Source organism: Castor canadensis, chromosome 11 (genome assembly GCF_047511655.1).
Source record: "Castor canadensis chromosome 11, mCasCan1.hap1v2, whole genome shotgun sequence".
Classification (NCBI taxonomy): Eukaryota; Metazoa; Chordata; class Mammalia; order Rodentia; family Castoridae; genus Castor; species Castor canadensis.
Genome location: NC_133396.1, coordinates 83,229,445 through 83,300,552, shown reverse-complemented (window position 1 = coordinate 83,300,552; position 71,108 = coordinate 83,229,445). Strand labels below are relative to the sequence as shown.

At 47.0% G+C, this 71,108-nt stretch overlaps 1 protein-coding gene and 1 pseudogene across 1 annotated transcript; both read left to right on the top strand.

Moving 5' to 3' along the window:
* Window positions 1-26,777: 26,777 nt before the first annotated feature.
* Qsox1 (quiescin sulfhydryl oxidase 1) lies at window positions 26,778-66,639 on the top strand. The gene is made up of 12 exons (XM_074047323.1): window positions 26,778-27,114; window positions 38,099-38,199; window positions 46,933-46,978; window positions 47,515-47,617; window positions 50,367-50,457; window positions 52,387-52,532; window positions 54,291-54,425; window positions 56,064-56,193; window positions 59,280-59,402; window positions 60,105-60,252; window positions 62,641-62,820; window positions 64,802-66,639. Exons 1-12 carry the CDS (start codon window positions 26,850-26,852, stop codon window positions 65,575-65,577), a joined length of 2,244 nt encoding a protein of 747 aa, XP_073903424.1. The 5' UTR covers window positions 26,778-26,849; the 3' UTR covers window positions 65,578-66,639.
* LOC141414015 (guanine nucleotide-binding protein G(I)/G(S)/G(O) subunit gamma-10 pseudogene) lies at window positions 34,412-38,045 on the top strand (annotated as a pseudogene).
* Window positions 66,640-71,108: the final 4,469 nt, after the last annotated feature.

The window sequence follows — 71,108 nt, the reverse complement described above, 5'->3', positions numbered from 1 at the left end:
AGTCAATGCCCTGTATAGCTATCCTTATCTCAACCAGCAAAACCCCTTGTTCCTTCCTATTATTGCTTATACTCTCTCTACAACAAAATTAGAGATAAGGGCAAAATAGTTTCTGCTGGGTATTGAGGGGGGGAGCGGGAGGGGGCGGAGTGGGTGGTAAGGGAGGGGGTGGGGGCAGGGGGGAGAAATGAACCAAGCCTTGTATGCACATATGAATAATAAAAGAAAAATGAAAAAAAAAAAAAAAAAAAAAAGACTATTCACCACGACCAAGTAGACTTCATCCCAGGGATGCAGGGGTGGTTCAACATACGAAAATCAATAAACGTAATAAACCACATTAACAGAAGCAAAGACAAAAACCACTTGATCATCTCAATAGATGCAGAAAAAGCCTTTGATAAGATCCAACATCATTTCATGATAAAAGCTCTAAGAAAACTAGGAATAGAAGGAAAGTTCCTCAACATTATAAAAGCTATATATGACAAACCTACAGCCAGCATTATACTTAATGGAGAAAAATTAAAACCATTCCCTCTAAAATCAGGAACCAGACAAGGATGCCCACTATCTCCACTCCTATTCAACATAGTACTGGAATTCCTAGCCAGAGCAATTAGGCAAGAAGAAGGAATAAAAGGAATACAAATAGGTAAAGAAACTGTCAAAATATACCTATTTGCAGACGACATGGTCCTATACCTTAAAGACCCAAAAAACTCTACTCAGAAGCTTCTAGACATCATCAATAGCTATAGCAAGGTAGCAGGATATAAAATCAACATAGAAAAATCATTAGCATTTCTATACACTAATAATGAACAAACTGAAAAAGAATATATGAAAACAATTCCATTTACAATAGCCTCAAACAAAATCAAATACCTAGGTGTAAACCTAACAAAAGATGTGAAAGACCTCTACAAGGAAAACTATACACTTCTGAAGAAAGAGATTGAGGAAGACTATAGAAAGTGGAGAGATCTCCCATGCTCATGGATTGATAGAATCAACATAGTAAAAATGTCGATACTCCCCAAAGTAATCTACATGTTTAATGCAATTCCCATCAAAATTCCAATGACATTCATTAAAGAGATTGAAAAATCTACTGTTAAATTTATATGGAAACACAAGAGGCCACGAATAGCCAAGGCAATACTCAGTCAAAAGAACTATGCAGGAGGTATCACAATACCTGACTTCAAACTATATTACAAAGCAATAACAATAAAAACAGCATGGTACAGGCACAAAAACAAACATGAAGACCAGTGGAACAGAATAGAAGATCCAGATATGAAGCCACACAACTATAAGCAACTTATCTTTGACAAAGGAGCTAAAAATATACGATGGAGAAATAGCAGCCTCTTCAACAAAAACTGTTGGGAAAACTGGTTAGCAGTCTGCAAAAAACTGAAACTAGATCCATGTATATCACCCTATACCAAGATTAACTCAAAATGGATCAAGGATCTTAATATCAGACCCCAAACTCTTAAGTTGATACAAGAAAGAGTAGGAAATACTCTGGAGTTAGTAGGTATAGGTAAGAACTTTCTCAATGAAAACCCAGCAGCACAGCAACTAAGAGATAGCATAGATAAATGGGACCTCATAAAACTAAAAAGCTTCTGTTCATCAAAAGAAATGGTCTCTAAACTGAAGAGAACACCCACAGAATGGGAGAAAATATTTGCCAACTATACATCAGACAAAGGACTGATAACCAGAATATACAGGGAACTTAAAAAACTAAATTCTCCCAAAACTAATGAACCAATAAAAAAATGGGGATGTGAACTAAACAGAACTTTCTCAAAAGAAGAAATTCAAATGGACAGAAAACACATGAAAAAATGCTCACCATCTCTAGCAATAAAGGAAATGCAAATTAAAACCATGCTGAGATTCCATCTCACCCCTGTTAGAATAGCCATCATCAGCAACACTACCAACAACAGGTGTTGGCGAGGATGCGGGGAAAAAGGAACCCTCTTACACTGTTGGTGGGAATGTAAACTAGTACAACCACTCTGGAAAAAAATTTGGAGGCTATTTAAAAAAGCTGGACATCGATCTACCATTTGATCCAGCAATACCACTCTTGGGGATATACCCAAAAGACTGTTACTCCAGAGGCACCTGCACATCCATGTTTATTGCGGCACTATTCACAATAGCCAAGTTATGGAAACAGCCAAGATGCCCCAGCACTGACGAATGGATTAGGAAAATGTGGTATCTATACACAATGGAATTTTATGCAGCCATGAAGAAGAACGAAATGTTATCATTCGCTGGTAAATGGATGGAATTGGAGAACATCATTCTGAGTGAGGTTAGCCTGGCCCAAAAGACCAAAAATTGTATGTTCTCCCTCATATGTGGACATTAGATCAAGGGCAAACACAACAAGGGGATTGGACTATGAGCACATGATAAAAGCGAGAGCACACAAGGGAAGGGTGAGGATAGGTAAGACACCTAAAAAACTAGCTAGCATTTGTTGCCCTTAACGCAGAGAAACTAAAGCAGATACCTTAAAGCAACTGAGGCCAATAGGAAAAGGGGAACAGGTACTAGAGAAAAGGTTAGATCAAAAAGAATTAACCTAGAAGGTAACACCCACGCACAGGAAATCAATGTGAATCAATGCCCTGTATAGCTATCCTTATCTCAACCAGCAAAACCCCTTGTTCCTTCCTATTATTGCTTATACTCTCTCTACAACAAAATTAGAGATAAGGGCAAAATAGTTTCTGCTGGGTATTGAGTGGGGAGGAGAGGGAGGGGGCAGAGTGGGTGGTAAGGGAGGGGTTGGGGGCAGGGGGGAGAAATGAACCAAGCCTTGTATGCACATATGAATAATAAAAGAAAAATGAAAAAAAAAAAAAGAAAAAAGAAAACAAAGCAACATTTTAAAAAAACAAGTGAAAGTTATTTTCATCCTAAAGTTTACATACAACTAAACTATGGGTCAAATGTGAAGGTGTAATTAGTATTTAAATATTCTCAGAAAGGCAAAGTCCTTACTTCCCAAGTAAACCATGAAAGATGAAGACTTGAGGTCTAGGAACAGAGGCTCAACCCAGGAAAAGGGAGGAGAGAAACTCCCAGGCCCCAGGAAGCCAGTAATCAATATGAGCATGCCCACGCTGTAGCAGGGTCCCCAACAGCCAGGGGCAGGGAACAAATACCAGATTCTCTACTCATCTGAGGAAAAGAGGAGGACAGAGTTAGTAACAAGTCCTAAGAAGAGTGGATAATGAAAAAGGGAAAAGTAAAGCATCATACAAGTAAGGAACAATCAATACATTTCTTGGCTCAGCAATGAACAATAGGTATAGTTAAATATAAACATTGAATGCTGTAATGTCACTGTATTGAGGGTGGAGAAGGGAATGCTGGGTCTATGCTATCACACGAGGAGTGTGATGGTTAATTTTGTGTGTCAACTTGACTAGATCTTGATACCCAGATATCTGGTCAAACACTAGTGTAGATATCTTTGCGAAGATATTTTTTAGAAACTAACATTGAAATGAGTCAACTTTGAATAAAGCAGCTGTCCCATCATGGGACAGGTTTCAGCCCATCAATTCAAGGCCTAAAAAGAAAAAATGAGGTCTCAGGAGGAAGAAGGAATTTTGCCTCCATATTGCCTTCATATGGAAGCTACAAATCACCTCTTCCCCTGCATCTCCAGTTTGCCAGCCTGCTCTGCAAGTTTTGGACTTGCCAGCCCTCACAACAGTGTGAGCTAATTCCTCAAAATACAGCAACCAACCAACCAGCCAATCTGTGTGTGTGTGTGTGTGTGTGTGTGTATTTGTCAGATTTGTGTCACTATGCCAAAATACCTGACCTAGGCTACTTGTGAAGAAGAGGTTCATTTAACTCACTGTTGTGGAGATTCAAAACCCAAAGAGCACAGATCAGGCTCTGTGGCACAGGCCACCTCTTGGCTGCATTTCTTCAAGGTGTGATAGCAATGCAGGAACATGTATAAGAACAAGCAAGTGATGACATCTCCAACTAGGAGCAGACAGAGCTGGGCAGGGCCGAATGCAGATTTTTAGAGCAATCCTCTTCCAAAAACTACCAAGGCCCCACAAAAACTACTTTCTATGAGCATGCCCCCGGTGACCTAAGGACTTCCCACTAAGCCCCACATCTTTTAAAAAATTTTATTAGTGTGTATTTCTTACATAATATAATAGGTTTCAGTATGACATTTTCATATATGTATACAATGTACATTGGTCGTATTTCCTCTCCACTCCCCTTTTTTGTCCCCCTCACCCTCCTGCTGTTCCTCTTACCTAATATTTCCCCTTCTACTTTATTAGCTAATCTTTTTTTTCTTTTTTTTTTTTTTGGTGGTACTGGGGTTTGAACTCAGGGCCTTATGCTTGCTATGCAAGCACTCTACTGCTTGACCACTCCATGAGCACCCCTCTTTTACTTGTATGTATTTTTTTAAACTTAGATTCCATATATAAGAGAGAATATGCTATATTTGTCTTTCTGAGTCTGAATTATTTCACTTACCATGATGCTCTACAGTTTCATCCATTTTTCCTGCAATTGACATATTTCATTCTTCTTTATGGTTCAATAATACTCCATTGTATATACACACCACATTTTCATTATCCATTCATTCATTGATAGGCATCTAGGCTGATTCCATAACCTCACTACTGTGAATAGTGCCAACAATCAACATGGCTGTGTAGGCGTCTCTATTGTATCCTGACTTTCATTCCTTCAGATGTGTCCCCAGGAGTGGTAGAGCAGGATTATACGGTAGTTCCATTTTTAGTTTTCTGAGGATTTTCCACAGGTAGGCCCTACCTCTTAGGGGCCAAACCATCTTTCAAATGCTACCACCCTGCACACTAGGTTTCCTTCAACTTTTGGGGGGACACAAACCATAGCAGTATGTTAATGTACATGTACACTAACCTATATGTGTGTACACATGAACACACACACACATATATATATATCCATATATGTACACATATCCTACTGGTCTGTTTCTCTAGGGAGTCAATAGCTAAAGTCTGAAACTAATTATTCAAGAGATAGCATATACTTTGGAACGCAGACGTAAACACCAGAACAAAGAACAATGGGTACCTCTGGCAAGTGGGATGATGGGAAGGAGAAGAATGGAGCTGAAATCAACTCTTTTTTTTCTAATGTGTGCAAGTAACACCTTGGTAAGTAATTTTTCCTCTCTCCCCAAAAACAAGCATCTCCAAATGGCCGCAGTCAGCGTGTTTTCATTTATTTCTCTGCTAAGAGCTGCCCAGGGCACATTGAGATTGAAATACACTCCCCTTCTTCTTCCCATACTGCTGAAATTAAGAAGCTAAATTTGAATTGAAGCTTTCAATCTAAATATTTTTCATTTCAAGTAAGAATTAGACTCAAAGTAATGACAAACTTTGTTGGCATGCATAATTTAAGTGGTATGTATGACACAATTCTAAAAATGGCAGTGCTTTTTTGTAGTTGAAGATTAAAGATATCCATTTAATGGGATGTGGACAATGTAAGGAAAAGAACTGTGATGTCATGTCACTAAATAGTGGTCCTCAGTGGAGGACCTGTGTGAACTACACTTTGGAGGCCACATGTCTTTCTTGTGACTCTCTATTTCTTATTAGAATGTTTTTGTTTTCATGATAATGGTATCTCTTGCAAGTACATGTCACATTTTCTTGTGCTTCTGCACTGAACCAGAATACCACTGAAAAATGTATTTCAGGGCTGGGGAGTGGCTCAAGTGGTAGAGCATGTGCCTATCAAGAGAGTGAGACTCTGAGTTCCAGCCCATCAACTGCCAATAAATAAATACATAGAAATTATGCACCTTGTCTCTCTGCCTTAGGAATGCATGTTGGGAAACTCAGCACCACTCTGTTAACTACAGACACATTCCAGGATTCTTAGTGTCTATCACACAAAGAGGCACGAGTGGTGACCCATTTTAAGCACAGTCAAAATATTTTCTTTAAATAATAATCACCCAAATAACCACCCTAACTGGTCTGCTAATGCCATTGCTACTATTTTGAGAAAATTAATTCAATTACATGAGCCAAATGGAATTAAAACTCCAAATTTCTTGCCTAGCCTGTGCAAGGCTTCGAGGTTCAATCCACAGCACCACAAAACAAACAAACAAACCACTCCAAATTACTATTGAAGTCTCCGGATGATTCTTCACAAAAGGCAAACACCTCAGAGATTCCGTGGGTACTGTGAGATAATCCTTGCTTCTGGCCTTACAGATCATTATGCTCTTAACTCTGTTTCCTGAAAGTAGAATCGCCTGAAATACACATGACATGACAATTCATCTAAGTAATTTTGCATTATTTTAATTGTTCAGGAAGATCAAGAATAGAAGATAGGAGAAGTTTGCTGGTTTCTGTTCAGCTCTTTGGTTTTGGTTTTTTTTTTTTTTTTTTGGTGGTACTGGGGTTTGAACTCAGAATCTTGCACTTGCTAGGCAGGCGCTCTACCATTTGATCCATAACCGCAGCCCCAATTTGCTGGTTTCTAATGAAGAAATTGAGCCATTAAAGAGTTTGCGCTTCAAAGAGGGGTCCCGGTTATCTTGGAAAGAAAATCATTTCGTTTTCTACATCTTTGCGAAGAATCCTAATGTGCAAAGTATCCGTTATGAAAAGTAAATCTTACTAAGATGATTTAAAGAAGCTAATATGCATTTGACTGCAAGGAAAAAAATACTTGACTAAAAGCATCTACATGAGTAGTAACAGGAATCTCAGATCAAAAGAATAGAGAGTGGACAATGCCCTCCAGTGTGGTCTGTGATTGGCAACAGCAGAGTTTTGGGTCAACTCCTCCTTGATTCTCTTGGTCAAGATGACCAGATGATCATAGCAGCTTCAGGTGTCCTGTGCTCACGCTACAAGAGCAAAGTGAAGAGAGGGAAGGGCTTTCTATTTTCCTTAGTCTCTCTTAATCACAGAGTAAAACTGTGCCCAGAATTACAATGGACGGTTCTCCCTGCCTCCTGTCCACCGTGAGGTGATCCACTTTGCTCTACCCCACGTTCCCTGCCATGTTTTGCTTCACCATGCATGAACCCAGGAGCCACGGGAGGAGCCATTAAAGCCTGGAAAGAACACACTAGGGAGCATCAGACTACGAGACAGATGGAATCCAGGATTGTTGGTCCACTTCATAGAGCGAAAGAAAAATAAACGTTCTGTCTTATAAAAATGACAGAAAATTACCATGTGTTGAAGTGTTCAAATGAGTCAAAAAGAAGTATGTGTTCATAAGAGCAAAAAAAAGTTACACAATAATTTTCGAAAATTTTTTAAAGTTCCTGACAGAGCTGAGATTGTAGCTCAGAGGTACTTAGTGTGCACAAAGCCCAGGGGTTGAGTCCCTGGCAAACTTCTCCTCGAGTGTACTTGGCCAGAGGTGTGATATACCCCCCTCAAATGATAAGAGGTTCAGAAAACAGGTATCCAGAATTTTCAGCTTCTGAAGGTAGGTTCCATGGGGAAGGAAGAGGAGGAAGAAAAGGATGCTTAATTTCATAACCAGCAGTGTTTGTCAGTGTGGAACTGTATCCTAATCTACTGACTTTCTTGGCAAAATCAAGGGTTTGTGAGTACATAAAGGTGTAACTGAGTAACTGGGTGATAACTGCTGACCTTTCATCACCACACAACACCCTCCCCATGTTCTCTTATGACCAGGAGCCTCTGGGCACTCCTCTTTTCCTTCCCTCCACCCTTGGGCATCAAACAGCCCCCAAATGGAGCAATTTCTCCAGCCTAGGGGCTGGTGGAGTGGCTCAAGTATGAGGCCCTGAGTTCAAACCCCAGTACCACCAAGAAAAAAAAAAATCACTCTCCAGCCTAAGAGCACTAGAGATGAAGGCATTGCTTTTGAACTCATTCATTAGCCACGGGCGTTCACATTTCCCAGAAGGATATTTCTTGCCCTTTCAAATTGCATGACTTGTAATGGGATGTGGAGAAAAACACATACATGTTAATAAGTAAAGGACACCAAGGCCAGGTTCACTCATTCATTCCATAAATAGTAACTATTCTGTGGCACTGTGGATCCCAGCAGAAAATAAGCAACCAAGGGCCCTATTCTAAGCGCTTCTAGTGTGAGGAGACAGACAGTAAGCAAGTGACCACTCATAAACAGGGTAGTGGTAAGACCTGCGAGGACTCTGGAACAGGTAATGTAAACTAGGTGACAGGGCAGTTGCTCCTTCAAACAGGAGGGTAGGGAAGGCCCGTTTGAGACCTGGTGATGAGAAGAAGCCAGGTGTGAGAAAGATCTCAGGGAAGAGCATTCTGGCAGAGAGTCAGCCTGTGTAAAAGCCCTCAGATGAAAACGAGGAATAGAAAAAAAAAAAAAAAAAGACAAGTGTGGTTATGGCATAGTGAGTGAGGAGGAGCTGCAGAAGCTCAGGTTTGCTCATTTCAGATAGGGCTTCAGAGACCAAGGTGACAGTCTGCGATTTATTTGAGGTCGATATGTCACCTTGCAGAATGATATGCCTAAGTTGGGTGGAGAATGGATTTTAAGGGGTCAAGTATCAAAACAGAAGAATGAATTAAGATGTGACTTTGGCCTGCACATCCCGGTGGCTGGTGCACCACTGATGGACATGGGGAAGGCTAGGACTAGACTGTCACATGGTGGTTTTAGACCCAGGCTATTCAGAGGATGGACAGATGATTGAGGCCTTTCAAGAGGAGTCACAGGGGGTGGGGGCAAGGGGGAGAAATGACCCAAGCATTGTATGCACATAGGAATAATAAAAAAATTAAAATAAAAAAAGAGGAGTCAGAGGAGGGTGTTCTGTGCAAAAGGAAAATGTGAGCAAAACCTGAAAGCCGGCTGTGTGGCTAGAGATAGAGCTGGAGAGACATGGTGAGACCACACTATGGCCACTTGAACCTCCCTGAATAAATGACTCTTCTCCTCAGGTCTTTGGCAACCATATGGAGGCCATGTGCAGGTGGGTGTGAATGTGTGCATTGTGGGAGGCAGAAGGCCAGCCCGCTGTCCCAATCAAGGGACCTCACTAGAGGCATTAGCTACTTGGGGTGATTTACCACAGCCAGGACTGCTCCCCCATCCTGCTAGGTTTAGCAACAGTAAGATATCTATTCTCCCAAAGAGGAGTAGACACTCTGGAGAACCCAGAACACTCACATAAACTGGAGGAATGATGTAGAAAGTCACCTTACTAATTTACAGGGGAAGAGTTTCATTTTCCAGAAACCCAAATGCACTGATCTTCTATCCACAGCCAGCCATGCCCCTTTCCTACTCCCAGATGTTGTGTCATTAATTAGTAGTAAGATGGGTGAGTAGTAAGTTGGGTAGAGACAAATCTTGAGGGACAGTTCACCTAGACACCATGAGCCTCAAATTCTCTCTTCCCTCTCACAACATTCAGTCTCTCCCCTGGACAATGCTTCATCTCACCACTTCCAGGTTTAGTTCTCAGACTCTCCAATAGAAACCCTAACAACAGCCACAACTGCTCACTGAGCCTTAGCTTAGCTGAGAACTTTGCCACACCATTGTATTTAGTCTTCACAGCAAGCTTACGAGGTAAACCCCATTTTGCAGGGGAGGAAATTGAGTTTAGATGGTTATGGACCTTGCCGGAGAACTCAGAGCTCTTGAGTGACACAACCTGGACCCAGCCAGATCTGTCTGACTCCCAAAACAAGCAGTCTTTTTTCCTATGTTTATTTGTGGTCATTGTCCCTTTTCTTGAGGTCTTGTCCTCAGGACTCAGAACACGTTCCATCCTCTCCTATATAACTTTAAGTGCAACCTCAGTTTCCAGATCACCAAATCCTAGATAAGACTCCAAGCAAAATTAAAATCTTTAAATTCCTCCCTCTTAGCATAGGCTGTAAGGCTCACCACCACCTGGGTCTCTGTCCTCATCACATATCTATGCTCAGTTAGGGAGTTATTAAAATGACCATGTGGTGGCACCAATTTTCCCATCCTCTAGCCTGGTCCCTTTGTGATGATTAATAGTGATGACCACTTACTCTTGCTAGTTATGGTCCTAAGTGTTTTACATGTATTCATTCACTTAGGCCACAAATTACCCTATGAGACAGATTCCATTAGTAGAACTATTTAGTAGATGAGATGATTGAGGCATAGGGAGGGTAATTAACTTGCTTAATATCATCAGCTAGTAGGTGGTGGAGCTGGATTTGAACACAAATAACAAGCTCAAGACCTACACATTGTGTCAATCCACAGGCACAACAGCCTACTAGGATCAGATCTACATCCTGAATTTGGATACTGGATTCTGCTGAAAACAGACTATTGAAGTCTGGCTTCTAGGTGTTAGAGCAGAGAGGAGAAAGCCAATTAAGTTTGCAGGTAACAACTGTACTCTGTCCTTCGGGAAACCAGTAGGCCCAGGTTTGAACCAGACTGGTTTAGTTCCACTACAAGAGTTCTGACCCCACTTCTGTCCAAACAGAGCAAAAGGAAGGAATGACAACTTCAACATCCGGTTCTTTAGAAATCCCTGGTGCTTTCTTCCTCAACCCTACCCACAGCAACACCTTGCTCCAGATGGCTTTCTTAATGAGTTGAAAGGCAGCCCTCATTTCTCAATATGAGAAATTAAACTCTTGTTAAGAGATGGTCTATATTTAGCCATTAAAAACAAGCTAACCTAAAATAATTTGCATGTCTATGAATTTGTAAGTGTGTCTGATGTGTGGTGCAATTACTGATAGCAAAGGGGCAGGACTGGCACCGTTCACAAGAAGGATTGAAAAGGAAGTAGAGAATCCTGAAGGTGGTATCTTGGCCCACCATGTTCCAGGACTGCCCACAAGAATCTGGTTTTGAGCACTGCAGAGAAAAATTGCCACCTCATCCCTTCTAGCTCAGCTCTTCCAGGACCCAGCACTTACCATTAGGGGTCTCCGTTGTTCTTTATTTCAGATCCTGTTCCTCCCAACTCTGTGCTTTGAGGTCTGCCTCAGGCAGCTTCCCTGAGAGACAGCTGAGCCACAGGGTATTCTCCCCAAGCAAACGGTAGAGGGTGTGATGATGGTAATAAGCATTGCTTCATTTATCAGGTGTGTAGACTTTCCCTTTACTCCTTGAAGGTAGGACATAAAACAGGTCAAGAGGTTCAGTAATTTGCCCAAGTCACACAGTTCATAATTGGGGGAGCTGGAATGTGAACACAAGGCAAATAAATGCTTTGAACCACTTGAGGATGACTCGTGGCCAGTGTCAGGACACTAGACAAAGCTGGCCTCCAGTATGAGAGAGCCTGAGGTTTGTGGAATCAGTGCTGGAGCTTCTGGGGAGGAGCAAACGAATGGTGGGAGTCAACACCCACTGTGTAAAGTCCCCTCTGGAAAGGGACATGACCCAGGACACAAAGTTGTCCTGGCAAAGCATGGCAAGTAGACCAAAGCCAGGCTGCTGGAACCCACACTCTAACTCTACCACTTGGTGCACCTCAACATCTGTGGGGCCCAGGTCAGGGGGACAGATAGAGTCCACAGATGCCATCTGTCTAAATATAGTATTAAAAATATCTGAAGGTTATCAAGCCAACAAACTGTTAAGTAAAATATGTTTATCCTCCTACCTTGACACATAAACCTCAGAATGACAGGAAAAGTCAGATTTGAATTTAGAGTTTTGGGTTTGAATGAAGAGAAAAGTGGGCCACAGCCCATGGCCTGGCCCCTCTCTTCTCACACCCTGCTTATAGCTCCTCTTAAGTGGCCCTGCCCACAATGTGGACACTGGGCAGGTGTCCACACCATTCGTAAAAGCTGCTTATTCAGGCCCACTCAAGTGGCACCATTCATCCATAGGAAGATAAACCCAGACAAGAGGTCCTGAAAGCAGACTTGTGGCCTTCTGTCTTGGGAATTCCACACCCTCCAGTACCCAAGTGTGGTCTAGAAGAAGGCCCAGGCTCTCCTTGGCCCGGAGGGGTAGCATTACCACCAGAGAAGGGTTGGAGTGAAGCCTTCCAAAGCTTGGGGGCTGGGGCCTGGGGCCCCTCCAGTGTGGGGCCTAAGGAGGCTGTTGCTTCCACTTCCTTATTGTGAAACTTTGAGCATATTAATTAATCTGTCTGTGCCTTGCTTTCCTCATCTGTAAAATTGAGAGGATTATAGAAGGAAGAACTGAAGAATAAGAGAGACTATCCAGTATGGGTAAAGTGCTTAGGACAGTATTTGGCAAATCGTACGTGTTATATAAATGCTAATAATTAAGTGTAACTCCTCTTTGGACTTAGTCAGGCATCCTCAAAGTTGTTAACAGATTGAGTGCTGAAAAAAAAACTCATTTTCTGACTGGTGACAGGCAAGAGATAGTCCCCCAAACCTAGAGAAGTCTTTCCTCAGACCAGAGCTTGTAATGAGAACAAAAATTGTGGAAAGGCAGCTGGAGGAGTGGCTCAAGTGGTAGAGCACCTGCCTACCAAGTGGGAGTACCACCAGTACCACCAAAAACAACAACAACAAAATACTAGAAATTGTGGAAAGAAAGGGTATGCTCAGGAGGGAGTGAGAAAGAGGGAAGGAGGGACATTAGCTGCTGATCAGTTCACAAAACATTCACTGGGCAGGCATTTTCTAGGCCCCTGGTAATGAGAGTGAGCCAGATAGACAGGCTCTTGCCTTCATTCACTTGCCTTCTTGAGGCAGGAGGGGAAAGGGGGATATTTAATAAGAAAGTGAAGAAATAAGTATGATCATTAACATCAGAAATAGGGGAATGAAAGAAATCTAATAGGGTAAACTGTACGAGAATGACTAGTGAGGGGAGGTGGGGCAAATGGAGAACTACTTTCACCAGGATGCTCACAGAAGACCTCTCTGAGGAGGTGACATGGAAACTGAGATCTGAGTAACAAGGAAGACTGGCTATGTAAAGAAGAATAGGGTGCCGAAGAAGAAGAAGAAGAAGAAGAAGAAGAAGAAGAAGAAGAAGAAGAAGAAGAAAAAGAAAAAGAAGAAGAAATCAGCTTTTGCAAGGACCCTAAACTGATAGTGTGTTTGATGTAATGAGAAATAGAAGATCAATATGGCATAAAAAGCAGCCAGCAAGGGGAAGAGTGACAGGACACAGAAGACAAGAAGGAAATTGAATATGCCTACCCACCATCTGGGGATCTTGTTAAAGTCGGGGTTCTGATTCAGTAGGCCCAATATGGGGCCTGAGATTCTACAGTCTTAACCTGTTCCCAGGTTAGGCCAATGCCACTGGTCCACCACAGACCACACTTTGAGTACTGAGAGTTTAGGCAACAGATTTTTTAAAACTCAGTTGAGAAAACTTTGGATGATCTTAAATAAGGACTTGCCTTGATCTGGTCATATTTTTTTAAACATTTTTATTAGCATGTATTAGTTGCATAGAGGAGATTCATTGTGACATTTCCGTATATGCTTACAATGTACCTTGGTTAGGTTGGCTGTTTATATTTTTAAAAACTTGCTCTGGCTGCAGTGTGAAGACTGGGTACGGGTAAGGATAAACACTAGACACCAGCTGGAAGGCAGCTGCAGGTGAAAGTGGCCCATACGGAAGGTGGCAGAGGCCTACATCTAGATAGTGGTAAGGAGGGCAAGTAGCTCATCTGTGAGCCTGGCTAGTCAAGTGGATGAAGGGGATGAGTTAAAGGCATGTCCAGCATGACTCCCAGGTCTAGGGCCTGAGTAACCAGCTGGTGTGATGCTGTTACTGAACTGGCCAAAGCTAGGGAGAGACGGAGCTTATAAAGAAAGCAGAGTTTCCATTTGGACATGTTAAGAGTGAAATGAAAGGATGGTTTGTTCCAGTGGAAATACTGAGTGAGATATATAAATCTTGAACTCAAGAGTACATTTAGGGCTAAAAATATAAATTTAGGAGCTGGACACCTGTGGCTCATACCTGTAATCCTGGGTACTCAGGAAGCAGAGATCAGGAGGATTGCAGTTCAAAGCCAGCCTGGGGAAGTAGTTCATGAGACCCTATCTTGAAAAATACCAGCACAAAACAGGGCTGGTGGAGTTGCTCAAGTGGTAAAACACCTGTCTAGCAAGCATGAGGTCCTAAGAGCAAACCCCAGTACTGCAATATATATATATTTATTTAGGAGCATGGTCTCAGTATTTTCAAAGCACAAGTTGGATGGGGTTGAGGAGAAAGCAAAGGAGATAAGGAAAAGGACTGAGGGTTGAGACTATGGGCCTCCAACATTCAGAGGTCATGAGATGATGAAGAGTCAGGAAAGAAGGCTGAGGAGGAGTTGCTAGAGAATTAAGAAAAGAATGAGAATAGTGTAGTAGGCCTAACAATGGGTCTGAAAGATGTCCACACCCTAATCTGCAGAACCTGTCCACACATGACCTTACATCGCAAAAGGGACTTTGAAGACACAATTAAGTTAAGAACCTTGGATTAGGAAGACTATGCTAGATGATCTCAGGTCCCAATCTAACCATTCCTGGAAAAGGCAGGCAGAAGGCATTAGAGAAAAGTTATAATGGAAGAAGAGGCACATGAGACGTGAAGCATGAGAGAGAGGGGTCTGGAGCCTCCTTTGCTGGCTTTAAAAATGGAGACCAGGAGAATTCTGTCCTCTGGTCAAAGCTTGCAATAGGAATAAACTGGAAAGGCGTGGGGGGACAGAAAAGAGATAAATAGAGGAGATGGAACATTCACTGCTATTATCCTTTGCAGGCACTTTTCTAGGCCCCAGGTAGCCAGAGTGAGCAAGACAGACAAAGCCAAGGAATGCAGGTGGCTGCTAGATGCTGGCAACAACCCTCAGCCCAGACATGGGACCTCAGTCCTACAACCACAAGGATTTAATTCTTCAACCTGAGTGAGTAAGGGAATGGTTTTCCCCTAGAACCTCTGGACTGGACACTCACCCTGCCACTGGGACAGTGGTAGATTTCTGACCTACAGAACTGTGAGATAATAAATACACAATGTTTGAAGCCACTAAATTTGTGGCAATTTGATTCATTTTTGCAACAATGGGCAATAAATACATGTGGCTTAAAAGTCAAAAGAAGTGTTCTAAGAAGGAGGGGCCATCAGCTGTGTAACAGGCTTCTGAAGGTTGAGTAAGAGGAAGACAGATGGGATGGAGTAACACAGAGTGTTGTCAACCTGACAAGCAGTTTCAGTGGAGAGGTGAGGTCAGAAACCACATGGGAGTGGGGTGAGGAACAAAAGGGAGGGTAAGGAAGTGGAAGCAGTGAGTACAGACAACTCTGATGTAAAGTTTTGTTGTAAAGAGAAGGGAGGGGATGGAGAAAGGTTGGAAGTTCATCCAGGAGTTTTGCTTTGTTTTAGCGGGAGACAGAGAGCATGTTTATTTGCTGAAGGAGTTGATCTTGTGGGGGGTGGGGTGGGGCATTCAGGAGCAAAGTCCTTGAAGGACAAGAGGGCCAAGGACCCAGAGCGCACACACACACAGAGGTCAATGGTGATGAAAGGAAGGATCTGGGGAAAAAGAAGATGAATGAATGCATGCTGAAGGCAGTTTGTAGTGTGTTGGTGGAAGGAACCATTTGGTGGCTTATGTTTTGTCATCAAAATGACTGAAGTGAGGTCTTGTATTCCAGTGCAAGAGAGAGAAGCATGTTGGAGGTTTCTCGTGGAGCATGAAGAACAACCTGGTGACAAAAATGCAGCAACATTGGGCCAGGAAGGAAATGGCCTTTGCTGTCTCTCCCTGCTTCCGTAGCTGGGGCTATGAGTGGTCTGTTAGGTCATAGGTTGGACTCTCAAGAATGTCATTCACTAGACAAATAACCCAGAGACCCTTCCTTAGCTTTCCCAAGCCTTGGTTTCTTCAGCTTTATCACTTCAATTGTGTTTGCCCCTCCTGCTTCCACCAAAGGAGATGGCAGATGCCAAAGTGCTTCTTGGACTGTCAAGGGCTGTCTTCTGAAGAGTCTTGATTCTTTCCATTCTCTAACACCTGGCCGTGGAAGATGGAGATCCCCAGAAGGCTGGAGATGAGCTAAGCATAGGACTGGGCATCTGTCTAGAAAGCAGCAGCCCCTGCACCCTCCGACCACTCCCTCCCACAGCATGAGCAGTCACTGCCACTCCACCCTGTCCTCAAGAGGCTTGAGAAACTACCTGCTTGAGTTTCTTCTCCCAGCTCCTGGATTCAAGGAAACATGAATCTGTCTGTGTCCAGGGAGTGTCCCAGCCATGACATGTGTAGTTGTCATCTGGCTACATGAAGGAAGGGGGAACGTGATCCTGTCCTCCCACTGGCTGAATGTTTGTCCTATGGGGTTGCCCTAGAGATGGCAATTAGTTTTTGATTTAGGTTTCCTGCAAAGGCCCTCTGGTGGTTTAGACCTTGTTTGTATGGCTGGTTTGGGAAAGAATAACTTTATAAAAATTAGATAAGTAAGCCCAGACTGTGATCAAAGAGAGGTTTTTCTCTTTGAAATAAGTCATTCTTCCAGTGGAAAGCAGGAAGATACAGGTCACTGACAACCCGGGCACCAATCAGATCTGTTTGACTCCAACCTCATATTTCCTTTCCACCATACAACTCTACCTCTCTGGATCCAGCCGCCCTACCTGCTTGCTTGGAAACAAAGAGGATGGAAGGAGCCAGCATTTACTGAGTGCTTGCTTACCAGGCCTGTGGCTTTGCCGGGCAGAGCTGGGGTGGGAGAAGGAGTCTGGATCTCTGGGAACTTCTGGGTCTAACAGTGATAGAGCTGTTCTATGATCAGCTGGCAATCAGAATTCAACAAGAAGCAGATAGGCTCTGGCTGAAGCCAGGCTGCGTTCAGTATTTGATCCTGGTCACTGAAAACAGAAGGACCAAGGAAATAACAGGAATAAATACCACGTTCTCCAATCCAAACACCTTTTCTCCTCCTCTCATTCCCCTAATACCATGAAGTGATTCCTTTTTTACCCGAAAAAGGGGAAACAGGAGACAAAAGGAAATGATCGGGGTGGGCGGCTGAGACTCCTTTATGTTTCATGAGAACATTCAAAGGGTGACTAATAACACAGAAAGAAACTGGACAGGGAATAAAAAGAGAAATAGGCAGACAGCCCTCTGGAATGTCCCCAAACAGTTCACTTGTGTTCGTTATTCATTTGTCGTGTTCTACACACATTAGCTGGTTATATGGACCTCTTGTTATGGTGTTCAATGCCACAGCCCCCAAAAGGAGCCAGGAAGGAACAGAATGTTGAGCAGAACTTTTCTCTGCATGAAGCTTTATTGTGTAGTTTAATACAGAAATGAGAAGACAGAGAAGACACTGATAATATTTCTTTAGATTCATGATGGGATCCTTGGTTGAGGTTTTGGTACCTTTCCAAAAAAAAGTTGGGGCTGCAAATGTAACTCAGTGGGAGAATGCTTGTCTGGCATGTGCACTGCAAAAAAAAAAAAGTTTGTACACTTGTACACAGCTGTGGTCATGTAAACTGGCACAGTCCTTTTGGAAAGTGCAATGAATCTCATGATCTACAAAATTTTCCATCTATTTTGACACAATAAACTTTTTGAGGAAAAAAGACATAAGCATTAAAGACATGCATAAGTGTTTATGATGATGAAACATCAAACACAATCATAATATTCAGTGTCTAGGAATAATTAATTAACTGTTAGCCATTCTGATGATGGAATATTATACAATCACTACAATTAGTGGTGTGCTGGAGCCAGCCCACACTGGCTTGAGAGAGGCAACCGTGTTCATTCTTCCCAATGTGCATTCAGTGATGTCATGTCAGTAGCATGAAATTGGCCATGGATGGGGGATTTAAATCAGGGAAACTGGCAAACACTACCAACTAGGGCTCACTCCCACTCCCAAAGAGCAAGTCCTTAAACATCTTCTGGCACACCATTGGTTACAGCGTCATGTAAGCAGGATACAAAGTCATACGTGTACAAGGATAAAAACTGGATGAATAAAGATGAGATATAGATGCAAATAGAGACAAATTGAAAAATGACCATTGTGGATAAATTATTACAAGCTCTGTTTATTGCTATGATCTTATTTATGTATAAAAACAAACTTCAAAATGTTTAAAGCTAGACTTCTGTATCCACTATGACCAAGTAAGCTATAGACTTCTCACTTAATAGAACTACAGTCTTGTATTAAAAAACTGTAGACAGACATTGGAGAGTGAAAAAGACAGGCAGATTATGGAGGGGAGTTGACTTTTGGAAGAAGGAAATAGTATGCACTAAAGTATCCCTTTTTTGTTTTGAGAGTTAGTTTGAGAGCAGGCTGCAATTGGCTCTGTATGCACAGTAGCTAAAACTCTGATAGAAAATCAGCAATATTTTCTGGCCTGAAGACCAGGGAACAGAGTTTAGGGTACCTAAAGCCATTAGAAAGTGAGGAGTGGGCTGGGCACTGGTGGTTCACACCTGTAATCCTAGCTTCTCAGGAAGCAGAGATCAGGAGGATTGTGGTTGGAAGCCAGCCAGGGCAAATAGTTCGAGAGACCTTATCTTGAAAGAACCCATCACAAAAAATATAGCTGGTGGAGTGTTTCAAGGTGAGGACACTGTGTTCAAAACCACGGTTCAAAACCAGAAGAGAGATCAAAGAGGGGAGCTCCCAAGTTTTGTGCATAAACTCTGCCTGCCCCTGAACCACACAGATGTGGTACAGAGTCAAACCAGCCCAACTTGAGCTAGAAGTGGATTGATTAAGAGCTGCTGCCCAAGAGATGGTGTTTGTAGCTTGTGTCTAGCTGAGTTGAGTTGTTTTCTTGTTAAAAACCAGACCAAATGAAAAAGATAAAGCCCTTGGAGAAAGATAAACCAGTCTCTATAACCTAACATTCACAATGTCCAGGGGACAATCCGAAATTACTTGACACAGAAGAACGAGGAAAATAAAACGTACTGTCAATGGAAAACAATCACAGAATGAGTCAGATGCTGGAATCAGGAAGCAGGATTTAAAGCAGCTATGTGCCTTCGCTCCGTAATGTAAGGGGAAATATGCTTGTAGCGAATGGAAGAGCAGGGATTCTGCAATCCTAGCGCACAGGAAGCTAAGGCAGGATCAGGAGTTTGAGGCCAGCCTGGACTACAGAGGAAGACCCTGTCTCAAAAAATTTTTTTTCTTATGAATGGAAAAGCAGGGACTCTCAGGAGAAAAATAAAAACAAATTATTTTAAAATAATTAAATGAAAATTCTAGAACTAGAAATTGTAGTATCTGAAATAAACTACAAGTTGCAGCATCTGAAATAAAAAATTTTGCAATGGTACTTAGCAGAATGGAGATGACTGAAGAAAAATTCGGTGAATTTGAAGATGGAGCAATAGAAATTACTCGCTCTAAGAACAAAGAAGAAAACAAAATTTTTTCAAAATCAGAAAAGAGTTTCAGAAACCTAAGGGAACTGTGTCTAACACAATTGGAATAAAAGGAAGAGGCAAATGAGAGAATAGAGCAGAGAATTGTAGTTGAAGAATACTGGCTGAATCCTTCCCAAATATGGTGAAAGACATACGCATTTATAGATGAAAGAAACTCAGTGATCCTGAGGCAGAATAACTAGATATGGAGAAAACCACTCCTACACACAACATAGTCAAAATGTTGAAAAGCAAAGAGAAAGAGTAAAGAAGAACAACACATTTTACTCAGGGAACAATGACAATGACAGCTAACTTCTCATCAGTAGCCATGAAAATGTCCTTCAAGAGCTGAAAAAAAAAGTTGTTAATTCTATAACTAGTGAAAATATGCTTCAAAAATAAGGGCAAAGAAGACACTTTCAAATGAAATAAAATGAAGAAAACTCATTGCTGGGAGGAGTTTCTACAAGAAATGACCAAAATCTTCTTCATACTAAAGGAAAATACTGCAAGATTGACTCAACTCAGGTCTTTAAGAAGGAATGAAGAAAGTGGACATGGTTGTCATCTAGACCAAGTACTTTTTTTTTCTTTTTTTGGGCAGTACTGAGGTTTGAACTCAGGGCCTCACACTTCTTAGGCAGGCTTGAGTCACTCCACCAGCTGTATTTTTTGTGTCAGGTATTTTCAAGATAGGGTCTCAAGAACTACTTCTCTGGGCTGGCTTCAAACCACAATCCTCCTGATCTTGCCTCTGAGTAGTTGGGATTACAAGCATGAGCCACTGGCTCCTGGTGCTTTCTGTACTTTGTGGGAAGTACAATACTACTTGTAAGCGGGCTGTGAACAGTTGATGTGACATACATTAACGCTAAGTGGACTGTGAAAAGTTAGTGTCTCCCAAGAGCATTACTGACATTTTGGCCAGATACTTCTGTTTGCCCCCAGGCAAATAGTTAGGGAAACCCTATCTCAAAAATACCCAACACAAAACAGGGCTGGCTGAGTGGCTCAAGTGGTCGAGCACCTGCCTATCAAACATGAGGTACTGAGTTCAAACTCTGGTACTCCAAAAATTGAACTTACTTGGCAATAAGATTTTTGCCATTAGGGGGTCCTAATCCACCACAAGTGAGTCTTTCTTCCTAAGAAGGAGGAATTTGACACAGACAGACACGTGTGGAGGGAAGATCACATGGAGCATAGGGAGAAGCCATCTATGAGCCAAGGACTAGCTGAGGCTGACAGCGAGCCCGGGCTGAGAGAGAGGCCTGAAACAGCTTCCCCCTCACAGTCCTCAGGAAGAACTGACCTGGAGATGGTTTGATCTTGGGCCGCTGGCCTCCAAGTGCCTTAGACTGTAAATTTCTGTTGTTTAAGTTTGTGGTTCTTCATTATGGCAGCCCTAGCAAATGAACTCACTAAGTAAGTAAGAATAAGCATTTGGGACTCTTCTCCTGTGACTTCTTTGGAGGAAAGAACAGTGTGAATACAGGCGAGGCAGGAACCAGCCCTGTTTTCCCCTTTGGGCATTATACTTGAGCACCCAAGCCAATGAATTTCTAGTTATTAAGAAAACATTCATAGAGTGGAGCATGGTGGTACATGCCTGTAATCCCAGCACACAGGAGACTGGGGCAGGAGGACTGTGGGTTTGAAGCCAGTCTGCGCTATATAAAGAGATCCATCTCAAAAAAATTAAAAATTAAAAACTGAAAAAATTAGAAAACTGCTTTTAACCCTTGGACTGGTAAACTTTGTCAAGAGCCTTGACTGGTCTAGGACTGGTAATGAGAACCATATGGACTCCCTACAGCCTTCATAGATGAGAACAACACACTTAAAATTATTGCTGTGTTCATTTTATAGATGATGAAGCTGAAGTTCCAAGAGATAGAGGCAGTTGCCAAGGACTGAAACTCAGTTACTCATTCCACAGACCGAGTGCACATTTACCATACCTCTCAGTCTTCCCAGAGTTTTGAAATGGTGACTTTGGGAAAGAAGGAAGGTGCCCCATGCTAGCCTCAGCTGACTTCCCTCTTCCAACATGGCCCTGCTCCTCCCCAGCCCTGCCCTCCACACTCACAGGGGTAGCACGGCTTCTGACATGCACTGACATCATTGTACCTACCTTCTCCTCAGGCCGTTTCTGAAAATGCTCTTGTTATGGAAAAGAGTTTACAAATTCTGGCCTCTCACAGAAACAGTGATATACCTTCCCTGTAGCTGTGTCTGTTACATGAGAACTGGGGTATACGCCCTAAGTCATGGCAGAAAATACTCTAGAACATTTACTCCAGCAGACAAGAGCTGCTGGAGTAAATCTCCTCACAGTACTGCAAAGTTGGCAAGGTCCCCAGAAGCCTTCTACAGGAAGGCTAGGCACTCTCCACCCCAACAACTCAGCAGTGTGGCCTTCTTGCCTTTGACATCAGACCTCTTTTTGATGACTTGCAGGTTCCCATGACATTAGTTAGAGTCCAGACAACGAGACCTTGAGCTTATAAGTTTATATCTTCATTCTACTATAAATAATTCTTCTGTGTGTTCTGTGTGTGTGTGTGTGTGTGTGCGCACACTATTTGCTTTGACTTGCCATCAGATGGGGGCTTTGTCCCACTATTCCTTTCACAGATGTCCCCTTCTCAATAGATAAGGCTCAGAGGCTACACTGGAAAACTTGACAAAAGTGGACTTCATTGTTACCCTCTGTGGGCCTTGAGCAAGTCCCTCCAGTTTTCAGGCCTTGGTCTCCTCTAAGGATACAGAATAAAGCAACTGCACTCACTATGAACCGGAAAGAACGCGAAGTGGGGAAGGAACAGCTTAGCTACATTCTGCTACTGGCTGAGGTTGGGATGGTTTCTAGTCCCCCACATCTACCCAGGAGACTCAAAGGATGCTCAGGAATTTTTGTTTTCTATTCTTATTTCTAAAGCCTCCAAAGGCCCAAGTTTAGGGACTCTGTTCTAGGCACTTTATCCTCCATTTTCCACCCTCCTCTCACCTGCCTTTTGTCTCAGATGCCAACTCCTGTGGCCTATATAATCAGAGCACACCTGCTCTCTGGCTTTGATCTGGTTTTGCCAATGGAGGGCACTGATAAGAGATCAGAGGACTGGAGGAGAAAGAACTGGAAGTTCTACTTTCCCAGCGCCTCCCTGCTTCCCTGAGTTTCTGGCAGCAGCGGCATTTTGTGTGTACAACTCCAGTTAAGTGACCCCTCTTGCTGGACTATAGTTTTCACCACCGAGTTCCTTCTCCTTCTTTCCTCTGGTCTAGAAGTGCTAAGAGGACTTGTGCTTGCCACCCTATCTTAATTCCCTTCGCCCTGCGCATGCCTCTGTACATAGTCCTTCCATCAAGCCTGTTCAGCGAATGGAATGTGCCTTCTCTTTCCTGCCATACCTGGTACACTCTTCCAACTGCTTTTCTGGCTTTCAGAATGAGGATGCTAGAGTTTGGATACGGTTTGAGTGTGTACCTCAAGATTTCATATGTTGAAATGTAAGCCTCATTGTGAAGTATTAAAAGGGCGGAAACTTAGCTGAGTCTGGTGGAACACATCTGTAATCCCAACTACTGAGGAGGCTGAGGCAGGAGGATCAGAATTCAAGGCCAGTCCCAGAAACATACTGAGGTGCTTTTGGAAAAAAAAAAAGGTAGAAACAATCTGACTACTGTATTTAGGAGGTGGGGCTTTGTGAAGTATTAGGCTTACAAAATACCATCTGGGGGAGCCCCCACGAAAGCCTGGTGGCTTTCTTTCCTTTTCTTTTTTTGCTGGTTTGATCTCAGGGCTTTGTGCTTGCTAGGCAGGCACTCTACTGCTTGAACTCCAGCAGCCCTTTTTTGTATTTTCAAGTTAGGGTCTCATGAGCTATTTGCCTTAGAGTGACTTTGAACCTCGGTCTTCCCTAGTAGCTAGGATTACAGGCATGAGCCATTGGTGCTGGAGCCTGGTGGCTCTCCAAGAACAGGGAGAGACAGACAATGGACAAGCTACTGCCCTGTGGTGCCCTGGGCCACCTCAGGACTCTGCCAGTTGTGGCTCCTGGATCTTGGACCCTAGAACCACAAGTCAGAATAAACCTCTCTTCTTCATAACTTACCTGGTCTGTAGTATTGCGTTATTAGCAACAGAAGAGGGACTAATGCAGCAAAATTCAGCTAGAAGACTTAGAGGCAAGTGTTGAAGGGACACAGCACAGGTGCCTTCTCTGTTGCTTGGCACTTGCCTCCAGCTGCACAACCCTCTGTATCTTGGCGCAAATGAGTAAGTGGAAAGTCATCTAATTCTCTGCTACCAGGTGACACTTCGCCAACTACTCCTCTGTTGCTCACCATAATTATCTGTATTTGTGTATGAGCCGAATACCTTTGGCCATCTACCTCATTAAGACCTCCAAATTGCCTCTTTTATTCAAGCATAGCACATGAATGATTCACAAGTGGGAAAGTCAACAGGACTCCTTCTCCCTCAGTCTCCTCATCTGTAAAATGAGATAATATCCCTCATAGGGTTGAGAGAGGACTAAATAAATGAGTAACTTCTGTAGTGCTGAGAAACGCAGATGCGGTGTTAGCAAATGCTGTTAGTATTGTCTCATCTGATTCAGTTTGGCCCAGTTTCCTATGATTTATTTATGTGCATGAAAGGAGAAAAGGCGGTCTGGCTAGGAATCTCTAAGTTCTCCTCCCCACTCCTTAGCACCCCATCCACTCTCCACACCTCATTCCTTTTCTGTCACCTTTTTATCACAGGAAGCTCCAGGAAAGGGAATCAGGGAAAGCTGGTTCTTATATTTCTGCTAGTTTTAGACCAATTTGTGTGTTGGGAGATTTGAACTCAGGGCCTTGTGCTTGCTAGGCAAGTGCTGTACCACTTAAGCACCTCTAGCCCCTTTTTTGTTTAAGTTATTTTTCAGATAGAGTTTCTGGTTTTTTGCCTGAGGCCAGCCTCTGACTATGATCTTTCTACATATGCCTACGTGTATCTCCACCACCCAGCTGGGATTACAGAAGCATACCACCACGCCCAGCTTGCTTGTTGAAATGGGGTCTCATGAACTCCTCCAATCCCCCACTGACCTCAAACCATGATCCTCCCAAATTCTGCCTCCCAAATAGCTGTGATAATAGATGTGAGCCACCGCAAATGGTTTTCAAATGGTGGCCTATGGAGTCTAGAAGCCCCATAGACCACAGAAAGTGGTCTAGGTCACCCTTGGCTTCTTTAGCTTTCTTTCAAAACTGTTTGAACAAATGCTTCCAAGACTTAAAAAAGTTCAAAACTCCTGCTCTGGTGCAGTATTGAAACCTCAGACTTTGCAACTTTCAGTCCTAATCTTCTTTGGTCTCTCAGCCAAGAAACCTCTCTATTCCATTCAAATTGTCTGTTCTTTTCTATTTCTGATGCACTGAAAAAGATAGCCAAACAAGCAAATCTTTGTGTACTTATCTGGGGTGTCTTTCCCAGGCACGCAGCATGTTCAGCAGACAAAGTCTCCCTAATTCCCAGGCCCCTGGGGAAGGTAACTACAATGCTGTTTAACAATAGAGACATTTGAAGGCACATTTTACTGGCACCTGATCCAGCAGCTGCAGAACTTCCTATTCCTGGAATACTTCCAACCCCTGGAATACAGAGTTACTCAGGACCAGACACTCTTCTGCCCCTGTGTCAGGCCTGGTCCTAGCAGTGGCTGCTAGGAGTGAGGGAAGTGGAACCATAAAAGCTGTAAAGGGACTGAGTCCCAGGAAAGAGTACCAGCATCTGGCGTTACTAACACTCCAACTGATGATGTCATTTCTTTATGCAGTTTAAGAGGTTGGACAGAGAGAACATGAACACGCAAAGGCAGCAAAAGCTCCAGCCACAGGGCCTCTGGCTGGAATTGCTCTTATCCCACACTCTATTGGGACTTTGGATCCAATGTGACCTCATTAGATTGCCTTAAAATTGGGCTAACAGGAGCACCTAACTTGGGACTCTCTAGTCCTCTTCCAGCCATGTTACTTTCCACGGAGCAAGAAATCTGTGGGCCAAGGATATGCGCCCACTTAAAATGCCTTCCCCCACACCTGTTCTTAGATCATCCTGTGGACACCTGAGACTCTAAAATTCACTCCCCCTATAGCAACAGGCAGCACCTGAGAAACAGCCTTCACTGGCCCTTCCCCAAGGTCTGCCCCTAGAGGATACTTGTAAGAGGTGTGTAGGAAGCTTGGATGTGCAAACAGGGATGTCACAGGTCTGGGCACAAGGCAACAGAGGTGGGTGCAAAAAGGAGGAGAAAGTATGAAGGTCAGGAACCAGTCACTCTCAAAGCCATGGCATTCCAGTAAACATTTCAGAAGACTCCAAGAATTTTAAACTTAAATTTGGCCTTCCAGATTATTGTGTGAAGATAACAGGGTGGAAATTTTACATAAAAGTTTAATTTGTTCTGTAGTTTTTAAACACTGTGACACTCTTCTGAGAAGGACCTTCTCCTTTTAAAATAACTCTAGACACTCCAGCTACAAAAGGTGAGCATGGAAAATCCATGAACACCTTCACGCTTATGAACACAAGGCTGGTTGATCAGGTTCTTGTGTGAGAAGCAGCAGAGAACCAAGGTCTGAGTAGGCTGAAGAGTTAGATGTGCGGAACCTGGGCTGCGGGAACCCCAACTGAGGGCATCGCCCGAACTACCTTATGAGTGTGGGAATTAAGAAACCTTGATTCCATGGAAATGCAGCCCAGCCCACCGTGGGGAGGGTACTTCTTATCCATGACTAGGAAGCCCCCAAATAATGACTCCCTTTCGATGGTCAAGGGCCTCAGGAGGGATGGGTGTATCTGATCCCCATTGGTGGTGGAGGTCACAGGCTGGGTGGCCCTCTTTTCGCCCATCTATTTGGAATTCATAACGTCACACTGTTTTGGAGGGGTCCCGGGAACTTTCCTGGAACAGTACACTTCTGTAGCATCCATTCCAATGGCCTCCGCTTCCGACGAATACGGGGACCGCGAGAGGTCAAATGACCTCTTCAAGGCCCCGCAGCGACACCGGGTCGTGGCCTCTGCTTGGCCAGCACCCACTATTCCGGTTTGCAGATGAGGATGCGCGGGAACCGGCTGCCCCTACTCTGAAGGTCTTGCCCCAAGTTCGAGCCCAGCAGGCTGCAGCACACCACGCCGACCGGCAGGGGCGGAATCAAAGGCCGTACCAAGCCTGGGGGCGGGGCTTCGAGCCCGGGAGTTATGGGCGGAGCGTCCTGGGCGGTGGCGGAGGGGGCGTGGCTTAGGGTGTGGTCACGTGGCTCCGCCCAGCGGGCGGAGGCCCAAGGTACCGCAGCGCCGCCCGGCACCCGCCGATCACAAACTCGCACGCGTTGGTGGGTACGGCCGCCGAGGATGGGGAGGTGCGGCCGCCACTCGGGGCCGTCGCGGTCGCCGCTGCTGCTGCTGTTGCTGCTGCTGGCCGTGCCCGGCGTTGGTGCGGCCCAGCTCTCGGTGCTGTACACGTCCTCCGACCCGCTGACGCTGCTGCAGGCGGACACCGTGCGCGGCGCGGTGCTCGGCTCCCGCAGCGCCTGGGCGGTGGAGTTCTTCGCCTCCTGGTGCGGCCACTGCATCGCCTTCGCCCCGACGTGGAAGGCTCTGGCCAACGACGTCAAGGGTGAGGAGTCTAGGCCGCCTCTCGGCTATCCGGGCCGACCCCGCCACCTACCCCGCGAAGGGCCCCTTGCTCCGGGCCAGCTTCCCGCCTTCGGTCCCCTCTGCCCAGCGCTTCCTGTCTGCCGGTCCCCGCTTTCATATCCCTCAAGCCCATTTCTGCCTTTTCCCCTTTGGTCCCCCCACCTCTTCGCGGCCTGCGCACCAGACCTCTGCTCGTCGCTTCTTCCTCTGCCGGGTGGCTGTCCCCATCCCTACGAGGGGTCTCTTGTTCCTCGTGCCCTTGCGACACTTTAGGGCGTCTTCCTCCAGTCCAGCCTTATGGCAGTCCCTTTCCTGTCGCCCACGGACCCACGTCCCCTTCCTGCCAAGTTCCCTAGCTGCCCTGGATCAATGCTGGGGAGAAAAGGGAATTGACAGTCACTCTACTGTCCTCACCACCTTTCTCCGCCCCCATGGCTAGTTGACACAGCTGGTGCATAGATTTCCTGTCCCATCTTCGAGGTGGGTGCTCTCACAGGGCAGTTTTCCTGTTTCTGAGCCACGCCTGCCCTGATCCGCTACCCCCCAGCTTTCTAGCTTCCCATCCACATCCTTAACTCTTTTCCCCTTGGCCTTCGGCCCTTCCAGACCCTAGATTTTGACCCCATGAATCCAGAGGCCTGACTGAAAGCAGCCCTGTGGAGTGTGTTTGGCCCTTACTCCATGTTCCACTGGCCTGGGCACTGAGACTATGTTTCTTTGACTCTAAGATGCTAATTTAAGACCCATCATTCATTTAATAGCAGTTTGAGGGGTGGCAGGGTAAGAAAACCACTAAATGTATAGAGATGATAAGGTGTACTCTGTTACAGAAATGTTACAATGTTTAAAAACCTAAATCTTAGAGCTGAGGAAATATGGTCATGATAGTAATGAATATTTACTTACATATGAGACACCTTACTAAGTACTTCAGTTTCCTTTCTACAACATAAAGATCCCTGTTGTATCAGACATCCACAGGTCGTGGATATTTTTTTTGGGGGGGGAAGATAGGAGTGGCATGGTAATAATAATTTGTTTCCGATTTGCTTCTTCTGAATGGAGCTACTTCCTGATTATGGGGCCAGGGCACTAGCAGGGCTCCTGCCCTGAAGCAGTCATTGAATGAGAACTGTAGGCATCATAAGGAATAGGCTTTTCTAGAGAAAGGAGAACCAGAACTGTTTTCCCCTTTCCCTAGTGTTGGTCTTTCTTGTTAACGTAAACCATGTGGTGGAATAATGTGAATGTGGATGTTAGTTTCCAAACAGAGCCCCCTCTGCCCCTTGAGCAGCTACGAAGTGGTTTCTGATGGAATGCTGTGTATGCTTTTAGCCATATATCCCTGGAAAATAAATTTTTAACAAAACTTAAACTCTTTACCTCCAATTTATGCTTGCCCACATGCCTCCTGTCACCCGCATGAGCCATCTCTGAGCAGTCCTTCACACTATTTTTGTGATGTCAACACATCTGGTCAGGGCAGGAGGAAGGAAGAATGTGGGCTATGGAATTCAAGCAGGTAAACTTGGGGGACAGTGTAGGCCTGAACATCACAATCTGTTTCCGCTTTGAGACTGTAAAGAGGTCTTTAATGGCTCATTCTAAAAGATTCTTGTGTCTTGAGAGTCCTGAAAGGAAAGATTACCTTCCCACTGACTCATGTGTCTGACCTCTTGCAGCCCAGAGTTTTCCTATGAGTTGCACATATAGATACTGACCCAACCTGTTCCTGGATTAGGGTTCCTACTTCCAAAGGGGTCTTTCAAGCCAGGCATTGTGGTACACACTTATAATCCCAGCATTTGGGAGACTGAGGTAGGAGGGTTGTGAGTTTAAGGCTAACCTTGGCTATATAGGGAGACCCTGTCTCAAAAAAAACAAAGCCAAAAGAAACAACAACAAAAGGGTTTTCACCCAGTGCGTAGAGTGACAATCTTTTCCTGAAAAGAAAAGCAAGAGCACATTTTTTTTTTCCATACAGAGGTTTGAACTTAGGGCTTTCTACTTGCTAGGCAGGCACTCTACCACTGGTGCTATGTCCCAGCATGTTTTGCCTTAGGTATTTTTCAAAAGGTTACAGCATTTATGCCTAGGCCAACCTGGACGATATCCTCCTATTTATCCCTACTTCATAGCTGAGGTAACAGGCATACACCACCCTGCCCAGCTTTTATTGATTGAGATGGAGCCTCTAAAACCTTTTGCCTGTGCTAGACTTGAACCATGATCCTCCCAATCTCCATCTTCCAAGTAGCTAGGATTACAGGTGTGAGCCATTGTGCCTAGCCAAAAGCAAATCTTAACTTCTGAAAAGAAAAATGGAAGCATCAAAGTCTTGGAGGTAAACCAAGGTAAATGAGAGGTAAGAAGTTTTGATGGAAACTGGGGTCTCTGGTGAGCCATGGGGGTGAATCTGCTCCAATGCAAGACAATATAGATAGCAGGCACTGGCAGAATCTGGTGGTGGCCTGTGATGAGGAACATCTTCTGCTCCAACCTACAGGGCTGTTGCCAGGATTGGTCTCACCTCTTGTTTGTGTTCTGAGGTCCCTTGACAAAGTGTAGTGTGGGCCAGCAGAGGGCTGCTCCCATACCACCCTGGGCTGTGCCAGTGTGACACATGACCTGATAAAAGTATCTTGGGGCAGGAACAGAGAGAGTATGGAAGGTCATGGGGGGAGAGAAGAGTTTTGCATTCCTGCCCAGCTGGCTTCTGGCATTTAATCTGATTGAATAGGATAGCGCTCATTTCTTCGGTGACTTGGGTGAGAGTTCTCTGGGGTGGTTGCTGCCTAGGGCACAGCACTTGTTTCTGAGAACCTTGCCCCCTTCTCCAGAGCAGCTCCTCCTGTCTCACCATATGTTTGGGAACTTGCGTCCAGTTGAGAACTTCATTACTGTTCACTGACTAATCATTCAGCAAATATTTGTTGAGTCACAAAGCATTGTTTACATAGCAGTTGGGGCAATGAACCACACACAGCAGGAAAATTGGCAACAGTATGAAGTTGTGTTTGAAAAGCATCAAAGGAGTGGTTCAGCCATTTCTTATCATAGGAATTCAAGCACGGGGACAGTCACAGAGGGATCACCAAAGGCCTTCACTCCAGCAGTTCTTTATCATACACTTATCTTACTCCAGCACTTGCTAAGGATGTTTAGACTATTATTATGTATACAATCTTTACCTGAGGAAATATCTGGGCTGTGTATGCCCTCCTTCTTCTATGAAGTAAAGAGAGGTTACTTTGGCTCATGGTTGTGGAGGTTCAAGTTCAATATAGGGCAGCCCCATTGGTTTGGGCCTTTGGCAAGAGCAGCCCATGGTAGCAGGAGCACATGTCAGGTTGAGTGTTCATGTTCTGATCCAGGAAACAGACGGCATCTTTTGTGTTGAGTTATTTTGTTTCCTGACGGTGCTGGGATCGAACACAAGGCTTCATACTTGCTAGGCAAGCACTCTACCACTTGAGCTATGCTCCCAGTCCTTTGGCTTTTAGTTTGTTTTGTAGATAGGGTTTCCACTTTTGCCCCAGCTGGCCTTAGACAGTGAACTTTTTATCTCTGCCTCCTTGAGTAGCTGGAATTTCAGGCACATGCTACTATATTGGCTTGTTTTTGTGATGGGGCCTCTGGAACTGCGATTCTCCTATTTCTGCCTCCCAAATAGCAAGTATTATAGGTGTGCACCATCGCGCTCCGTCCCTGGAGGAGGTTCTTGATCCCTGCTCTCTCTGACTCTCCAGAGCCTGGGCTGGAAGAGAGGTGGGTGGAGGAAGGGCACTCCAGGTAGGAAAACAGCATGTGCCGGGCTATGAAGAGGAGATCTGTAAGGCATGTAGGTTTGAGTGACAGCATTGTTGGTTTTGCCTCCCTTTCCTTTTGAGAGCACAGATAGCATCTCTTCCACATATCCCTGTGATGCCTAACTCAGATTCTGGTACAGGTTGGGATCCCACTGGATACTCAGAGTACCCAGTGGCCTGAGCCTCATAAGATTGTGACCAACAGAATCTTCTGCTGGTGCTGTTACTTCTGTCCACACAGACCTGATGCCAGCCAGGTGTGAGGGGTAGAGGAGTTATTTTGTCCATTCCGTGATCTCACTGTCCAGAAGCCTTCAACAGGGAGGAAAGAAGGGATGATATAATGGTGATGGCATAGCACTGACTAGCCAGGCATGAAATAAGCTAACTGTCTGTATCAGGAGGACTCCTGAAGATTTGGATGGGGGGCCAGGAATGAGATCAGGTTTGGTCTAGTCAGTGGACCACTGGATCTTACTGGCTGTTGGTGGTTTGGGTAAGTCTGTCTTCCTTGATGAAGGATCAGGCTTGCTTAACACTCAGAGGCAGCATGGCCATTTTCTTATCAAGAGTTGCTGGGCGCCAGTGGTCCACGCCTATAATCCTAGCCACTCAGGAGGCAGAGATCAGGAGGATTGCTATTTGAAGCCTGTCCGGGCAAATAGTTCATGAGACCTTATCTTGAAAAAAAGCCACCACAAAAAAAGGGCTGGTGGAGTGGTTTAAGGGGTAGGCCCTGAGTTCAAATCCCAGTACTGCAAAAAAAAAGAACAAAGAGTTATTTGACATCTAGACCTGAATAGTCGTCAGAGCCGTAAAGGGCAATAGAAGCCATTAGTCCTGGCCCTTATTTGACCCTCGAGGAGGCTGAGGTCCAGAGAGAAGACATGTGGAGCTTAAGGTACTGCAGTCAGGTGTGACTACGCACAAGTCTTCTGCCTCTGGATCCAATGCCCTTCCTGCACTTTGGAGCCTGCAACTCCAGAAGAAGCTTGCGTAGGGGCACAGCAGAATTCCCACTGTAGGGTGTGCCCTCACCCATCACTCCAAATTCACAGCTCTCTTGACTTCTCTTGACCCTACCTTTCCCCTCTCCATTTCCTATTTGTTGTTAGAAGAAAAATTACTCTGCACATGTCAATAACTATACCATGAAATTTTTTTCAAGCATGGGTAGGGTGCTGGTATTAAAATCACCAGACACCAGACACTAGAAAGCCTCTCTTGCCCAGACAGCACTTTGCTGTCTTATGTGCAGTTTGCTTTACCAGTGGGGCCTCTGTATAAGGCAGATTTACTTTAAAGGTCTTAATTGGCTTTTATTTATGATTCTAGAGTCAGTTAATATTTCATTTTATAAAGTAGAATGTCTATTCTGAGGAGCTGAGCAGGAGAATGTGGCTTTATAGACAGAAAAGGGCTGAAGACAGCAGAAACTGAACAAAGGATGGATTAGTCATTTCAAAGTTACTTTCCTTGGTAACATTAAAGCAGAGGGCACTTCCTTATGTTGTTTGCTAGCACTAGCCTGTTTTGGAATTTGGTCATTGTCTCTCTCCTGATTTCTTGGGAGGCAGATAACTTAGTTTCAACCTGGTGACATGGAACTTCAGCATGAGTGACTCCATTTTGGTTTGGTTTCTTGGGCCTAGAGCTCAGTCCAAACCAATGGCTTTCTACAAGTTATGTTTAACATACTAGAATGATGACTTGCCAGGTCCACAGTGCTTAGTGCCAAACCAGAGCTTTATATGTCATTATGGCTCATTGAAATACTGACACTGATAGTCCTGAGAAACATTCCTCAGTCAGGATTTTCCCAGCCCCGACTGGCCCCAGTCTCCACCTCCTTCTCCCATTGAGTCTAGGGCAGGTAAGAAGAGGCACTGGTTTCATTACATAGCAGGGGAATCAAAGCATAATGAGAAGGAGGCAAAGGCAGCCCCAGGCACCGCCTTTCCTCTTGTCCTCCACTGCTGACCCACCGCCCTCCCTTTGTCCTAGTTTAGAGGCCAAACAGACAGAGGGGCTGCCTGTTCTGCCCTGAGCCCCCTTGAGATTAGCTGCAAGGCTCAAATCCTGGGTTCAGATCCCAGGTTCATGTTCATTAACTTACACTGCCTTGAGCAGAGTTATCTGATCTCTGTTTTACAGTTGGGGAAAGCAGGTTTAGAGATAAATACCTTCTTATTTCCTTATAGGGTTGTTGAGAGCACTCAACTAGATAAATTCAGCACACGGTAAGCTCAGTACCTGTGCTGATAGCATCTTCCTCTAAGTAAGATCCGAGCCTAGGCTGCTGACTGACTGCTGTGAGTTACAGGAATAATATTTAACTAGAAGACAAACTTATTTCTGCCACTCTCTCATTACATAGAGAGTAATGAGAAGGCTGTAATTGGAGCAAAGCGTATAGATACAAAGTTGGTTTTCAAGTCTGGTAGGTCTTGGGCAACTGGGAAGCTTCTCAGTCCATGTCTTCGTTTGCAGTGGGGGCCATGATACCCACCTTAAGAGGTGGTGGAGGAGTTGATGATACAGTGTGCTGTGGGTGCTCATGAATGCTAGCTTCCTGTCCTTTCCTCATCCCATTGTGCCTCAGTGGCAGTAGATGTCAACTGGCCTGAGGGATGGTGGCCTGCTTTCTTGGAGGGAGGAGGAGCACTTGAGGACATTGGGTTCTTGGTCACCTGCCCTTAGTTACCTAAAAGCCCTCACTGATGGAAGGCTACCAAATTGCCTGTCTTCTGTCTTTCTGTCTAACTGACATACTGACACTTCTTGAGAGCAGCTGAACCTCTCTGTGGGTCTCCCCAGACCCCCAGATGCAGAACAGAAGGAGCCAAGCTTCAAGTGTGCCAGATGGCCCTAAGAGGTGACCTGGCCCTGCCTTTGACATGAGGCACAGATAGGACCTGGGGTGCTCTTGCCTGTGGTCTAGGACAAAACTCTGGATCAGTCTGCCATCGGAGAGCTCTTCTTTCCTGTGGCCTTGCTCTTTCTTTAAAATAAAAGGATATATAATGAATGAATACAGGCATAATCACTGATGACTGGCTTTTATTCACCCAAAAACCTGGACATGGGAAAAGATAGGTTAGGAGTGAAGTTCTAGCATAGAGCTGCCAAAAGATGGCTCCTTGCCTGGGTTGATTGTGTAATTGAATCACTGAATGCCTACTGTGTGCCCTGTAATGGGATGCTAGGCACTATGAGTGCAAAAAAAAAAAAAAAGACTTTTGGAGAGAGACAGACTTGTCACTGTGTGATAGAAACATGAATAGGGTCCCTGAGCTTGGGAGAAACTCTTCCTGGGGAAAGTAGTATTCCATCTGAGTTGGACCTGAGAAAGGGAGTTTGTAGGGAGGGTGAGTAAGAGTGCATTAAAGAGAGGCCTGGAGATGGAGAAGAGAACTGAGCTTTCAGGGAAGGAGAAAACCTCTGGCTTTCCTGTGGGGAAGTGATAAGATGCTTGTCCAAAGGCCAGATGAAGACTTGCCTACCGCTGTAAGTTTTCTTCTGAAGGCAATCAGAGTCAACAAAGCGTATTGAGTAGTGGGTGACTTGATCAGACTCACAGGTGGCAAAGACCATTCATTAGGTGGCTGAAGAGGCCAGTGAAGGGTGAAACACATTCGAACCTCACCAGGAGGGAGGAAGGATGTATGGGATTGCTCCAAGAGGACCTGCCATGGGAGAGCCTGTGCCAGCTCACTGGACGTGGAGGACAAGTTAGAAAGGAGATGGGTCGAGAAGCCAGATTGGGAGTCCAAACCACCTAGGACAAGGATGAGCAGATAGGATAGAGGAAGAGACATCAGAGGGAGGGTAGACAGGTTTTAGAGATGGATTAGCAGATCCCTGTGCACAGACTACCTGACTCTGCCCCTACAGTGGGGAACAGTGAGCAGGGGTGAGAAGGTCATCAGGGGAGCTCAGCCGCCCTGGGAGCCAGCGTGAGCGCCCTGCAGCGCCTGGTGGAGCAGCTCAAGCTGGAGGCCGGCGTGCAGCGCATCAAGGTCTCGCAGGCAGCTGCAGAGCTTCAGCAGTACTGCATGCAGAACGCCTGCAAGGATGCCCTGCTGGCTGGTGTTCCAGCTGGAAGCAATCCCTTCCGGGACCCCAGACCGTGTGCTCTACTCTGAAGACTGTAGGGAGGAAGTTCGGTGAGGAATGCCTTCAAGCGCAAAGTGATGGATGACTGCCTCCAAGTTCCAAGAAAACACTTTTCTCTAGCCAAGTGACTATTAGACATTTCACACTTTTTCTGTGGCCTGGTCCTATAGCCAACATTCTACAGAATTAATGGTTTTCTACTTAAACAAGGAAACAAAGTGAAGGAGTATAGTTTTAAATAATAATGGCCTAGTTCTTTTTGCTGAAGTGCTTTTTATTAAGACAAAGAACCTTACTACCAAACATACCAAAATACACCTCTTTTATGAGTGGTTTACTGGTGGTGTTAAACCTGAACTATCATGTAGGTTTTATTTGCTGGATGTTTACATTTTAGGAAGGAAAACATTTTTGTTTATTGGAAAATGAGTATTTGTAACTTGTTCCTAAGATTTTTGTATTATAATAAAAGTTGTTCTTTTCTCATGAATTTACAACTATTAAATGAGAACATGAAAAGCTAAAATTAGGGGAGAAGAACAGGCTTACTAATCAAATGATGTCTTGATTTTTTACATGAGAAGATTCTCATTTTTAAACTTTTAAATGAGACTCTCACTTGTTTTATTTTTAACATTAAGTAGGGGAGATGTTTCTTTGCAAACTTGTTTGAAAAAATGTTATGTTGTGTATTAGGTTGCCCCATCTTGTGTATGAAGCAGATTTGATCTTTTTTCCCCTAAGTTCCTTTACTTTATAGTCATGGTTGTATCTTTAGACAACTACATTATTTTATATCTTTAAGGAATGTTTAAAATGTGACCTACATATAGAACATTGCAAATGGTTAAAAACAAAGTAATGTGAAAATGTTACAACCTAAAAGAATTCTTCATGTCACAAGTATTTTACTTGGATGATGTGCCTTTGATTTAATTTGGGATAGTTTTAGGAGGATACTTTATTTGTGTTTGCAATAATCTTTGAAGAGCTTGGAAATAAATTTCTGTCTAATTCATCATTTTCTATGAAAAAAAAAAAAAGAGAAGGTCATCAGGGCATGGGGAATGGGGTCCATAGCCCTTCTTTGTACAGGTTGCTCTGCAAATGAGGTTCAAGCTGAAGGCTGCAGACCAGCTTGTGGATATACAAATAAGCTTAAGCTGTTGCTCTTATGTGCCAGGGAAGTCAAGAGCACCCCAAAAGGGTTTGGCAAAGTGGGGCATGGGGAGGTTGAGGAAATGGTGTGATGGAATGCAGCTTCCCTATCTCTGCCAAATACCTCTTAAAGTCTGTCTCTGCTAAACACTTCCATCACCTCCTCTATCTGCCCCTTTGCCACCTGTCCCACAACTTACTCCCTCCTAGGAGTCCAGAAGCTTCTATGCCAAAAGCAGAGAGCCAGCAAGAAAGGGGAGGAGGAGGAGAGAGTGGGTATGGCCTCAGGCTTCCTCACAATCCTGAAACCCATTCTGCCTTGTTTCAAACTGAAGGAGGTCTCCACTGGTACATAATTTGAGGGGTGGGTCAGGGTTTGTCTCTTCTTGGATCTGGCTTGTGGAAGTGAGAGTAACATTCCTTGGGCATAAAATGTTATTAGGAGCTCTAATGCCTTCTGAAAATGTCATTTTCAGTCATAAGAAACAGGTTCTGGATGGGGTAAGAGGTCCTGGAAAACTGTGATTGTCAGGGATGTTATTGAGATGCTACTGTGCTGTACCTGGTGGGTGCTGGGTAGGCTGCTGTGTGTGCCCACTCCCTGCCCCCTGGGAAATTGTTCCATGTGGATGGCTAGATAGAATCTTGGATGTCTGTGCTGGGGGCATGTGCAGGGTTGTGCCTTGCGGCCAGGCAGGCTTTCTCTTTCACTCTTGTGCTCCAGGGTGTGATGGGAGCAGCCCTGACCCTTTTAGACAAATACTCACAGTGGCCTGTTCCTGCCACTCTCAGACCAGAGCTTCCTCTCCAGACAGCCCTGTTCTCTTTAAGAGCCTCTCCCAGTCTTCCAGTTTTCGCCTCCTCCCTTTGCCCATGTATTCCTCTTCTCAACTGGACTGAGTGTCAAGGGTCTAGTCAATTTCCACTTTTCCTGCAAAGTCCATGCCTTGGTTCACAGGACTGATCTCTCCAGTATCCAAACTCTTGGCAGTCTGTGCCACGTAATTTAACACCAGTCACTGCCTTCTTACAGTTCCTGTGGTCTCTTGTAGCAGGAGCAGCCTTAGTGTAGGGTGGAACTTCTGTGGGTACTTACGGGTCCCAGACCTGGAATCTGAGCTCAGGAGAATTGCCTGGCATAGGCTGGTTTTCTGCTTCACAGGTCCTGGCCTGGGCCATTACTGTCTTTGCTAATTAGTTTCCGGGAAAGAGGGCTAGCAGTCTGAGGCCCGGTGAGGGAGAGTGGTTAATCTCCTTCCAGACTGTGGCCTCAGGTCTTCCTTTCCTGCTGTTCCTGGATTCCAGGTGTCTTCTTCCTCTCCCAGGATTGCTGACTCCATCTTTGGCTAGAATCCCAGTCCCCAGTATCCTATGCCTGACCTACTCAATTTGGACTGACTGCCAGTACCTCTGGCCCCAGAAACCATCTGGGATTTACCAAGGATCTAGGTGTAAAGCTAGGGAATTCCAAGCCCTCTGCGGCCTGCTCTGCACCGTTTTGGTTCTGGTCAGCCTCTTAAAAGCTGCAGAGATGGATGTGATACTAGGGCCTTTCCTAGGGGCCAGGCTCCTCTCACATCTCTCTTCAGTCCCTCTGGCCCCACTCCCACCCACAGAGCACAGATCCCATTACAAGGCAGCATTATTTGTACTAGTTAACTGTATCCTAAGCACAGCCTCTTCTCATGAGACTCTGGCTAAATGCACATTAAAAGAAGTGTCTGAGAGTCCTTTTCTGAAAAGGGTGTGACATTTTCTTACAAAAGCTTTGGGGTCAGGTGCTGTGGGGCTTGATGGCATTGGTGTATTTCATGGTGGGACAGCAGAGGGTGTGCCAGCTCCCTTTGCTTACAGAGATGGGGATTTTCTTTGTCCTTTCAGACTGGCGGCCGGCACTGAATCTTGCTGCCCTGGACTGTGCTGACGAAAGCAACAGCGCTGTCTGCAGAGACTTCAACATCCCTGGCTTCCCAACTGTGAGGGTGTGTGACAAGGAGGGGAAGGTGGAGCTGGGGATGGGTTCTGGCCTGCTCTGTGCTTCTCTGGCCTCTGCCCTGGTTGCTGAGCTCTGTGAGGTTCTCCAGTGCTTTGCGCCTGAGTTTAAATCCCAGCCTCTGGAGCACTGCCCCTCTGCTTGAATGAAACATCTGTTGTAGAGATGGAGGCAGAAAAGAAAGAAGCTCATTGGGTGTGGAAAAGTATGTCTTTATGAAGAAAAGGGCTCTGGGTGAGTGAGTTGAAGTGGGCTGCGAAGTGACCATATGATGGGCTGGTAAGCACTCCCAACTCCCAAGGAAGGTCCTCTTCAGTTTCTCTCACTCTGAGGTCTGACCTCATCTGCAAAACCAAGGTTCAGACTCTGACCCTTCCCTGGGCAGGATCACACTCCAGGGGCCAATGGCTCCACTTAAATGCTGGCAAGCCTCATCCTCATCAGGCAAGTGCTTTGACCAACAAGTGCTCAGAAATAACGTGAAAGGGTAGCCTCACCTCACAGTCAAAATGCCTGATGCCTCAGGTGGCAGGGCTCCCTGGCATGGGGCTGTCACACCCAAGACATGAGAACTCTGTCAAGCCAGCTCTGACAGAAGGTAGCAGAGCTCTCTTATGACGCCTTGTCTGTAGCCTGCCCACTGCAGGGCACCAGCAGCTTAATTAACTTCTGAACAACTTCCAAGACTCTCAAACAAGAGAGGAGGCCCTGCGCAGCCAAGCAAGTACCCTCTAGGGGCTCAGGCCTGCCCCCCCCACTCCCGCACCAGAATGGCACCTAGAAAAGCAGCTTCCTCTGTAGCAATTAAGAGGAATCAGGAAATGCCTTTGAAAGCTGAAATGCCAAATATTGTCCCTGGAACAGGATACCTCTGAGCTCAGAGACCTCAAATTTCAAGCCGACCCATGAGCTGGAGCTCAGCCTAATTACCCCAGCAGCTTCATCTGGAAAGCAAGGCCCTAGGCTCTCCAGAAGCATCCGGCTCTGACTCCTGCTGGCTTCAGGGGCTCCACAGCCCAGTAGAGGTCGGAGCCCAGGCTGAGGCTCTGCGGCCAGGCTGGTCTGGGGAACAGTGTGGTAAGCCAGCAGCTACTGCCACGTCATTCAGAAGTGGCAGCAGAGAGACTGCTTATCATTCATCCCTTAAAATAGAAAAGCTCCCTGGTAAGGATGTCGCTCTCTGCTCAGCCCCAAGACATGGAACTGACAGTTCTTTGTGCGAAGCCAGGGCAAGTGGCGCTGGGCGGAAGCTCTGGAAACATGAGTGTGGCAGCAGTAGTTGTCCACAGGTGGAAAGTTTTTTCCCAGTGAGGCCTGAGCACAAAAGGCCAGCCACTGCCCACTCCTGCAGAGGGCCTGGCACTTGGTATAGTGGCAAGTCATGACATCCTATTGGGGTTCTGTAGGGCCTGACTCTTGGGGCTTTCTGTACTTCCTGGGAAAGGCTGGGCCCCTGGGTATGAAGAAGGTGGCCCAGGCAGTCGCAGGTCCGATGTCTTCTCAGCATCTACCCAGTCACGCAGCACACGCAGCTGAAATGCTTCAAGTGATTAATCACCTTCTTACCCGCCCAGCTGGCCATGGGAAGGCCCTTAACTGCTCCTCTTGGCTTTCCCTGCCTCCAGACAGACAGAACCTGGCTGAGCCAGTCCCCTAGTCAGCTGCCCATTTCTTAAGCTCTCCTGAGACCAGTGTCATGGCCTCCCCTGACTCCCCTGAGGAACTTGTAGCCCACCTTTGGCCAAGGAGAGACACTCAGTGCCTTGTCTTCAGCACTCAGGCCATGGCCAAGTGACTCGAGTTGTTGCTAAGTCTCTGCTCTGTGGCTCTATGCCATGGCTTTTGAATGTTTTCTTACTGTGACCTACAGTAAGAAATGTACATTTTACATTGTGATTTGTATCTGTTGCTAAACAAAAGTTGCATAAATATTTGTTTTTACTAAATAGTTACACTCCGATATTTTCTATTCTGTTTATTTTTTAATGCTGTCTGATTCACTAAATTAATTTTATAACTTACTACTAGGTTGCTTCTAGCATTTTAAAAAACTCTACTCAAACAGATTCAGATCTCCAGAGATCCTGGTCCATTGAGAGCTCATGTACCTGTGGGTACCCTGGCTAGGCTCCCTAGAAAGCAAAACAGATGCCTGCAGGCCAGCAGGTAACCCTGCTGTGCTGTCTGCTGCCCCCTGGTGCTCACTCTACCCATAGAGGCTGTGAGAGCCCTAAGGTGAGGACCCATGCTAAGCAGGGGAAGAGATATTGGTGGTTTGATGGGGACAGGCCCACACAAGTCTAGCCAGTGACAGTGACACTATCCTTTTCTTCTGCCTCCTGTCCTTTGTCACCATGAGCAAAGAGTGAGCTTCCACCAGCCCAGCCTGTTTAGCAAACACCTCGTTCTGAAGAGCAGGCCAGCTGGGTCAGGTCCCATCAGACTGGAGCTGAAGCTCCCCTAGAAGGAAACAAAGGTATAGGGAGGGCGGAGCTAGTTTGCAGCAGCTTTGGCAGTACTTCTGAGGAAGGGGCTTCTCCTTGGGCCACAGCACTCCCCCTCTGTGGGCAGTGGAAGGAGTCCCTTTTCAGCCTAAGGCCTGGCTGCAGTGAGGATTACACAGGGCAGCAGCATTGGAGAGGGCAAGTTTTCTCTTGGTAAGATTCTAGGTTGATCCTTGATGTGGATTCAAATCCTGGCTCCACTGCTCACCGAGTGTGACTTGGAAAGTGGCTTAACAATGCCCCAGCCATGGGCCTTGATTTTCCTGTCTGTGGAAGTGGGGTATTGCTGTCTTCCTGAAAGTATTGTTGCCAAGTGTGGATTGTGCACCTGTGACAGTGCCAAGGCACTAGTGTTATTTGAGGTTTGGTAAATGTCCATTTTCTTCCTGCTGTTGCCCCTTGGGGCTACTCGTAGCTCCTCTGTGGTGGGTGCACCTTAGGCCACCCATTCAGCAGCAGCTACTGAGGGTGCACAGCTCTGTGTTCCCCATTGAGGGAGAGGCTGGGAACATCTGACACAGGACCAAAGCTGGCCAGCTGGTTGGGAAGCCGGGAGTGGTCTGTGCAGCAAAAGCTGAAGGTGTTGTCCTGGGCTCACTGAGCAGACGTTTCCCTACTCCTCAGAAAGGGCTTCACGTAGGAGGGGACTCCAAGAGTATTGAAGGGTAGATGGCGTTTGGCTAGGACAGTAGAGTGTGGGAGACTGACAGCCAAGGCCCTGTGTGGGCAGATCTGTGTGGCATGTTGAAGGGACCTGTCTGGTTAGACAGAGGCTTATGTTTAGGGGTGAGGTGAGATGGGGGAAGAAGGAAGCCCAGGAATGGCATGTTCTTGAAAGGTAGGCTGGGAGTGTGTACTGACTGTGAGGTTCAGAGTCTGAGCTGTTACCTTAAGTGGCTTTTGCTAGAGGGTGAGCTATCAGGGAAGCGGACAGGACTCAGAAAAATGTCTCCTGCCTGTCTGGAAAAAGACCAGGCACCCCCTGTCCACGGTTACCTGCTATCTTCCAGCCGTTTTCTGCACTGATTTTCTATAACACAGGAAGTGGTTGAGGTTGTTGATCCTTGTGGGATCACCTTAAAACATTTGGAGACTGGATTCTTTTCCTCCAAACCTATTTAGCTTGAATCCAGGCCACTGCTGGAAAGTGTGCTTTCTATTCTGTTCAGCCATTTTGTCCTGTAGGAAAGTACCTGTTCCACAAGTCCCTAATGACCAGCTGTGGCCCTATGTTTTCTTGTTGGGTGGAGGCTGGAGGCCTCCCAAGAGCACCAAGGTTGATGAAGGCAGAAGTTCCTGGCCTGTGTCAAGGGATTAAAAAGGAAGGGTCAGAGAAAAGAAGACTCACACCTAAAGGCTCAGTGGCCTGTTTTCAAGGAGTGCCAGTAGCTGCCCTTGGGCAAGTACACACCTCCAACAGCTGACTGGACAAGGATGCATTTTAATAGGAGGACAAAAATGTACCCTGACTAGATTTCCTCCTGAGCTTCCACAATGATCAAAGGGCAGAGTCTCTGCTGGGTTGAGCAGCCATCTGCTGAGGATCTCTGTGTGCTAGACACCAGAGCAGCTTGTGTAGTCTTGCCTCCCAGTCAGGTAGTTGGGTGGTTGGTTGGAAAGAAGTTCACTATAGCTGGAGTGTGTGGAATGGGGGTCATTGTGGATTCAGGTCCTAGAAGGGCAGCCTCAAATTCAATGAGTTTGGATCTTCTTCATGCAGTGGGAACTATGGGAGAGGTTTGAGGAGGAACAATAGCGTTGAACCTTAGAAAACTAACCTTTGTGGCAAGGAGGAAGGTGGTTGAAGAACAGAAATGTTGAAAATATTAAAATTTCTGACTCATGATGCAGTAGCTTGGGAAACTATTGGCCCTGGTCTAGATAAGGCAAGAGGTAGAAAAGGAAAGGCTGTTGAAGAGTAATCCCAATGGTCAGAGTCATCGAACTTGTCAGATGACTGGATAGGAACTGTGGGAGAGGGAGATGCTGTTCTGGGTGCCAGAAACAGTGCAGAGGCAGTTTGGAGGAAGGGTGACTCAGCTTGGATATGTGGGTATGGGCTGCTGTGACACCTGTGTGGATTCCACTGGGAGAAACCAGAAATCTAGGATAGGTAAGGACCTGAGGCAAGGTTCAGAGGGAAAACCAGGTGGACAAAGTTGATGAGTTTGGTAAGGGAGCAGTAATGGGTTTATTCTCCATCCATCTTTTCACTCATTCATTCAGAAGCATAGAGCCCCTTCTTTATGACTCTTTAAACAGAAGAGTGACATTCTCTGATGTGTGACTTCAGAAGAGATGGGGAGGGGGACAGGTACTGACAAGGACAGTGGCACAGTAGAGCAGTCAGGGGTGAAGCTAGGCAAAGGCAATGGTAGCCAAGAAGGGCTGGTCACTGTCAAGGAAACCAGGGGAGGGTGCTGATGTGAAGGCAAAGAATCAGAGTTTCAAGAAAACATGGCACCAAAACAATGTTAAAAGCTGGCCATGGAGGCAAAAAGCAGGCAGGACTAGCATCAGATACTGCTGAGGAATCAGGAAAGGACATCCTGGTTTGGCCAGAACGAAGGTCACTGCCTGGCCTTTCCTGGAACAGTCTTAGCTGGGTGGTAGGGCTCCAGGAGCCAGATCAGCCATTGGAGGAATAGAGAGAGAAGTCCAAGGAGTGAGAAACTATCTTGACTTGGCAGTGCAGGGAAAGAAGAAATGCAGTAACTGGAGACATCCCATCCTCTTTCCTTTCCCATCCTTTCTTCTTTTTAAAGTTTACATTAGGAGTTTTAGAATCTGTCTGTAGTCTGGGGAAGGGGCTGGTGGGAAAGGTGTGAAAAGGGCATGACTCAAGCGGTAGTGCTCAAAGTGCCTGCCTAGAAAGCCAAGGCCCTGAGTTCAACCCCAGTATTGAAAAAAACAAGTAAATAAATATGAAAGAGACACTAATTGATAGGAAAAAGTTCCCAAAGAGCATGAGGTATGGCTGCCAGAATTCCCATTGTGACTTTGTTCTGGAAGGTAGAGGAGAAGTTTATGATGACAGAAAGGAAGGCCACAGTAAGTGAAAGCGGGAGCAGAGCCTTTCCTTACCCCCACACCTCATGGGAGTGTTTCTCAGAGATCCTGTGTTCTCCTAGGTCACGCTTGGTCCCAGCGCCAAGATCTTTTTGGAGACTAAGCAAGGGCCCAGGCTTTTAATGTGAAGAATAACTGGCTTTTGTTTTGTTTTGGTTTTGTTTTTGCAGTACTGGGAATTAAATTTAGGGCCTCATACTTGGCAAACATTCTTGTCACTTGAGCCATGCCCAGCCTTTTTGCTTTAATTCTGTTTTGGATAGGGTCTCCCCCATGCCTGGCTTGTTTTTGAGATAGGGTCTCACTAACTTTTTTGCCTGACTGGCCTTGAACTATGATCCTCCCACCTCCACCTGGTAATAGCTTCTTCTAAGACAAGCACCTGCTCAGACTCTGATGACCTGATCGCTGAGGAACCATGAGGCACCATGTCACTCTCCAGAACAGAAAGTAACAGCTGTAGCAGCTATGGGAAAACCACACAGTTCCCAGCTTAATGTGTCCGTGAACTTGTGTGTTCTTGTGTCTGGGAAGCAAGTCAAAGTCTGTCAGTTCATAAACAAGAGCACTGTCACTGAGTGACTGCAGCTGCAAAATCATCCGAACAAATCAAGCCTCACATAGTTGCATTTTCAATTTTGTGATCATTTTTATAAGTTTTGAATGACATAATTTTTACTAGGTTAAGATTTATTCAACAGGGACAGGTGCAGTGCTTGTGTCTGTAATCCTAGGTACTCAGGAGGCAGAGATTAAGAGGACCAGCCTGGGCAAAAATTTTGCAAGACCCCATCTTGATCAATAAAAGCTGGGCACAGTGCTACATGCCTGTCATCTCAGCTGCTTGGAAAGCATAAATAGGAGGATTGAGATCCAGGTTTGATGTTTATTGTGGCACTATTCACAATAGCCAAATTATGGAAACAGCCAAGATGCCCCACCACTGACGAATGGATTAAGAAAATGTATCTATACACAATGGAATTTTATGCAGCCATGAAGAAGAATGAAATGTTATCATTCGCTGGTAAATGGATGGAATTGGAGAACATCATTCTGAGTGAGGTTAGCCTGGCCCAAAAGACCAAAAATCGTATGTTCTCTCTCATATGTGGACATTAGATCAAGGGCAAACACAACAAGGGGATTGGACTTTGAGCATATGATAAAAGCAAGAGCACACAAGGGAGGGGTGAGGATAGATAAGACACCTAAAAAATTAGCTAGCATTTGTTGCCCTTAACACAGAGAAACTAAAGCAGATACCTTAAAAAGCAACTGAGGCCAATAGGAAAAGGGGACCAGGAACTAGAGAAAAAGTTAGATCAAAAAGAATTAACCTAGAAGGTAACACACACGCACAGGAAATCAATATGAGTCAATGCCCTGTATAGCTATCCTTATCTCAACCAGCAAAAACCCTTGTTCCTTCCTATTATTGCTTATACTCTCTCTACAACAAAATTAGAGATAAGGGCAAAATAGTTTCTGCTGGGTATTGAGAGGGTGGAGGGGAGAGGGAGGGGGCGGAGTGGGTGGTAAGGGAGGGGGTGGGGGCAGGGGGGAGAAATGACCCAAGCCTTGTATGCACATATGAATAATAAAACAATAAAAAAAAGAGATCCAGGTTTGCCCAGGCATAAATGCAAGACCCTATTGAAAAAAAAAAGAGGTGGGGATGTGGCTCAAGTGTTAGAACACCATCCTATAAAGAACACTATTAATATGTGTGACATGTGTAAGTGTGTTGTTTTCACTTATGAATAAAAGGTTAAGTCATGTTTTGAAAAGATAACAAAATGGTGAGCAGGAGTCAGGCAGTGAGGTCAGAGGGAGCAGGAGAAAGTTGAAGGTTGGGGAGAAGGGCAGTTTCTCTGCAGTCTGTTCCTTGTGTGGGCAAGGAGGCAGATGAACTCCAGGTTCTAGTTTTCTGCCTTGAAATGGCTGGAAGAGTCAGCTGGAAGGAGAAGAGGCTGATAATGATGGTGGTGGTGGTGGCTGTAGTGGAGTTAACACCTTGATTCTTTGTGTCTTAACTACTTTATATGTATTGTCACTGAGTCCTCACAACAATTCAAGGTAGGTGGTGTCATCCTCATTTTAAAGATGAGAATACCAAGGTTCAGAGAAGTTGAGAGAATGTCCAAGGTCACACAGCAAAAACATAGTAGAGCCAGGGTCTTGAGTGCAGTTCTGTCAGCCCTAAGGCCTGCACTCAAACACTAACTTGGGATAGGTCAAATGGCTATGCTGTTGGAGACAGACACTAAAAGTGGTACTGAGGTTAGGGAACCTCAGGAAGAAGCCTTCAGGCTCTTCTAGAGCAGTTTAGTGTCTTTCAGGACAATCAGTTCCTTCTTCCTGAGCCATAAGGCACAGGTGAGAGCCCTGGCAGCTGTGTCACCACTTGGGCAGAAGCCCAGGTTATGAGCTGTGTTGTGTTCTCTCTGTCTTCTCACCCTCAGGAGGTGACAGACTAGGCCTGGGGTATCATGTACATGGTGAAAGAACAAAGAGATGAGTCAAACTGGCCTGTCACAGATATGTTTCTTTGGGGCTCAGGGCCACACTTCAACAGTACCTGTTCTGGAGTCCCTCCCATGGCCAAGGCTGTGCCAGGCTGGTAGTTCTTAGTGATAGAGATGCCAGCCTCAAAGCCCCTTTTTCCAAGATAAGAAGCAAAGACAGATTGACACAGAGGAATGCTGACATTTTCAAAAGGATGTATAAGTGACTTCACTTTATTTTTTCAGATAGGTCTGCAGAGAAAACCAGCAGTGGCTCACCATTCATTAGTGCACTAAAGAGTTTAAGGGATGATATGCTAGGCATTAGTGCTTTATGGAGAGCCCATCTCCAGTAAAGTCTGTGAGCCACTGCCTGTGGATTCTGTGGGTGCTTCAGTGTTATGGGGGAAAGGATTGGATGTGAGGATAATAGGAAGGCGAGTCAGTGTCCAGCCCCAAGAGCAAAACCTCCCTGATCTCTACTTTATAGATGAAGAAACTGAGGCTCAAAGAAGGCCAATAGTGTTCCAAAGTCGCCCCAGTTAATCAGCAGGTAGATTTTAAATGTAGGTCCACCTGACACCACCATTGTGCTCTTAGCCAGCATGCACCGCTGACTTTTACCTGTGTGTTTGCTTCCAGTTCTTTAAGGCCTTTACCAAGAGTGGCTCAGGAGCAGTGTTGCCAGGTGGGTGTCCTATTGGTATTGTCCACATCTTCGCCTTGCCTTTCTCTTTTACCTGGGTTTCTACTGGGGTGAAAAGAGCCTTCTTCACAAGGTGAGGAGGTCCCCAAGTGAAGCCTAACATGTTTTCCTGAAAGTGTCCTCTTAATCATCCTGGAAGAGGCCTTGGAAAGCCAGGCTGAAGAAACCCTTCGATATGTCCCAACCAGGTTCTAGGGTAGGAGTATGGGAGGTGCCATGTTCCCCAGAATAGCCTTCATGTCAAAATGGGTTAGTGTCAGAGGGTAGACCAGACAGCCCCTGGGGAAAGCCCTGGGTTCTGAGGGACTCCTTCTTGCCCAGTGGGGGTTGGGTCTCCTTTCTTTGTCACAGGAGGAGTTCCATCCCCACCCCCAACTCTTCTCAGGCAGAAAAGGACTGGCAAGTGCTCTGTCTCTCTCAGAACTGGCTCAGGGCCCTTGGTTTCTGTGGGTGAAGCTGACAAGGGTGCTGGAGTCTGTCTTCTCTCCTGAAAACCTCCCATCCGTTTTCATTTACAGTGGCTGGTGCTAACGTGCAGACACTGCGGGAGAGGCTCATTGATGCTCTGGAGTCCCACCGTGACACGTGGCCCCCGGCCTGTCCACCACTGGAGCCTGCCAAGTATTTTGGGCTGGGGCAGGCTTAGTGTAGCATAAGGGTCAGAGGGAGGGGAGCAAAAGGGGTTGGAGCCACAGAGTAGGAGATCCAGTGATTCTTTCTGCTGCCTTTGCCTATGGGCAGACACCCTAGTTTGCTGAGCCCAGAGGTACTTTAGAGTGGCTGGTGGCAGGGGCCAAGGGGCCTTCTCCTCTGGCAGCTGACAGAGGGACAAAGTGCCCATCCTGCTAGGTGAGAAGAAAGAGAGTTGGGGTTTTCCAGGTTGTACCTGCTTCTCCCTACCTGTTCTCAGGAGTGTTGGAAGGTGCAGCAGGATATCACATGGTCTAACCAGGAAAGGTCACAGATAGCCTGGGCTGGGGAAGGATGAAGATCAAATATCTTTCCATTTTGAGGAAAGGTACAGTGGGTGGGTGGGAGCAGAAGAGGAAAGTCCTGTCTCTGAAATCAAAGATGCTGGTTATTTTGAGCAATGACTGTGACTGGAGGATGGGGTGGCCCTTGGCTCCCTGAGCTGCAGGGCATCAAGTACAGTGGCTGGTGTCCTGTACCCACCTCCTGGGCAAGCTGCATGGTACCTCTTTTCTAACTCAAGAATGATTGAGGACAGTGAGGTATACTGCATAAATGCTACCAAACAGGGAGATAGGCAGATTATAAACACTTGGGGGTGAGAATTCAAAATAGAATAAGGCTCACCTTGGGGAATTCTTGTCAAGAAGGAACAAATCCATATACCATCAGGACTGGTGAGAGAGCCCAACCTCAAACACAGTGAAGGTCTCAGAGCTGGGGAGGCTGCACAGGGCAGGAATTGGTATTCTAAGGCTCTCTAGGTTTGTGTGCTGAAGCCCTGCTGAGAGATTGTGTTTCCAGGGTCAACAGGGTGTGGAAACCAATTCACAAGGACTCCTTTATCATCTTTCCCAATCCTCCATTTTCTCAGAGGGCCTAGCATATAGTCCTGATGTGATTTAGGGTTCCACAACCAGACCCCATCTGTATTAGTCAGTTTTTCATCACTGTGACAAACACCTAAGCAAAAGAATTTAAAAGGAGGAAATATTTATTTTGGCTTACAGTTTCAGTATAAAGTTGACCAGATCCATTGCTTTGGGCCTGAGACAAGGCAGAATATCATGGGAGTGAAAGCATGAAAGAGGCTGCTCACCTCATGGCAGCCAGAAAGCAAAGGAGGGAGAGAGAAAGAGAGAGACAAAGGAGGGAGGGAAGGAGGGAGAGAGAGGGGGAGAGAGAGAGAGGAGAGAGAGAGCGAGCTGGGACAAGATACAACCCCCAAAGACACACCCCCAGTGACCTACTTCCTCCAGGTAGACTCCACCTCTGAAAATTTCTATCGCCTCCCAATACTGCCATCAGACTATCAGCCTATCAGTGGATTAATCCATTGATAAGGTTGGAGGACCCATGATCCAATCAACTCTCAATTATTGGATCCATTAGCTAGGGACCAAGCCTTTTTAATACATGAGCCTTTTTGGGGATACTTCATATCCAAACTATCTCTCTAGGAAGCACCCCTGCCAGCTTGTGCCCTGTGATCATTCCTCCTTCCATTTCTCAATGACTGTGTCTCTGACTTTCACATGCACATATAGCCCCTCATGGGGTGCATTTTCATTCTGGGGTCCTCAAAAGTAACAAATTGGCCCAATCTGCCAATCTCTCTCAAAGTGATCTTTTTAAAGCTGCTTGGGAAGGAGGCAGAGGGGTGTGAAGAAAGGTGAGCCACTTCTTCTAGAAGGCTGTGAACTTGCTCTTCTGCTAGCCCAGGGCAGGTCTGGAGAAGTAGTCTGAGAGATTGGCCACCTGGTGCCACCCCAGAGGCTGGTAGCATCCATGACACTTCTCATCCACCCAGTGAGGTTCACTCTGACCCCCACCTCTCAGGCATATCCATTTATACTGCCACCTGGCTGGGCTCTAACACTAGCCTCATGTCACACCTTCTGTCACTGCCATGTCCTTAGGTCCAGTAGATAGAAGTGAGGTGCCTCAAGACTCCTTTGTCTCCTGTACTTTCTCACCTGCAGGCCTCTTAAGCATGTGTGGGACGTTCTGTTTTTAATTGGAAGAACGAAACATCATTTTTGTATTATTTTCTGTTGAAGTTTTTGAGTTTTTAAAACAATTTGTAGCTCACTTCTCTGGTTTGGGGGGTGGTGCATAGAATTTACCTTCTTAATCATTTGCACCTGAGGAAACCTAGCCTAGCCTTCCTCATCTCGGACTAGAGGCTGAAGTCTGCAGCTGCTGAAGTCTCTTGCACTGGGGCTCTCTGGCTCTTTGGTTCCCTCTCTGTGCCTGTTTCTGGGAGGAAAACGCAGCTTTTCCTGTTGGTTGTGACTTGCCGCAGAGCAGAGCTTGTATCCAAGGGTTCTAACCACCAGTCTCTTAGGGAATCAATAAAACCTCCAGTAAGCCTGGGCCTTACCTCGAACATGGCGACAGCTGGCCACAAAGCCCCCTTACCACTTCTCCCCAGCCTGCCTCCTGCTCACTCCTGACTCCCAAAGGTGACAGAAAGAAAAAACAAAACAAAACAAAACAAAACACCCAAGGTGGATCAAATGAAGAACCAGGGTTAGGAAGCACGGGCAGCATCCTCAGAGACTGAGGGTTTGGTTTCCTCAAACTCGAGGGCTGGTAGAGCCAGAGGTGGCATCAGTGCTGGGATCTTTGCCTCATTCCCACTGACTGTGGAGAGTGACCCCAGAGTTGTCTCTTACAGGCTGCAGGAGATCGATGGATTCTTTGCAAGAAATAATGAAGAGTACCTAGCCCTGATCTTTGAAAAGGAAGGCTCCTACCTGGGTAGAGAGGTGAGCTGCCTTGGCTTCCCTAAAATCCCAGGATGGCCACTGGGAGAGAGCTCCATGCAGGAGCAGGGATTTTCCTGCCAGTGCTAGCGTCTTGTCCCTTGCATTGCTTGACTGGCACTGTCTGATTCCTGCTGGGGAACATGGAAGAACTGAACCATTGCACTGTAGAACTTTGTATCTTTTCTTACCTCCCTCCCAGAAACCACCAGAAGTAAGCTGCTCATTATTGAGTCTAATCCTAGACACATAGCTGCTAATCCCTACGGCTAACTAAAACCATCAGGTAACGTCCAGAATCACACAACTAGCAAAGTGGAACAGAGCTTTGACCCAGGGCTGTCTGACTTCAAAGCCCACATGTTTATACAAGATGATCCAGTCCCTCTTGAGGAAATGGGGTCCTTGACCAGTGGTGCAGATTGAATTTCCACTCCACCACTTCATCTTTAGTCAAGTTGCCCAACTTTTTTGAGTCTCATTTCCCTGACTACAGAGTAGTAATAGTTAACGTTTTGTCATAGTATTGCTGATAAAGTCCAGTGAGGCAATTTAGGTAAAGGGCCTGGATTAGCAGCCAGCACATGGTAGGTGCTTTATAAAGATCTGTCCCATTGCTAATGCAGAGAGCGCCCACTCTGCTGCTGGCTCCTGGAATTGACCATAGACAATTCCAGGTGCAGAGTGGGGCATGACAGTACATGGAAAGTGCTCCAAGGCAGTGCAAAGAGATGAGACTCCAGGGCAAAGTTAAACAGCCTGTGGGCCAGGATGCTTCCTGCTGATGCTCAGCCAGCAGTGTTGGTGGTGCCCTGCGGCTAAAGCCAGAAGCCTCTCCAGGCCGCTCAGCTTTCAGAAAAAGCATGGGAGCAGGAGAGGTGTCAGGCAACTCTCCTAAAGGAGGGCCTGACCCTCTGGGGTACCCATGCATACCTGGGGTCAGGCCTGTCACACAGAGGTGATTGATAAATGCTGGTTACAATCAGCTCTTCTCTCCCCTCCCACATAGTCACCTGAGTAACCAAGGCAGGGGCCCCCGTGGACAGAGCCCAGAGCCCTGTGTCCATGCAGAGATGCTCAGAGGGTTAGTTTGAGAGGCAGGAAGCAGAGTGGCTAAGAGCCCAGGCTCTGGAGTTTAGGCCTGCATTAGCTCTGTGACCTGGAGACATGATTCACTTCCAGGCTCGGGTTCCTCAACTACAAATGAGGAGTTTGCTTTTTTTTTTTTTTTTAAATACTTACCTACTTAACTGTGTGCTGTTCATCGTTATAAGCATTTTTATAAAATTAATCCATGTAGTTGTCAAAAGAGTCCTCTGAGGTTGGTACTGTTCTTGTTGTTGCTGTTATTAAAGTAAGTCAGTTGAGCCCAGGAGAGGTTTGATCCTGTGGAGCCCAGACCCCATGCTGGCAGCCATAGTGTGTTGCCCTATTTCACCATTATTCTGATGATTAAAAGAGGCAATCAGCATAAAATATCCAATACACAATAAATATTAGTAAATATTCTCCCCTATTTCTTTCTAAAAATACAATCATCATGTCTGATAAATATATTTTTCTGACGTGGCATATAGATTGAAAACTTTGTGAATATAAGGATAAAAAGAAAACCCCATTTTATTGTGCCTTTTATAAATTGCTTTTATTAGAAAGGAAATTATATTCAACTGTGATTGCTGTAGAACATGCAAGGTACATGATCCGCAGGGTTCCAAGGCCTCTCCTCCTGGGTGGTGTTTGGCACTTGTTACCTGAGGGTTGGATGCAGTTGGTAACGCAAGAGTCTCATTCATCACAGTGGTCTATTCTAAAAGGTTTCATGGACAAAGCACAGCACTACCTTAGTGCCTGCCTAGAATTGAGCCAGGGCCTATCCTGGATCCCTCTGCACAATGGCTTTGCCGCCTAGAGACCTTGCTGTCTCTGCAGGTAACTCTGGACCTGTCCCAGCACCATGGCCTGGCAGTGCGCAGAGTCTTCAACACAGAGAACGACGTGGTGAGCAAGTTTGGTGTCACGGACTTCCCATCTTGTTACCTGCTATTTCGGAATGGCTCTGTCTCCCGAGTCCCTGTGTGAGTGTGATGTCTCCCTGTCTTCTCTCTCCTCCCTCCTCATGTTCATCTTTCTTGGCTAAAGAGGGCATGGCCCTGGCAGACAGATTCTTTCTCCCTGGAGATTCTTCAGAGGAAGGAGGAACACCTCTGCAGGGGAAGCAGGTGTCTGCCCCTCTGTGTGGGACAGGGCCTACAGCCCCCACAGCTCAGGGGTCCTACATCAGCCCCAACTAATTCTACACCATCCATTCTCAGCCCTGGCCCTACTCCCCATCCTCCTCTGTCCGTAGTCAAACTTATTGGCAGGCTGCAGGCCTGGCAAGGACTCAAATATGCCTGACCCTCCCTCCCTTTGGTTTTCTAATTGCAAAAAAGTTCATTAGGAGCCAGACAATAGCCTGTTCCAAAATGCTAAGAGAAAACAATCAGGCCAGCCTCAGCCCCTCTGTCAGGCTCCTGCAGCTGAATGGCCTGTTAAATGGCACCAGATGGTGCCTTGGTGCCCTCCCTGGGCAGATGATTGATGTCAGTCTGGCCTTGCAGGCAGGAGCTTGAGGGCCAGGGAAATCAAGGCTTTCCTGAGGTGCCCAGTGAGCTGCTCTTTGGGGCCATTAGTGCCATCCTGCACTGAGGCTGGGCAGGGTGATCACCTGACCTCACCCTGGCCAGATCACCAGGTGGCCCTGGGGCAAGACTGTCATTGAGTCAGGAAGCATGATGGCTGATGGGAGGGAGAGGGCTAGATTCTGGGCAGGCCCAGGAAGTACCAGGCTGGTGGGCAGAAGAGGCCTTGTTTCCTCACTTGGAGTTGGTGGAGGGGAAAATTGTTTGTGACGACGCTGCTTCTGAGCCATCTGCTCATTGATAGACATTGGGCAGAGTGGAAAGCAGTGCTAGCTCCCTTGGGGCATCCTGTCACTGGTAGTGGGTTTGGCATCTCTACCTCCAGGTGCTGGACCCTGGTGAGTGAGAGGGAGTTTGTGCTCAGGAGACATTTCTTACCCTTGAAGACTCCTGTATCGGAAAAGAGAGAAATCACAAGGATTTGGAGAATCCTGGTGCTGCTGTTTTGTTTTTTTAAATCATTTATCAAACTCCTTTGACTTCCTTGGGGAATAATGTCACTGTGATACCTTGAAGCAAGTGCTCATGGGTGAGTGACTGCCTTGAAGTCAGTCACCTGTTGAAGCTTTTGGTCTGTAGAGAAAGTTAAACCCAGCCATTCTTATCTATGGGCAGATTTTTTTTTTTATGTGGTACTAGGGATCCAACCCAGGACTTGCTCAGTCCCCATCTATAAGAACCAAAGGTCAGGGTGAGTAATTCTTGGACCCACCTGTTTTTTCTAGATGGAAGTCCCATGTCAAGCTGATGTCAAAGAGTCTTTCCACAACATATGCAGTGAATAGAAAGGTTGAAGTAAGGCCTGGGTACCCAGTTTTAATCACCAAGATAGAAGGGATAAAGTTCAGCTATTTCTTTTTTTTTTTTTTCCTGGTGGACTGGGATTGACCCAGGGTCTCGTGCGTACTAGGCAAGTGCTATATCACTTGAACTATACCCTCAGCCCAGAGAATTTTTTTTGTAGTACTGGGTTTTGAACTCAGGGACTTGTACTTGCTAGGCAAACATTCCATTACTTGAGCCAAGTTCCAGCAGATATTTCTTAATAATCTTTTCTGTCAGAGAAGCCACTCTGCTTCCTCTTCTGACATTGGTCAGCTCTGGACTTGTCCTTTGTACTTACTACCTCTCCTGTGCTCTCTTCCCTCACAGGCTGGTGGAATCCAGGTCTTTCTATACTGCCTACCTGCAGAGACTCTCTGGACTCACCAGGGAGGTGCCCCCAACCACAGCTGTGCCAGTCACTGCAGACAAGATAGCGCCCACAGTGTGGAAAGTTGCAGATCCGTAAGGCCACACCTAGTTCTCAAACATCCTCACCCCTACCTATTCTCTGATCGCAGACCACACCCCATTCACCCACACTCAGGCTCATTCCTGTTCCTGCCACTGGTATAGCACCTGCTATTTTGAGCCTAGACACTGCTACCCAGGGCTAACCTTGACCCTTCTTTTTGGAAAGGGAGGGTGGACTGCTGTTTATGTGCAGAAGTTAATTAGTGGCCTCTCTGATGTCTGTACCAGGTGTGGGGACTACTGAGCCTCACATCACATTATCCTTCATGACGGAAGAAATACTGCCAAAAGCCCACGTCCCGTAAGCTTAACTCTACTCAAAAACAAGTAGAAGCAGGCACAGTTGTGCACAGCTGCTTGGGAGGTAGAGGCAGGACAGTCGCGAGTTTGAGGCCAACCTGAGCTACGGCAGCTACAGAAATGTCCGGCCAGGGAACTCAGTGCTGGGGCAGGAAGGTGCTCCTTGAGGAGAATTGGAGAAAGATCCAAGGATTACATATCTCAACCTAAGAGACTTCAAGGGTAGAAAGTACCAATGGAGAAGTTTTTAGCAAATCAAGGAAGGAAAGAGAGACTAAGAGGTGGGGATTGTCATTATGTTAATTCAAATTAGGATTATTCAGTTCACTCACATTATTGTAATAACTGACACTGTCATCCGTCCGTTATCTTATTCAGTCATGAGGCCAGTTCTTGAGGCAGAACACCAGAATGGAGAGGGAAATTGAAGCCTGAGGACACCAGAGTGGGACACAGAAAGGGGACTTTACCTGGGTGCAAAGCATAAGTAGTCACTGTAGTCACCTTGGTGGTTGGTCTTGTTGACTCTACACTTTCAGAAGGTAGATAGTACAGAGTGATTTGTTAATCTTACAGGTGAGGTAACTGAGACCCAGGGAGGTAAACTGAGTTGCTTAAGCTCACAGAACTAGCTCACTGGTGCTGAGGTCAGAATCCAGGACTCCCAATGCAGGAGTAGACAAGAAGCCAGTGTTCAAGGCTCTTCCCATCCAGTTCCATGGGGTGATGCAACTCTCTGGGGGAGCTATGAGATGGGCCTCTGCCTGATCCCTGAGGTCTGGTGGCTGTGCTCACATTAGCCCCTTTGCCTTCCTGCCCCTGTACCACCCCACCTCCCAGCCTTGGAGGGTAAGTAAACCTTTAGCCTTTCACTTTCATGGAGGGCCCAGAGTTCCCAGGACCGTGTGTGTGTGTGTGTGTGTGTGTGTGTGTGTGTGTGTGTGTGTGTGTGTGTGTGTGTTGTCCAGCTAGACTTTCTACTAAGGGGCTGATGAGTAAGTCATAGGAGAGTTGGGCTCTGGGCCTTCAGAGGGAAAACCCCTACTCCCTCCCAGGAGCTGCTAAGGGTTTTACAGCTGTGCTTTACTTTGGCCTCTCAGCAACCTGCCCACGAGCACTGTACTATTCCTATTGTACAGATAAGAATTAAAGCCCAGAGAAATTAAGTTAAACACCCAAAATCACTCAGCAAACTATTGGCAGAGCCAAGGGCTAGCTTGTAAGACTGACCACCAGCAGTGCTCCCCTTCTGTCTCCTCAACCCTGAATGTACCTCCCTAGCACGGCCCTGTGGTTAGTGCTCCCTTCCCTCTGCCTCTCTCTGTTCAGGTCCAAGATCTACATGGCTGACCTGGAATCTGCGCTGCACTACATCCTACGGGTAGAAGTGGGCAAGTTCTCAGTCCTGGAGGGACAGCGCCTCATGGCCCTGAAAAAGTTTGTGGCAGTGTTGGCCAAGGTGAGCAGGGCCAGGGCTTCCTTTATCTCTGCAGTTCCACGTATGATTAGTCTGATGCCTGCAAGTCAGGCACCATACCAGCCCCTCTCTTCCAGGAGCTTAGGGAAGGTGGTCCACCATGGACTGGCTCTCCTCCACACTGTATCCCACACCAGCCCCACACTGCCAAGCACAACCCTCATGTGCAAGGGAGTAGGTAGGACATAGGGCCTGACACCTAGAGACAGTCCCAGCCATTCAGTGACTGTCACTCTGCCTGCCTGCCTGAGTTCTCCACCTTACTCAAACCCCAGAGGGACCCTGCCATGGTCATTGGGAAAGCAGGACCCTGGAACAGCACCTTGAAGAAGATGACATTCTTCTGAAACTGCTGTCTTTCTTCCCAGACTAACCTGGATCTCTGGCTCTGCCCCACCTTCTTTACTCCTTAGTAGTTTCTTGGGAAGGTGCTGCTTCTTGGTGTACAGCTCCTGTTTATTGAGGACCTGGTGTTTGTCTAGTATTTAATCCTCTTACCTACTCTACAAGGTGGCAAATACGGCGCCCCCATCTAAGAGACCCAGTGACTTGCCTCCCAGTGAGACTGGACCCAAAGTCCTGCCACAGAGCTCCTTCTCTGCCACACCCCTTCTCTGAGGATTGGGCTGTCTCTCCCTTGCCACACCCTCTGTGTCTCCAGATCCACTGCTGGTACCACCCTGCCTAACCCAAGGCAGGCAGAGGCTGCTGCTTAGCGCTGCTGAATCAGATGCAGGCAGGTTCCCGTGGGTTGTCTGCTGACTCAGCCTCCCTACACCCCAGCCATCCAACCTGCCCTTCTGGCAGGCCTTCACAGAGTCCTGTATCTGTCCTTCCTCCTTTCTCCACCTGGTCCCAGCCCTCCTGGCCCAGTTGGCGAGGTCTTGGCTTGGTTGCATGTATGTGTGAACACCAGGACAATCCTGGGAGGGATGTCACAGCCTAAGACAGGCAGCCTTTTGCCCCTCACAAACACACCACACAGGATGAGCCACTCCCATGGTAAAGGCCTTTCCTCCCAGGCCTGAAAACTGCCTGTTCATGTATAGGGCCCTCAAAGGAAGAAAAGTCTAGAGCAATTCCATGTGCAGTCTTCCCCACTGCCATACAGGAGAGAGAGCCCCAGAGTGCTTTTCTGGCAGGGCTCAGGAGATGAGGACACCCTACCCCCAGGCCAGTCCACTCCACAGGAGTCTTCCCAGGGCAGTGGTTTCTTGAATGCTACTCACATCTCACCTCCACACAAGCTGGTTTTTGTTTGGCCCTCCATTGGTCTGTGTGCAGCCAGTATGAGGGAGAGACCCAGAAAGTGCCTGTGTTGGGGAAAGGCCTAACCAGTACTCTCTGCATATCTTGTTCAGTGCCACCTGTACAAGTGCTGGAAGAAGGCACTCTCCCCATAGAAGCCAGGGCCCTCAGAGGACCAGGTAGCCTGGAACAGAGGACTGAGTGAAGCCAGGGATGCCCATAATAGGAACAGAGGGACTTGGGACCTCGGTGCAAAGAGGACCTCCTTTGACCTTTCCACATCCCCCTGGAGACTGCAGTGTTCTGACCCTGTCCTTGCTGGAGAAGCTTCTTCCTAGAGGGTAATAATGGAAGCAGCTCCCTCTCCTTCAGCACAGACGGACTGGCAGACTCTGCACAGTGTACTGTGTGTGTTTGCTTTTTTTATTTCTCAAACTCCATGGATGGGTACTAGTCCTCTCTCTATTTTACAGGCAAGGAAATGACAGCCCAGAGAGGTGAAGCACCTTGCCCAAGGTGGGATTCACACCCACATCTCATCGACCCCTGCTCTCAACCACCAGGGAATGCACAATCCTGTCAGGAGAGCATTCACTGTAGGCCCTCCCACCCACCTGCTCTGCCGGCCCGCCTCACAGGAGGGGCTGGCAGGACTGGCCACTGGGTGGCGTGTGATCACCAGCGTTTCCCTGCTCCTGTACTCCAGAGCCCTTTAATTCATCAGTCCTTCTGACAGGATGGCCTTAGAAGGCGGAAGGTGCCAAGTCAGGATGATAGGTGAAGGTTGGTGAGAGAGGCTGACTTTAAGTTGTAAATCTATGTGTGAGTCCCAGGGGGCCATGTGAGCTAGCCAGGAGGGAGCACACTGAAGCTCTGTTCTTTCCAGCCGCTTCTCACTTGGGAAGGTGTCTAGCCTCTGAGGTTAAATATAAGAACTAATTAAATATAAGAATAGTGAATGACTTTCTTAGATGCATATGGTAATGGGTTTTTCTGTTTAGTTATCGTTTCATCTCCAGGATCCCCCTCTCGAATGGTTTTCTTTGCTTTGTTTGTTTTTGCACTATAAGTGCTTCAGGCTCATCGACCTCTCCACTTGCTTCTTGGTGGCTTTATCTGCCAGGCTCTGCTACTGTGTCCCTCTTTCGCCCCTGCCCCCACCCAGTGTGCATTTGTGCATGCACACACGTGCACACACACATATATATCCTCTTCCCTGGAGTCCTTGTGGTTTTAAAGTGCTGATACTAATCAGATTTGAGTTGACTTATTGTCAAAGTAGCTTTTCATGTTCCTCTGTGCGTACTGGGAGTTACCATCAAGATCTGGGTCTTGGCTGGAAGCCCCTGCGCTGGCCTGCCCCCACTGGTAGCCCGTGGAATACAAATGCAAGGTTTTGGCCAGTCTAGCCCAACTGGTCAGAGAGCTGCTGTATCAAAAGACTACTGGGAAAGAGGGCGTGTAGCCAGGGTCCCCATCAGCCTTAGCGATGGCACAGTGCTTGGGCCTTTGTCCGAGTGGTGGCACGTGGTTGGGGTAAGTATGAGAGCCTCGGGCTTTGGAGAGAGAACTTCAGGGCCCAGCCCTACTTAGTCTTTCCCTTCCCTACCCTTTCCTCCAGCCTTACAGACTTACCAGGTATCCAGAGTGAAGGTTGTGAGGAATCCACATTTGTGCCTTAGACAAAATATTTTCCTGATAACTTTGGAGCATTCTAGTAAACCTGTCTTGTCCCACTTCTGCATGGCCTCCTATTCTCTATAGGACTGTGGAACTGGCAGAATTGCTTTTCACCCTCCAACTTCTGTTTATCCCCACAGTACTTCCCTGGTCAGCCGTTGGTCCAGAACTTCCTACACTCCATAAATGACTGGCTTAAGAGGCAGCAGAGAAAGAAAATCCCCTACAGTTTCTTTAAAACTGTCCTGGACAGCAGGAAAGAGGTGAGTCTGGAAGGCAAATGAAGGTCTTTTCATCATCCTTGATATTTACAGGAATGGAATCTCTTCACCAGTTTGTATTCAGGAAGGAGGCAGAGATCTTGGTTAGGTGGTTTGTTAATAATTAACAAACTGTTTATTGAGCTCTTTGTGCATATCTCATTTAATCCTCATAAATTAGTGTGAGGCAGATATTATCCCCATTTAGCAGATGAAGAAGCCTAGCTCCTATTTTACCAGTAAGTGGTTGGGCTAGGATTTCAAAACAGTGAGACTCCAGAGTTTTTAACTATCACTGTCTGCTGCCTTCAGGCACACTGCGTTCCTCAGCATGGCCCTCTGCAGGGGCACCTTTCTGGGCCCCTGTTCTTGTGGTTGTTTGCAATAGTGGGCCACAGCAGTCAACAGACATGTAAAAACTTACAGACTTGTAGGATGTCAAGGCCTGAAAGAACCTCAGAGATGGGCTCCTTTGTTTCACAGATGGGGGAGTTGAGGCTAGAATAACAGTGTTTTCACAGCTGCTGAATGCCTTGATGAGTGGAGCAGGTAGAAGGGAACTGCCACCTTTGAAGTGGCAGACTGAGAGAGACTTTACTGGCTTTAGGGCTGTGTGTTGACCTTTGAGTCTCTTGGAAGCTTCTCTCATCACCTCCTTTTTCTGCCCTTTTTCTTTTCCATTGTGTACTCAAATGTGTCCCTTAGGACTCTGTTCTTGCTGAGAAGGTGAACTGGGTTGGCTGTCAAGGCAGTGAACCACATTTCCGGGGCTTTCCCTGCTCTCTGTGGGTCCTCTTCCACCTCCTGACTGTGCAAGCAAGTCAGCAGAATGCAAACCGTCCACAAGAACCAGGTAAGTCCAGGGTCTGTTTACCCCACATGCCTCAGACTACCCTGTCCTGTCCTCAATGGGGACAGGTACAGGATAGCTTCTTGCTGCCCACATGCAGGGGATGGTAAGAAACAGATACCATAGGCTGGGGGCTCAGGCAACAGACACTGATTGTTTCACAATTCTGAAACCAGTCCAAGATCAAGGTGTGGCAGGGTTAGTTCCTTTTGAGGTCCCTTTCCTTAGCTTTCCTTAGATGGCCACCTTTTCTCTGGATCTTCACTTGGCCTTCCTTCTCCCTGTCTGTGTCTAAATTCCCTCCTCTCATAGGATACCAATTGTTCTGGACCAGGACCCACCCTAATGGCCTCATTTTATAGACCCTTTCTCCAAATATAGCCACATTCTGAGATACTTCAGTTTAGGACTTTAGCATGTGAATTTTCTGCCTGTAAAAAAGGCCAAGGACCAGAAGGTGAAGAGAGCAAGTCTGGTGTGTTCACAGCACCAAAAGAATATCAGTGTGCTGGGACCTGGAAGGGAGGGATCAGCGACTGAAGAGGAAGCAGGCAGAGGAGGCTTGGGGGCCTTGCTGAGGGAAAGGTTTCTATCTCAGTTTTGCATTATGAGAAACCACTGGAGAGTTTCACAGGAATTACAAGCCATTAATGCTTTAGAAAGGTTGCTGGGCAGAGGGTGGGCTACAGGGGAGTACAGAGAGGTGTGACTACCAATTAGGAAGTGATGGAAATAGTCCAGGAGCGATGGACTGAACTTGGTTGCAGGTGGTTGGGTTCTGGAATGCTTTGAAGGCAAAGCAGATGGTACTTAATGATGAGTTGGAGGAAGAGTGTGTGGGAATGAGGAGGGGGTGGGCTTCAGGCTGTGGGGCCTGAGCCTATTGTGGATGATGGTCTTCTGAGCTGAGCAATAGGAAGGCGCCAGGAGGGAGGGCAAAATCAATGGTCTGGTTTGTGCCTATCAGGCATCTAAATGGAGATGTGTACCATAGAGTCCGGAGTTCCAGAAGAGGTGCAGGATGGAGATCAGTGCCCAGATGACAGCCAAAGCCATAGGACTAGATGAGCTCCCTAGTGGGAAGGTAGAGAAGAATGCCCAGAACTGGACTCTGGGGCCCTGCAGCATCCAGACTGCTACTAGGAGCAGGAAGCAGCAAAGGAGCCTGAGAAGGAGCAGCTACTGCAAATTGCAGAGACCTCAAATAAAGGGCTTCCATTAGGAAGCATAGTCAGCTAGTAAATGCTGCTGGAGTAGTGCGAGATAAGGATGTCCTTGGCACAAACTGGTTTTGGGTGGTGAGAGAAGATGATGGCCTGGTTGGATCTGGATGAAGAGAGACTAGGAGGCAAGATGTCAGAGATAATGGACAGACACCTGGGGAAATGGGTCAGAGAAGGGATTTCAGAATTGTAATTGTTTTTACCACTCGAAATGACCCCATATTAGTGGGGAATCATGATCCATGTTAGGAAAGAAAGAAAATATTTGCAGGAGTAATCCTGGAGGAGGTGAAAGGGGGAGGCAGTGAGAGGACAGCTTCAGGGCAGGTGGCAGGTATACTGGGGTGGGTGCAGAAGATGGAGCTGAGGAGGTGAGAAGCACAGCTGGTGTGAAAGCTGACATGGTGCCAGGATGGTGGCATGGGGTAGGTGGTAAGTGCCACAGAAAGTGGGATGCTGAGGTCCTGGTGGATGTAGGGCTGGACAGGGTTGGAGCAGGAAGGAGAGGTTGGAAGCAACAGCAGTCTGAGGTCCATGTAGTAAGGATATAAGCGTGTGTTGGGGGAGAAAGGGCTATTTCAGGAGGAGCCCAGTTTCATTAAAGCAAGAGAGTGGGTGAGATGACAGAGGCCTTTGCTGATTCCAGCCATCCAGAGGGCCCAGTGGGAGGGAACAGAGTGGGAAGAGCAAGGAGACTTGGAGACAAATTAGAGGATGTACAGACTAAGACAGGATGGACTCCTGGAAAGTGCTCAAGGGAGACAAGGTCTGCTGGAGAGCAAGCGGGAACAAGAAACTGAAGTGGGTGAGTGGATGAGGAGCATAGGGGTAGGTGGTAGGTAGCTCCAGCTCTGCCAACTCTCCTGCTATGTCATAGAGAGCCTGAGTGTCCTACTAAAGAATGTAAGTGAGAGGGCTTGGATGGGTGGTGCAGAAGGGGAACTGAAGTTGAGGAGTTTGAAAGGAGACAGAATTACTCCTAAAGTGACCCATGGGAGGGAAGAAGTAGGCCCCTTATCACATGGGCTGGGATGTGAGGCACCTGTTCAGGGGTGACCAGAACAGAGCTGGAAAGCACATGATGTCCTGTCAAGGGAACAGAGGGGGGAGCCACCAGGAACCAGCAGCCTAAAGGGTCCCTTGTGCATGGTGTCTCCTCCCCCGGTAGCCAATGGCCAGGAGGTCCTCCAAGCCATTCGGAACTATGTCCGCTTCTTCTTTGGCTGCCGAGACTGCGCGGGCCACTTTGAGCAGATGGCTGCTGCCTCTATGCACCGGGTGGCAAGTCCAAACGATGCAGTTCTCTGGCTCTGGACTGGCCACAACAGGGTCAATGCTCGCCTTGCAGGTAAGAATGGGCCATCTCTAAGAATAGAATCACCTATGGGGGGATAGGGTACTGTTGGGTCTTAGGACAGAGGTGGGGGATACTCGTTCTCCCCTCAGTGACATCCTGTGCTTCTCAGCTTATAAGAATGCTTTCACATTCTTTGCCAGCCCTGCTAAGCAACGCCAAGTATCATTAGATCCGTTTTCTAGAGGAACCTGAGTTGTGATATTGCAGGACTCTGCTCTTCTGATGCCTTTGCTCTCTCTTTCCCCTGCACCCAGGCATGTCTCTCTAGCTTGTTGGAATCTTTCCTGCCTCCCCTGCTCTGCTTTCTGGTTATTTGTCCCACTATTTAGACTAACAGGGAGGAGAGACCTGGAGTTTTCCACTCCCGAGGAAAGGTGCCATGATGGAGTGACCTGAAAGAAGAGAGACGAGGTCCTTTCCAGAAGTACCAGGGACTGGTTCCTCTGGGGGCAGCCCCGTCTTACAAGTTTCCCTCACAGTGTTTTCCTTTCCCATGCCCAGGAATCTCGTGGGTCCTACAGGCAAAGCATTAAACTCCAGGGCCACTAGGAGGGGAGGGAGCCATCTGTGGACAGAAGGCTGCTTATAAGTGAGGAGTGCTTAGGTGACACTGCTCCCCAGAATGGGAGCCTAGGGGCTGAGCAGGTTAAAAGGAGCTGAACCAAACAGGTGGTGATGCAGCCAGGCCTCCTGTGGACTTTGAAGAGAAGACAGGCCTCTGCTCCCTATCCCCACCCTGCCACCAAATGCTCCATTTGACTCTCCAGCCCCATGACCTCAGCATGCTCCCAGCTGCCACTAGAGACCCAGGAGCCGGCCCCTCCCCAGGGACCAAAAGCAAGGTGGTCCCCCAATCTCTTGCGGGGTCCTTTTAGACCCAGCTAGTCAGTAGCAGGTACAGGGCTTGCTTTGTAAGGCCTGATAACTGTAATTACCACTGCATTCTGGGAATTTGCTTGCTGCCCCTTCCCCAAAATAACATTCTGACATCAACATCACTTGCTACTGCTGCTTCCCTGGGAGTTGTCAGCTTTTTTCCTCTTGAATTGAAACTGAGGAGAGGTGATTCCTATAAGAGGGATGAGCTGACTGTCATTCTTTGGGCGATTCTGGGCCAGGGGCTGGTGGCCAGCTGCCTGGGGTCCCAGCAGCCGGCAGCCAGCACAGCTCCCAGGATTGTCCAGTGCCCCAGGCTTCCTCCTGGCACCCCAAGCCCATCCTGCCCTGCCTACCCAAAGGCCAGACATAGTTGGGTAGAGGGGAGCAGTAAACTCTTGTTCTTAAACCATTTTCCCTATAATCAGCAAAGAGAGATAGCTTCATTATATAAAATTTGGAAATTTTCAGAAAAGCTTGAGAGGAAAAAAAGACAAACACAAACAAAAGCAGACCAACCAAAGACCGCAATGCAGTCTTTCACTCTTTCCCATGTCTGGTCCAGGATACAAACTGGCAGCAAAGTCAACAAAGTGGGGCAGGGGGCCTGATCTCCCCTGGGAAGTGCCTGGGGTGCTGGGGCAGGTGTGTAGGAGTCCTCCTCACGTGAAGAGGTGCCATCGGTTAATTTCCTGCTCTGTGCAAGTCATTTGTATTGTTGTTGTCATCGGTTTATTCATTTTGGCAGTTCTAGGGTTTGGAATCAGGGCCTCAGCCTTGCTAGGCAGGCACTCTACCACGTGACAGCCCTTTTGCTTTTAGTTTGTTTTTCAGATAGGGTCTCCTGCTTTATCCAGGTAAGTCTCAGACCCTGATCCTCCTACCTCCGCCTCCAGAGTAGCTGGAATTACAGGCATGTACCACCACACTAACTTCTTTGCAAGTTTTCTATCTGTGTCTCCCGGCTTCTGTCCTTTTAAAGGCAAGGTGAGCTGCTTGTGCAGATGAGGAAGTGGCTTTCAGAATGGAGGAGTGAGGTCTGAGCTCCTAGGCAGACCCACAGTGTCACAGCCAGCCTGTGTGCTTCCCTCCCCAGGTGCTCCCAGTGAGGACCCCCAGTTTCCCAAAGTGCAGTGGCCACCCCGTGAACTCTGTACTGCTTGCCACAATGAACTCAGAGGGGTGCCTGTATGGGACCTGGGCGCCACTCTCAACTTCCTCAAGGTCCACTTCTCCCCAAGCAACATCGTTCTGAAATCCCCTGCAGCTGGACCAGCCCCCCGGAGGGGTACTCTGAGTTTAGCAGTCACCCCAAAGCTGGTGATGGGCGCACTGGAACTGGTGACAAGAAATTCAACATCGGGCTCTGAGCAGGCTGATGCTGCAGAGTCCCCTGGAACCACCATCCTAAATATTCCAGCTGAGAGACTAGAGGCAAGTAGCCCCCAGTTGCTGCCCCTAGGCCCCGGAGTGAATGGTGCTCAGGGGCCTCCTGAGCATGTGGAAGAACTTCAGACGGATGTGCTGGAGCAGCCCCAAGGGGAGCGACACTTGAACAAACGAGACACAGGTGCTGTTTTGCTGGCAGAGGCTGGGGCTGAAGTGAGCCACCTCCGAGGTCCTTCAGAGCTGAGGCAGGGGGGCCGCAGTTTCAAGCAGCTGGCCAGCATAGCTGAGGGGGAGCCAGAGGCCCGAGCCATGAGGGGCCAAGGCCAGTGGCTACAGGTGCTGGGTGGGGGCTTCTCCCACCTGGACATCAGCCTTTGTGTGGGGCTCTACTCCCTGTCCTTCATGGGCTTACTGGTCATGTATACCTACTTCCGAGCCAGGGTGAGGGCCCTGAAGGGCCTCGCTGGTTACCCTGCAGCCTGAACTGTCCAGCTTGGGAGAGGGTGGGAAAAGGAAGTGCCATCCCCAGGGCAGTTCTGGCCCCTGCCCACCTCTCCTGCCCTCTATCCCTTGCCCCTTGTCCAGCTTGGGAAGGTGGGAAGTCAGGAAGGCCAGTTTCTTCAGTGAACCCTTGGATCTGCTGGCAAGGAGAATTCCATCGACAAAAGACTGGAATAGGGTCCCAGGCTCATCTGACCAGCAGGGGGAGGTCAGCCTCAGGCAGGAGGCTGAGGGAGTTGGCCCTGGCCTCTTACCACCAAATGCCTGTTTTTCAGCTTGTTTGATTTCCTGCCCCATTCTCACTGAAGTCTCTCATCTCTCCTGGTTAGTCTGGGGACTAAATTGGGGCAAGGAAGCCCAGAGTTTCCATTCAGAGGTTTCTCATTCAGAGGAGGGGTGCCTGAGCTGGGGGCTGAAGTGGACCTCCTCACTGCATTCTGGGGCTCCTTCCACTCCTGTCCCTTTTGAACATGAAGAGGCCTTGGAAAGCAAAGGCCACCTTGGGCCCACCCAGCCTCCTCCTCAGACCTGGGTGGGATATGGCTTCAGGAGTGGGTCTGGAATCTTCCAGAAATTCCCATCTCTCAGGTGAGGTTTAAACCAGGGTTTCTGCTACAAGAATATAGTTTGGGGCTGGCTGGTATGGACCTGCCCAGCTGGATGGGTGACAGTTGCTGGGCTGTGGGACATAGCTTGCTTGGCAGACCCTGATGAGGGTGGTAGGAGTGTGGGAAGGCTGTGGGCTAAGCTCTGAGAGGTATAGTGAGAAGGGTGTGCTTTGGCTTCTCCCCATTGGGCTCCACCCCTCCCTGAGCTCAGTCTTCTGTCTTTTGTTTTGGTCTCCAAAATCAATGCTAACTGCTAGATGTGGAGGGTACTAGAGGAGGACAATGCGAGGCGTGGCCTCTCTCTTAAGGTTCTACTTCCCAGCTGGTAGAGATTGCCAAGGTCTTGAGGGAGGACAATGCTGTACACATGCTTGGTTTTCCCACCCTACCCCACTGCTTGGGAGGGCTGTGGAATAAATTATTTTTGTTAAGGCAAGCATCTGTGTGTTCTTTAACTTGCTCCTTGGAGACCCAGTGTCCAGGTCTGGACATGATGTGCAGTGTCCGGCCTCACCTGGGATATAGCTCCTGGGCACAGGGGAGAAGGCTCCCTCCCCATTGCCCCAAAGCACTCTATGCAGTCCTGCAGTCTCCATACACATTGAAGACAGTCCTTGTGGTGTGCAGCCTGCCGCTACTACTCTCCTGCCATCTCCGAGAACTTCTGCCTGGGCATTGACAGGGGACGCCTGTCCACCTGCCAGCCGTGGCTCTTCTTCCAGGATGAAAGGCTTGCTTTTCCAAGCAGGCCTGGGCTATTGCTCAGCAGGGAGGAGCCACCCAGCTTAGAGCCTTTGCCCCTAATCCAGCCTGCTGGGCTTTACTGGGATCAGAGCAGCTGATAATGAACCTCATTAAGGGGGAGCAGGAGCCTCAATCCGATTTGGGTTTTCTCTTGACATTTTCACTTGGCTCAGATGGCCTCAGCACTGGGGGAGCAGGTTGGAATGCCAAGGACACCCCCTGTGTTGGGGCAGCTGGGGTGGGGGAGGGCAGAGCAGGCAGGGCTCTCCCTTCTAGTTCCTGCTTGTATCATTTGACCTCTTTAGCTGCCTGCTCTGGAGGTGGGATCACTGTCTATGCCTCTGCCTGATCCACTTATTTGCTCCCTCCGTCTTCCTGGGTAACCTCTGCTGGGCCCTGGCTGGAGTCTGAGAGGCTGACAGACCAGCAATGATTAAGCAGGGAGAAGGCTCCAGGAGCCAGTATCCAAGGGTGCCCACAAGGCTAAGACCACTGCGGTGCTCCCCACTATGTGGTTCCTTATACATTGTCAAGTTTAGAGGGTGTCTGTCAGCAGGTCCTATAGCTCCAGTGGTCATGTTTCCCAAAACCAGACAGGGCCCAGAAAGCCAGTCTTATTCAGGGACTGCTTAGTGGGTGTGGGTTTCCCTCCTCACAGTGAGCCTCATTTGCCCTGTCCCAGTCCCTTTGATTGATAGACGGGGTGGGGCTTCTCAGCAGAACTGCTGCCTTTCACCTTGATTTCCCCAGGGCTCTTGTCCACGGCTTCCATAAGCCAGCCTGCCCACCAGCTGGTCCCCTCCCCCACCCAGGCTGCCAGGCTGAGAGCTGGGGCTTGTGCCTTGCAGGTCTTTGTAGGCTGTTTAGCCCTTGGGAGGCTCTATGGCAGAAAAGGGTCTAGAGGGAAGGCCTGCAAAGCAAAGACTTGTTTTCTGGGGCTGGACAAAGAGACATGCCTTGGTCTAGCATGTCATCTACAGAGGGTTCATGATTTCCACAAGGAGGTGACAACCAAGCTAGGCATTGGAAGATGAGTAGGTGTCAGTAAGGAAAATATGGAGAGAGATGTAGTGCAGGCAGAGGAGAAAGGAAGCACATGCCCAGTCCAACCAAGAAAACTGGTGACTATGAAAAATTCTAAGCTAAGACCTTTTGGGTTTTCAGGATGTCCTCAATGCTCCACTGAGCTAGAAGCTGAGAATAAGATAGGAGAGACATGCTCCCTGCCATATAGGCTTATGAGAAAAGACAGATAACTTGAGGGGAAAGTCCCAGATTGTGATCAGTGCTCTCTGAGGATAGAGACCAGGAAGGGAAGCTTCTCGAAGACCCAGGATGTGAAGCCAGGAAGTGGAGGGTGTGGAGACAGAGGCTGGTGAAACCAGTGTGCAGGAGCACAGGAACCACAACTCAAAGGGCTGCTTCATTCCACACTTGTGAGGTCCAGCAGCCTTGGCATGAGATGGGAGAACACAGGGACAGCCCACCTGGGAGGACCCAAAGGGAACCCTTAAATCTGGCTGGGTTGTGGAATCAAATCTAGTCTAAAAAGACTGAATTCTGGAATATGATGTCCCATTTCCAGTGCTTTCTGGCTGTGTGACTTGGGCAAGTTCATTTGCTTGTTAAAGTCCCTTTGTCTCATGTGTCAGTGGAGACAAACCACTGAATGCACCAGAGTGTCATGCCCTGTTGGGCAAACAGTAAGTGCCTAATGATGGTAGCCCACCATTCATGTCAGTGTTCTGTCTTATCACACACAAACTCAAGGGACTCCACTGTGCTTGGATATTCTGTGAAGCTGTCCCTGGCATTGTGCCTCTGGGTGACAACCCTTGAGTCACCTCAGCAGGTGCTACTGCCCAGGGCTTAACTGGTGCATTGAATGGAAATAACCTCCCCAGCCAACCTCAGCCACAGTAGTGGATCTTCATGAGTGGGGTCCCTAAAAAGCACTGGGTTTTGTTCCTGTCTCAGAAATGTTATTCTATTGCAGGAGGACTTCCATCCCAGCTTTAAGAATTAAGCCAAATACAGAGAAAACCATCACACCTCACCCCTATGTTTGCTTTTGCACCCCACACAGGACAGGACCCTGGCTTCTCCTGGGCATCAAACCTCACCTAGCCTACACTGATATATACCTTCCCCCTTTTCTGCTGCCTAGTACGGGGAGAGGGAATGTAATTCACACTCAAGAGGGAAACACTGCTCTTCTCATTCCTCCCTGTCCTCCCCAGCAGTGGAGTCCCCTTAGCAGAGAAAAGCCAGGCCCTTGGGATCTCAGGTTCCTGGAGGAATCCTCCTCTCAAAGTCTTGGCCTCCCTGGAGGAGCCACCTCAGTGAATGGCCAAGCTGATGTCTACAGTCGCTGGGACCACAGGAGGCCAATGGCCCAGTCTTGCTGGTCCCTCACTGGTCCCCTTCGCTCTAGGTTTCAGTGCTCTCCAAAGGATGGGGTGCTGGGAATGGGTCACAGACAGAAGAGTCTGAAAGCAATAGATGGGACCTCTGCCAAATTCAGGGCATTGAGCTAAAAGGAGGCCATTTGGGAGTTGAGGAAGGCACAGGAACATTTATGCAGATTCTCGGGAGAAAACTACCTGATGGGATTGGTGAGATCTGGATGCTTCTTTGGCAAGACTTGCTCATCTCTATGCTGATACCAAAGGGCTTTTCCCTTGGCAGCTGGGCTCTTCCAGAGGAAAACGGGCCTCAGGTGTTGCCTGATAACCCTCCTTCCTCAGCCACCAGGTCACCGCTGTGCTGTGACTTGCCTCTTAGCAATGTCTGTCTGCTCACCACAGAAGAGCAACTTAGAGTTGGAAGCGATGGAAAATCTCACTGAGCTTGACTGTGCTTACAACGTCCCTATGGACTTCTCAGCCTTCTGAAGGGTTCAGATGGTCACAGGGTTCTACCTTGGGGAAGGAAGGAGAAATTCTTAGCCATTGAGTTGAGCACACTGATTATTTAGGGAGAAATTCAGCAAAGATCTCACTTTTACACCAAACACTTAAACACCTCTCAGTAGTTTAACTCATGCAAAAAAATAAGACGGGACAATACTTCACTTTTTTTAGCTTTTTAAAATTTATGTTTTAACTGTTACATAAAAACATAAAGATTGTATATATTAATGGAGTAGTGTGATATTTTGATACATGTATATATTGTATAATGTTTAAATGAGGTTAAGCATTATCTACTCTTATCATTTCTTTCAAAATCCTAGCTTTTTGAAATGTACAGTACATTATTATTAATCATTGCTACTTCACTGTTTATGAAAACAATACAAAATCAACTAAGGCAAGAGTTCAATCTACTTGGTGTCACTCTTTTTAAAATAAGTTAAAACAGCAAACAAAATCAAACTGCGTATTTAAAACTGGGGGTAATGGATGTACAAATATGACAATGGAATAAGGGCGTTGTGTAATACGTAGTCTTAAGAAGTTAAGCCTGTATGTATCAACTGGGAAACGTCCAAGGACACATTTCTACAGTTGTACAAATTGCGGTTGTTACATATTTACATGTTAATGTTTGTGTAGAAAAGGTCAAGAAGAATATGCACCAAACTATGAACTGTGGTTCTATCTAGAAAGTGAGATGAGGGTGGACTTAAAGCAGGGCTAAGACTAAAGGAAAGGCCAGGGTGCAAAAATGTTAAGGGCACTCATGCTCAGGGTCCCACAAGTACACACTCACACACACACTCACCACACTCACACACATACTCACACACACACTCACACTCTCACACACTCAAACACACACAAACACTCACACACTCGCACACACTCACACGCACTCACACACACACACGCTCACACTCACACACACATGCACGCACACACACTCTCACGCTCACACGCTCACATGCACATACACTCACACAAACACACCCCAGAGAGAATGCCTCAGTAGCCTGGTCCTAGTCCTGGCTCTGACTTGAATATGTTTTTGAGTGTTCTTGCAGTGAAGTATTTCTTTTGAAAGGAAAAAATGACAAAGATGATAAATAGAATTAAAAGACTTTAAAGTTCTGTTGACAATAATAAAAAGCATGAAAGCCTACTAAAAATCATGGGTCAAAGAATTAAGACCAAATCAGGGATGCTACTTTCTGCCAGTCCTCTTGGTAACGATACAGGA

Coding starts and splice junctions, on each gene's coding strand:
- Qsox1 (XM_074047323.1), top strand. CDS start 26,850: ATGGGGAGGTGCGGCCGCCACTCGGGGCCGTCGCGGTCGCCGCTGCTG. Junction 52,533..54,290: donor TCTGTCTCCCGAGTCCCTGT/GTGAGTGTGATG, acceptor CTTCCCTCACAG/GCTGGTGGAATCCAGGTCTT. Junction 62,821..64,801: donor GGTCAATGCTCGCCTTGCAG/GTAAGAATGGGC, acceptor TTCCCTCCCCAG/GTGCTCCCAGTGAGGACCCC.